This window comes from Lactuca serriola, chromosome 3 (assembly GCF_051521515.1).
Source record: "Lactuca serriola cultivar US96UC23 chromosome 3, Lser_US96UC23_V15, whole genome shotgun sequence".
Classification (NCBI taxonomy): Eukaryota; Viridiplantae; Streptophyta; class Magnoliopsida; order Asterales; family Asteraceae; genus Lactuca; species Lactuca serriola.
The window spans coordinates 64,884,376-64,956,464 of NC_136410.1; the positions used below are offsets into that span (position 1 = coordinate 64,884,376).

At 36.5% G+C, this 72,089-nt stretch overlaps 3 protein-coding genes and 1 long non-coding RNA gene across 16 annotated transcripts; 2 read left to right on the forward strand and 2 right to left on the reverse strand.

Annotated features, from left to right (window-relative positions):
• The first annotated feature begins 14,590 nt into the window (after positions 1-14,590).
• Positions 14,591-20,729, forward strand: LOC145092492 (uncharacterized). 11 transcript variants are annotated; one of them, XR_013702557.1, is made up of 9 exons: positions 14,591-14,769; positions 16,317-16,373; positions 17,128-17,169; positions 18,535-18,637; positions 19,043-19,199; positions 19,463-19,536; positions 20,027-20,093; positions 20,265-20,302; positions 20,446-20,729. It is a non-coding gene; the product is annotated as an uncharacterized LOC145092492 (long non-coding RNA). The 11 variants fall into 11 exon arrangements; XR_013702558.1 differs by lacking the exon at positions 16,317-16,373 and having other exon boundaries at positions 14,598-14,769; XR_013702560.1 differs by lacking the exon at positions 18,535-18,637 and having other exon boundaries at positions 14,600-14,769.
• A 1,073-nt stretch (positions 20,730-21,802) lies between these two features.
• On the forward strand, positions 21,803-23,124 carry LOC145092494 (dihydroflavonol 4-reductase-like1). The gene is made up of 4 exons (XM_079030434.1): positions 21,803-21,914; positions 22,013-22,622; positions 22,716-22,910; positions 22,983-23,124. Exons 1-4 carry the CDS (start codon positions 21,803-21,805, stop codon positions 23,122-23,124), a joined length of 1,059 nt encoding a protein of 352 aa, XP_078886560.1.
• CGL1 (alpha-1,3-mannosyl-glycoprotein beta-1,2-N-acetylglucosaminyltransferase) lies at positions 23,038-27,214 on the reverse strand. Of its 2 annotated transcripts, XM_079030433.1 has the most exons (17): positions 26,918-27,203; positions 26,701-26,751; positions 26,334-26,421; positions 26,123-26,185; positions 25,991-26,025; positions 25,823-25,899; positions 25,677-25,722; positions 25,214-25,276; positions 24,936-25,002; positions 24,799-24,867; positions 24,645-24,714; positions 24,418-24,479; positions 24,216-24,306; positions 24,048-24,141; positions 23,845-23,946; positions 23,602-23,772; positions 23,038-23,394 (listed from the first exon to the last, which is right to left on the reverse strand). In XM_079030433.1, exons 1-17 carry the CDS (start codon positions 26,984-26,986, stop codon positions 23,275-23,277), a joined length of 1,338 nt encoding a protein of 445 aa, XP_078886559.1. In that variant the 5' UTR covers positions 26,987-27,203; the 3' UTR covers positions 23,038-23,274. The 2 variants fall into 2 exon arrangements, 1 of the variants encoding a protein (XP_078886559.1); XR_013702563.1 differs by lacking the exon at positions 23,038-23,394 and having other exon boundaries at positions 23,726-23,772; positions 24,044-24,141; positions 26,918-27,214.
• A 20,963-nt stretch (positions 27,215-48,177) lies between these two features.
• Positions 48,178-51,254, reverse strand: LOC145092495 (monosaccharide-sensing protein 2-like). Of its 2 annotated transcripts, none has more exons than XM_079030436.1 (5): positions 50,998-51,254; positions 50,757-50,854; positions 49,121-50,619; positions 48,840-49,027; positions 48,178-48,743 (listed from the first exon to the last, which is right to left on the reverse strand). In XM_079030436.1, exons 2-5 carry the CDS (start codon positions 50,833-50,835, stop codon positions 48,314-48,316), a joined length of 2,196 nt encoding a protein of 731 aa, XP_078886562.1. In that variant the 5' UTR covers positions 50,836-50,854; positions 50,998-51,254; the 3' UTR covers positions 48,178-48,313. The 2 variants fall into 2 exon arrangements, with proteins under 2 accessions (XP_078886562.1, XP_078886561.1); XM_079030435.1 differs by having other exon boundaries at positions 50,757-50,871.
• Between the last annotated feature and the right edge of the window lie 20,835 nt (positions 51,255-72,089).

Consider the following 72,089-nt stretch of genomic DNA (forward strand, 5'->3'; position numbering starts at 1 on the left):
TACCTGCCATAAAGGAGCCCATGGATATTTTCTATGATAACGAAGGAGCGGTTGCCTTAACCAAGGAACCGAGGGACCATGGTAGATCAAGACATATCGACAGAAAATATCACTTCATTAGACATCGTGTAGAAGAAGGACAACTCGTAGTGAAGATGATATCATCAGAAGATAACCTAGCAGATCCGCTTACGAAGGGACTGAGTAGGGTTAAGCACTTGCAGCATGCTAGGAGTATTGGGCTGAAGGATGATATTAGCATAGATTAGATAGTATTAGAAATGTGTAATAGATAAATGTAATTAACATTTGATGATTAAATAAAGGAGTTTTATTTATGAGTAATGTTACTATCTTATGTTAATTGTTTAGCTATTGTTTCACTTTGCATGTTTTGACTTCCAAAATAATTGAGTTTATTAGGAATAATCGAATTGTTCAAATTGTCCACAATCGTTCATATGTTGGAAGTAGATATGAATGAAGATTGTCATGAATTGGTGTGTAGATTGTCTAAATGGTTTTAGACATAGCAAAGGGTTGCTGCAACGTTCATGAGTGCTTATGAACTAGTTTTGAGCATTGGAACAAACCCGCGCTTGCTGGAATCACCTTATGGAATATGATATAAAAGGGTGATCGCAAGACGATAATATCATATAGTCTTAAAACCTAGATATATGGTTTGTTATTTGTTAATTGATTGTACATTGATAATGCGAAAACGCATCAGTAACTCGGTGTTATAAAACGCATTGTTGTGTATAGTTGGTTAATGAATAAGTAAATGCATATAAGTCGAAGTTTATCTGTGACTTTTATCTAAGAAGGTAAAAGCGATATCCCGGCCGCTCGATGATTTGATTTGACTTATGTGCCGGGCCCGGTCAGAACTGAATTGATGTGTTCGATTAAGTTCTATGTCGAATAAATCAGAGATCAAGAAACCTAAATGTTTGACTAACCGTTCCATAGGATTGTCAGCATGATATCTAACAGAGGACTGTACGATCCCTTATCTAAAGGACAAGATTGATTAGATCAGAGTTTGACAGCGTCTTTGAGAGCTACGATTGCAAACCGAATTGTACTTGTGCATATAGTTACTAGACTTATCCAAGTGGGAGACTGTTGGAATAGTGTCTAAGGCTGCAACTATATTAGGCAAGTATTTGACCTGGTTGTGCATGGTCCTTTTGGGTTGCCTTCACCATAGCAACTTGATAGGATGATTTATTATGAGAGAGTAAATATTATTAATATATTATGAGAATAATATAAAGAATAATATATTGTTATTTGATTAATATAAGTCATAGAATTAATTGGAATTAATTTGGTGACTTAAAGAGATTAATTAAATAAGAGGGTATAAACTGTCAATTGTTTGATAGTTAAGCTTTAGACTGTAAATCCATATAGATATACAAGGGACGGATTCTAGAAGCTAGGATAGCTTCAAAATCGTCCAAGGGGTTATCTATGGAATGGATTTGGATAGCCTTAAGAGAAGATTATCCAATTAGGGTTTAGGTTGTAACCCTTAAGGAGTCTACAAGTATAAATAGACCCTATGGCTAAGGGAAATCGGAACCTCACCTAAAGTAAGAGAACCCTGGCCGATTTCCTCCCCTCTCCTCTCTCCTAAATCATCTTTCTTGCTATTGGTGTTTGTAAGCCATTAGAGGAGTGGCAATTGTGACTCTAGAAGCTCCAAGACAACAAGATCAACAAGGAATTCAAAGGTATGGTTCTAGATCTGTTTCAATGTTGTTATTTAACCTAATTAGTCATTAGAAGTCTTGGATTCAAAGCATGTTTAATTAGAAAGCCTAGATCCAAGCATTAGGGTTTTGCATGCGCACATAGGAAAGTTCTTATGGCTAAAACCCATCAGGTTCATCCAAATTTATTAGTGTACTGTCACTAATAAACATATCACCCTCACTTGTTATATGAAAACCATATAACACAGGCGGAACACTAATTCTACTGGAACGTCTAAGAGGTAATGACTCGTCAATCGGTTCAATAGGAGTTTCCTCCTCAGGCTGAGCGCCAATGTTTGAGGTTCCTTGATCGTTCGATTCTTGACGCTCTTCATGATCGATTTGCCTCCCACAATCCCCTTGGCTTATGAGTTCTCGCTCTCTGAAAACCCCTCTCCTCGCAACGAAGACAACATTTTCACTCGTTCTATAGAAGAGATATCCAAATGACTTCTGTGGGTAGCCGACGAAAATACACCGCTTACTACGAGGTTCGAGCTTGTCGTGAGTCTCTCGTCTTACGAAATCCTCGTAACCGCAAACCTTGATATGTGCCAACGAGGGAGCTTTCTCTCTCCATATCTCGTGAGATGTTTTGACAACCTTCTTTGTAGGGACTACATTAAGGATATGGGAGGCAGTCTCTAAGGCATACCCCCAGAATGAGATATGTAATGAAGCCCGACTCATCATGGAACGAACAATGTCTAGCAAGGTTCAATTACACCTCTCAGCTACACCGTTAAACTGCGGTGTCCTAGGTGGCATCAATTGCAAAATGATTCCACATTCCTTGAGGTAGTCATGGAATTCAAGACTAAGGTACTCTCCACCTCGATCGAATCAAAGCATCTTGATTTTCCTGCCCAACTGATTCTCCACTTCTTGCTTACACTCTTTGAGCTTTTCAAAGGTTTTTGACTTGTGCTTGATTAAGTAGATATACCCATATCTACTATGATCATAGGTGAAAGTCACATAGAAGTGGCTTGCATACCTTGTGGTGGATCTAAAGGGCCCACACACATTGGTGTGTATGAGATCCAATAAACCCTCACCCCTTTCATAAGTACCAGTGAAGGGTGACTTGGTCATCTTTCCAAGTAAACAAGACTCGCATACGTCATCATCCCTAAGGTCTAATGACTCCAGCACTCCATCCTTTTAGAGTTTGGCTATGCATTTCTTGTTGACATGTCCAAGACGATAATGCCACAAGCATGCTTTATCCAAACTATTGGAAGAGTCGATATGCAACACATCATTTCCTAAGTTGTCTACAACCATCACAGTTCATATATTCCATTACAAGGCAATGCTTCAAAATAGAAAACACCATTAAGGAAAGCATTAATAGAACCCTTTTCATTATCAAACGAAAATCTAAATCCTTGTTTATATAAACCATGAAAAGAAATGATGTTTCTTGCCATTTCTGGCGAATAGCAACAATTATTCAACTCTAGCCCTAACCCACTACTAAGCACTAAAGAGTAAACGCCAATCTTGGTGACATAGACGATCTTCTATTCCCTATGATCAAGTTTATCTTCCTATGCTCCACATCCTTATTTCTTCTTAGGCCCTGCAAATCAGAACAAATGTGAAAACCACATCATGTATCAAGAACCCAAGAAATACCATGCGATGAGTTATTAGATTGAATATCATAATTACATGCGAAGGACGACTTGATCTTCCCATCCTTGATATCTTGCAGATATTTTGGGCAACTTCGTTTCCAATCCCCATTCTCATGGCAGTAGTAGCACTCTGCATCCTTTGGTTTGGAGGAAGGTGCAGCGGGACCAACCTTGGTTCCACTAGAAGAGGTAACATCATGGGAGTTTCCCTTATGGCGCCTCTTAGAAGGAGCCTTCCTCTTCTAACCCTTCCCCTGCCCAATAGCCAAGACGGGGGCAACAGTAAGAGTTGATGCAACAGATTTGTCTTTGAGGTTGCTCTCAGTAGTCCTCAACAAGCCTTGAAGCTTGCTCAAAGTGACCTCCTCCTTGTTCATGTGGTAGGTCATGCGGAACTGGTTGAAACTAGGTGGCCAAGAGTGAAGAATGATATCAATCGCCAGCTCTTCATCGAATTTAACATTTAACTTCAACAGACGGTCGACATATCTTTGCATTTCCTGCAGATGGGCTATGACAGACTCTCCGTCCTTTATCTTGGTGGTGATCATCAAAGTGATGATCTCGTACCTCTCCAGCCTGGCACTTTGGTGGTACCTGTCTAGTAAATCCTGGTGCATCTCATAGGGATAGTAGTCCTCGTAGGACTTTTGGAGTTCGGCAGTCATAGTCGCAATCATGATGCAATGGACTTTCGTAGCATCGTGCTCATTAGCCTCAAAGGCAGCGATCTTCTCGGGAGTAGCAGTGTTGACGTTAACTTCTTTCAGCTCCTTATCGAGGACATTCTCCTTGTCCTCGTAGCGGGTAACCATTTGGATGTTGCAGATCCAATCATTGAAATTGGTCCAATCGAAACTCACCCTCCCACACAAATTCATGAGTGAGAACGAGCCGGAAGAGGTTGAGCCTGAAGCATTGTTGTTGGAGTTAGACATCTGAAAAAGAAAAGAGACAAAGTTTGATTAGATAAGAATCCCCAATTAAACACCCAAATGAGAAATTAGGGCTAGGATCCAACAAATTATTTGCAATTTAGAAGAAGGATGTCGTAATCTAAACAACAAATAATTTGAAGGTAAGTGAATGACGATTCACTAATTTCCACCATGAAAAACGAAAAAGAAATTAAGTTTTAAATGTATTGAAAACTCCTAGATCTTTTGAGATACATTGAACTTTTCAATGGCATGTTTAAATATCGATATGCCCTTCAAGTTTGTGACTGGGATATCGAGGATCACAAACAAGGTGTGAATAACCATGCAAATGTACTTGGTGCCCCCAATGTTACAGTCACCTAATCAATGTGCCGGTTAGCCACAAATGCTCCATTGATCTATGACAAACATCGAGTCACCATTTTCCACCTTTGCTAGACCCACATTAGTGTGCCGGTTAACCACACACACTCCAATAACGTCTTGGCAAGGGTACAAAGTGTAATTTCATGGAATAACATCATTTTCACATTTTTCCTAAAATAACTAAGATTGGGAATTTTTCTAAAACATTTAGTTACTTTATTTATCATTATACTTTTAATGAGGAATTAGTTTCCCTATCCTACCCATTCGGTTAACGACCCTCCACCAATCAAGGAAGTGGTGGGTGAGAGTGGACACCCATTAAACTGTCATTTTATAGGCAGCAACCCTATACCCCTAGTAGATCGGCTTCGTGAATGAGGCATACTAACGGTAAGACTAGCATTTATCTTATACATATAAATAATCATTATTCTTATAATATTATAATAGTATAAGGGTTGAATTTTAAACATGTAAAATTCTAGGGTTTAGAATTTAAATATTTCAAAATTAAACTTTTAATAAAAAATTTAAATTTCAAAACTTGAGGGCAAGTTTTGAAACGTTTCAAAACTATCTAGATCAAAATTCAAATAATATAATTAAACAATTAAATGGTGATTATCTAATTTTGACCTAATTCAATTCCATGCAAGATAATTCAATCAAATAATTCAAATAATTAAGGTTATCATATAAGGCAATAATTATCTAATTAAATGATATATATATATATATATATATATATATATATTTTATTTTGACAAGGATAATCACATCATATTAATAAAAATTAGATTTTATCAATCAAAAACAATTTTGGTAATTATCCTAAGTCAAAATAAGCCAAAATCCCGAAAATCCGTCTATCTGACACTCCGACTCACTGAGTCACCTTTTGGACTCGTCAAATTCATCTTGTGACTCAACGAATCTATCAGGCAGAAGGCAGAATTTTAGATTTTAAGCAATGAATAAACACTTAATGTATCAAATACAATAGAAACCAAGCAAGGTTATGATACCACTGATGGGTTTTGAGCAACACAACAATCCTATGGTGCACATGCAAAACCCTAAAGCTTTGGATCTAGGTTTCTCAATTGTACATGCAAAATTATCCAAAGCTTATAATCCTTAATTCTAGCATATCAAAATCGAAATCAATAACTAAATAAGTTCAGATGATTACCTTTAGATTATTGCAAGAATCTTCAAGCTTTGAGAGCCTAATATCACAAATGTAATACAACTAATCGATCACAAACACCAAGGCAACAAGAATGATCTTGAAGAGAGAGGATGGTGGCTCAAAATCGGCTCTAAGGACTCTAGGGTTCTTTTGGTAGCCGATTTTGGATGCCCTAGGGGTCCTTAAATAGCTGAGCTTGTAACGTCCCAAAATTCAAGACTAAAAATTTTCTTTTTAATAAAACATTACTTAAAGCAAAATCATCAATCCAATTATAATCAGAGTATTAATTACCAAAACACATGTTCATTATCAGAGTAAAACATTCTCAGACTGTCTAATCTATGGTGCGTGCCATGCGATCACCCCGAGCTCTTCCCTCCGCTACCGGAAGTACCTGAAACCAAAACTGAAAACCGTAAGCACGAAGCTTAGTGAGTTCCCCACCCTACCACATACCATGCATAACCACATACTGCACATATTGGGCCATGCCCGCTATCCTGGGCCTCGCCCGCTACAACAGCCCCGCCGCTCCAGGCCCCGCTTGGCTTCGAGCCCCGGTCGGATACAGATCTATTTCACTTAGGCCTCGCCTGTCACAGGGCCCCGCCCACTAACATATAATTGCACATAAACATATCACATCACATCACATAAGCTAAACACATACTAACGGATCTTGTCCTAAGGCCTCGCCTATCTCTGGGCCCTGCCCTTGTCCTGCTACTGATGAGTCATGGAACCCTGTCCATACTCTTGCTGATAGTGAGGTACGGGCCCAGCCTACCCTCACTTCTTCTCTAACTTGGGCCTCGCCCCTGATCTGCTGCTACTGAGATGTGGAACACCATCCACACTCTGCTATTGGTGAGATACGGGACCTCGCCCACACTCACCTCCCTACCAGGCACATACGAGTATCACACAGACAACAAGTATAAACTATCACATAAACCATTCCTTAGGCACCCGCCCTCTATCATTGGACCTCATCCTGAATATCATACTAGCATACTGTGCCTAGGGCTGACCCCCAGGTCTTCTACTCATAACTACATGGGCCGACATTGTGGCCGTAGATCCGTTCATACAAAGGGAAACTCACCTGCACTAGCTGATCTCGCTGATGATCCTACTAGCTGCTGACCGGCAATTCTCTGAACTCCTGCTCCACTAGCTCCCCGAGCTACCAATAACAACACACATATCACTTAGCTCACTGATCCCCCAAAATTCAACTAAGTCAACTCTGGTCAAAGTCAACCTTCCAGGTCAACCCTACTCGCTGAGTCTACCTACTGACTCGCCGAGTTCATATGTTCAGAGTCCTTCTATTTGCGTCTCGACACGCCGAGTCAGTCCATGACTCGCCGAGTCTACCGATTTCCGAGTCCTGACCTGTCCAACTCACCGAGTCTCCATTCGACTCACTGATTCGAGTCTCGACTCGAAGGGTTTGGGATTTCGCGACCTGACTCGCCGAGTCCAAGAACACACTCGCCGAGTCCAAGACAACCTTCAACAGACTCGCAGAATTGTTCTTCCAACTCGCCGAGTTCCTGCCCAACTTCATCTAACTCGCCGAGTCCACCCATGTGACTCGCCGAGTTGCTCCTAATCTTAATCCATTCAGTGGCTTTTCGAGCCATGCAGGGGCTCCAAACTCTAGATCTATCCTTCCCAAGCCCATTCCTCACGTAAAGTTGCAAACTTTACGTGTAGAGAAGGAGATCTAGGCTAAACACACCATAAACTAGGTTTTAAGACAAGGAGGTTTAACAACCAACCCAAAGACTGATGCTTTATGACATATTGGACCATCCCAACACTAGATCTGAAGTGGCAACCACATTTCTAGGCCCCAAACTCGGATTGGGTCTCAAAAAACCATAAAACCCCCAAATCTCATAACACAAAATAGATCTAGATGCAAAGGAGGGAAAATAGTAGTTTATTACCTCCAAGATGGACACAAACTGAAATAGATCCCGGATCCACACTTCCCCTTTGAAGCAACCTTCTTAATCTTCAAGCTCCTTTCCAAAGTTTCCTTCCTCCAAGCTATTTCTCTCAAATGATGGAAGCTCTAGGGTTTACTGGCTCTCTAGGATGATAAGGAGGCTGAGGAAGGGACATAACACCCTTTAAATAGGATACAACTCCCAGGATTAGGGTTTTCCTTGAACAGAACAGACTCGCCGAGTCTCCTTGGCCAACTCGCTGATTCGGTCACTTACTCCTCGACCCGAATCCCGCTCGGACTCGCCGAGTCGACCCCTAAACTTAGGGTTTTCTTTCCTTTCTTGACCTTCAAAACTTTGGGTGTTACAGAGCTGCTAGAGTTTCAGTCAAAACCCTAATTGGATAGCTTAGGCCCTAAGCAGCCCCAAGAACCTTCTGGAATAAGGCTCTTGGACGATTTCAAGGTGGGCTTCCACCCTAATTTCGTCCACTCCTATAATCCATAAGATCCACAACCCAAATTCAGTTATCTTATAATTGCAATTCCAATCCTCTAAGTTCAATTAATATCTTTTGATCACAAAATTAATTTCCTAATTAATTCTTGACCAATATTAATTAACTAATATGATTTCTCTTTCAATATATTATTCTTATAATATATTAATAAACCATAATAACCTCTTTCTCCATAAATCATCCAGTCAAGTTGCTTTGGTGAAGGCAACCCAAAAGGACCATGCTACAACCAGGTCAAGTACATACCAAATATACTTATGGACTTAGCCACAAATCCAACAACAAACATGAATATATATATATATATATATATATATATATATATATAGAGAGAGAGAGAGAGAGAGAAAAGAGGGAAAGCCACTTACGCTCTATGCCAGACGTAGGGGGATTAGAATAAGAAGAAGGTTCAATAGAGGAAGTGTCTATAAGCATCAGTGAACATCCAGTGATATCAGATTCCAAGTTTAAAGGATTCACAGTCACAACAGTAGCTTCCGCATTAGTAGCCTGAAAACGACCAAGCCCAACCCCAAATAACTTATGGCGAAAAATATTGGCAACAGACAAAGCAGAGGTAATGGAACCTCTTGACAAAGGTCGAGATACCTCAGTAACAATCAAACCCTCGGATGAAAAAATAGAGAAAAAGGAGAGCTTCCTTTTGGTTTGAGGAAGTACGTAAAACTTCAATTGAAGGACCGTCGGAGTCAGACAAGGGGATATTATCATCAGCATGTTTTAGCGCAGGGTCGGTGATCACAGGGCAGTCATGTAGAGAAGAGGATGTTTGGGTCTCTACAGGATCATTGGACTCAGCAGATGTAGGGGGAACCTGGGTATCCGATCCTCCGAATTCCTGCAACCTCGATCCAAGAGCACAGGCATACCTCTTTCTTTTTGGAGGGGAGGTGGCGATCAACTGATCAGGACGATTCATTATGCTCTCTAAGGAAACCACTTATTCCGAACCATATTTCCTTTTTAACAAGTCCTTCATGGAAACCCTAGTAGAGGAAGACGGAGGTTTCACGCTGCCTGAATCCATCTTCACATTTTTCTTGATCGGAGAAGAGACGGGCGATATCAAAGCTTCTAAAGACAGAGGATTCACGGTGGAATCCATACTCGATTCGAGGGAGAAGGGGAGTCTGGCACAACAACGTCCTCGATGACCACATATGAGTCTGTTAACCGTTTCTTATGCAAAAGATCTAGCAGAGTTACATCTCAACCGACCACAGTTTCAACCAGTTTCTTACCCAGTCTGTTCCAAAGAGGACTCAAGTCAGCCATGCCTAGGGTCACCTCTTCTGATTCCGCCCACTTAACATAGTTCTGATCCAAACGATCAATGATTTCTCACTCTTCAGTGGATAAGACTGGTGGAGCATCAAAACCCTTATCAGTAGTAGCGCCATATGTCATGGGGCCAGAGAAAGCAAAAGCATCAACAAAGAAGAATTCCTCTTTCCACCCTTTAACGGAAGTAGGAAGTCCATCTCAAAGTTCTACCAAACCATGGCGAAGGGAAAAGGAGACCCAATCGCCATTAGACATGGTAATATAGAAATGATGAAACAAAGTTACAAAAGGAGGAATATAGGGCAGAGCACATGAGCATGAAACAAATCACCTTCCAAAACCCGTTTGGAGGAATTTGAGCGATGTGTAGTTGGTAATAGTCAAGAACCGCTTCCAGAAAATCAGGGGCAGGGAGGCGAAGCCCTAATTTGAAATGAACCCTGTACACTCCAACAAAGGCAGTTGGTGTGTCGGCAGTTTCATTTCCAAGCTCCAGAAGGCGAGGATGGAATTGGGGATCAATGTGGTATTTTTTAAAGAGGGCAGCCAAACTCTTGACGGAAATTTGGATTTCACGGTCTCGATGTTGGAGATGTATTTGCTAGCCATGAGAGAAGAGAAAGGAAGACGAATAAAATTGGGGAGAAGTTCGAATGAAAGAAAATGAAATGAACCAAATAAGTATTTGTAAGGGGATGGAAGAGGGAGTGATAATATGGGAGACAAAATGGCAGTTACACAATATACACCCCTTAAATGGAAAAGAAACAAAAAGATAGTTATAGGCAATGATGGTCTCTAGGAGTTGTCAAACCGTCTCATCAGAATTCAATTCAGGTGCCTCGCCCCTTTCTATTCACAACGGTCCTCATCAAAAACCTCATTAGTTTGAATTAATACTCACAACGGAAAGTAATAATCCAAACTGGGGGGGGGACTTAATAGGGTATAGGGTTAATCACCGTTCCTATACGCTCAGAATGAGCGAACTACCGAAACTCGCGTAACCCTCGAATTGTGTGAAAACCTCGAACCACATTCGATACCTAACTGAACCTAAAGTACCGAACATAGGTGAAGAGGTGACAAAAGAACGAGATGTTGTCGCTATAGTATAAGAAAGTACATGGGAACTTAAAGAACCAGGTACAATTGTATAACGGTTTCCGAGTTTTTTCTCTTCTTACCATCGGATTTACGACCATAAATGCGACAAGACCTCGGATCAATTCGGTAGAAAGGAAGGTCGGGATGTTTTCTACTCCAAATATGAATAGGGGATTCGATGCACTCCTGCAAGGTACGCTAAGAACTACTCTCTCGCTTCGATTTAAGAACCAACCCAAAATCATAAGTTCAAAACATGAGGATGTGTACGGCCATGCCTTCGCCTTCCCGCGATCCTCTGAAGTACCTGAAACATAATCCAAAACTGTAAGCCAACGCTTAGTGAGTTCCCCTAAAGTACCAACACAAATCATAATCACAATAACATGATGTATACAGAGCCTTTAGTCTGACTGGAACGCCCACCAACCTATAGTATATCTGGTAGGCTCACAGAACCTTCAACATGACTGGTATGCCTCAACGGGCCTTCAGACTATCTGGAACGTTCTCTGGGCCTTCAGCCTGAATGGTACTCCTCTCGGGCCTAGAGTCTATCTAGGACGCCTTGGGTCTCTCGGCCTTCAGCACATAGCAGGACCGCCTCAACCTAACATACCATCACATATCAACTTATATCATATCAAACCTAGCTAGCATATATATACAGTCATACAGATCTAACAGATCACTAAGCATAGCATCATCCTATATACCAAGATACAGATCTAACAGATCACTGCAACATACAATCATGCGGTAAACCAAGATAACAATCCAAAGGGGACAACCTTGGTGCCTTCGACCCAAAAATACAGTGAGGAAAACTCACCTCGCAAACTGAACATAACTGATGAGGTCCGAATCCGAATCCCAGCTCTCTAACTAATACTTATTTCCACCAGGTGACCAAGTCCATCAAAATCCCAAAATACCCTCAAGGTCAAACTTGGTCAAAGTTAAAGTCAACTAGTCAAACCCACCGAGTCAACTGAGTCAACCCACCCGAGTCAACTCAATAAGGCTCACCCAGTGCGAGTATGCGGGGCGTACTCCGGAGGTACGTATGACATACACAAAGCCTCACAGTTGACCACCCATCGGGGTGGTTGACCGAGTATGCAGGGAGTACTCCTATGTACGCGGAGTGTACCCTCGAAGCCTCCAAACTCCATTAAGTTCTTAATGGATTAAGAACTTAAGTCCATATTTCAGATCTAAGGTCCAAATACACTCTAGAGTCATAAAGTTTCCAACTTTATGACTTTACAAGTCTAAAAAGTGCTTAACACAAGGTCTTAATCCATTAAGATCTTCTACAAGATGCATGAAGCAAATCTAACAAATGGGACCTCATTTTTATGGCTTAGGACCCCTCCTAGGGTCTGAAAGGACATCTCAAATCGACAAGAACAAATCATGCACAAGATGAGACTTTTGGGACCAAAAAGTAACATAAAAACACCCAAAAATGAGATCTAACAAACAAGACATCAAGGTATGAACTTTATACCTTCTAAAGATGGAGAAGGATGCAAAATTCCTAGATCCAAGCTTGCTTCAAGCTTTCCAGCTTCACCACCACCTTCCTCTTCATTTGGAACACATAAAAACTCACACTAAACCTTCCAAGAACTCAAATGAAGCTAGGGTTTGCAAGAGAACATAAATATGTTGATAGAGGCTGGAAATGAGAAGAGAAATGAGGCTTAATTTTGCTTAAATACCACCCAAATCCTAAAAATTAGGGTTTTCCTTCTTTATCTAGTATGCCCCGCATACATAAGTGTACGCCCAATGTACATACATGTACGCATGACGTACTTCTCCGGTCAAAATTACGAAAAATGCCACTAGGGCTTCAAGGCACTTTCTCTTGGGACTTAGGGACCGAAATGTCATAAATAAAATTATAAGGATGAATTTAGAAGTACCTTAACATCGGGATGTTACATGAAGGCTTCTACTAAGTTAATCGTCGGAGCGTTGTTTCGGGACCCTGTCCCGACCAACCATCTTATGAATATGTGATTGTTTCTAGGTAATCCATTGTTAGAAGAAGTTACTCAACTCTGCTAATATGTAGGATGGAATCGGAGGCACATCATGTACCCTAGGCAAAAGGGACGAATTACAAATTTTGAAAAGTGTTTGAAAACACGATCCTTGAATCTATCCAAGTTTGTATTTATTGTTATTTTGATCCCTTAAATTCTAACAACACCCACCGACTGTCCAATGCCGACTTCACCTACCATCCCTCAAACCCTTCTCCCGACTTCACCTGTTGATCAGCAACCCATCTTCGAGCTTAACTCTCAATCATCCACCAGTTACAATGACACAACTGAATCACTCCCATCCCTAATATCTCCTAACCACCCTTCACCCATTAATCAAACTTCACACCCAATGCTCATACGTGCTAAGCAAGGCATTTTTTAACCCATACGTAAATTAAATTTACACCTTGATACCAGCTCTCCTATTCCCAAAAATTATTTACAGGCTTTTAAGGATCCAAATTGGCTTAATGTCATGAATTATGAATATACCGCACTTATCTATAATCAGACTTGGATACTTGTTCCAAGACCTCCTCCTGCTAACATTATTAATTGTATTGGGTTGTTCAAAAAGAAACTCAATGCAGATGCACCATTATCATGATACAAAGCGCGTCTTGTTGTCAATGGCCGCAGTCAGCGACCCAATATTGATTGTGATGAGACTTTTAGCCCGGTGGTGAAGCCTGCCACTATTCGCACGATTCTTAGTATCATTGTCACTCATAGTGGCCTATTAGACAACTTGATGTAAAAAATGCGTTCCTTCATGGTCAGCTACAGGAAATGGTATATATGCATTGGCCTCCGGGTTTTCGTGATCTTTCTCGCCCTGACTATGTTTGCTTGCTTCAGCGGTCTTTGTATAGTCCGAAGCAAGTCCCTTGTGCCTGGTTTCAACGATTTGCCACCTTCACTTCTCACATTGGTTTGTTCATAGCAAATGTGACTTTTCTTTGATTATTTATCGTTAGGGCACTTGCATGACATATTTGTTGCTATATGTAGATGATATTGTTCTTACCGACTCATCGAATCAGCTTCTGTCTCACATCATCTCTTTATTGAGCATTGAATTTTTTGTGACAGGCCGTGGGGATCTTCAGTTCTTCACTACTTTCTGGGCATCTACCTTATATATTTATTAGAAATTTCATAGTCATGCATGTTTAATAAGTTTATCTGATCTTTATGGTTTTATCAGAATAAAAGTTAATAACTATTTTAAAAAAAGTACAAAATCCGAACGCTTCTCTAATATTAATCATGCAACCAAAGTCGGTAATTAATAGGTTTGTAAAAATGACCAAACTCATCAAAGATTATATCTGAGTATTGAACAAAATCAAAAGGCAATTCAAACATGCTTCTTAATAATGCCATGGGGTTTTCTTATTAAACTTTTTCCCTAACATTTATTAAGATGTTATTATTTTTGTTATGAAAATAAATAAATAAAAATCAATTAAATAGCACATGATTAACTTGTGATAGTTATATATAAAAAGGATAACAGAAAATACATCATAATTTAATTGATAAAAATTTAGAGGATATCATTTTTATATCCAAAATAAAACAAAAACATGTGTTCTCACTCATCCTGAATCCTGATCTTGTATGGATATTATTAAATATTTTGATAGGCATATTGGCTTTGTTTGTTTGGGCGAGATCCAACGCACTGTAGTACACTTGTACGTAAGAGGAGGTCGAAGTACATGTGTACTAATAGTCTAATACCAAGTACAACAAATTACCCTATCAATATAAACTCCTTAATTTCCTTGGTATAACTAGAGCAGTAGTCAATAGTCATTGAAAAGAAGTAAATGAAGATCGACGTGTTTGTGAATGACGAAGTTTCAATAACGCCATCACACTAACTTTGTGGTTAGTTTTCTTCTATCGTTTTCATTATACTCTAGTCTTCTATAATATTACTAAATAATAGTAATAAAAATAATAATAAACTTTCATAGTTTATTACATTTTTTAAAAACAGAAAGATTTTTTATACTACAGGTCTCTTGACCTATAAACATATACTTTAGGTGCTTGTACTTTCGCAGGTGGTTTTAATTTTTTTTTTTTAATATTTTTGTTGTATATATAGGGGTAATTTCGCAGATGGAATAGGTCCATCTGCGAAATACTCACTCTATCTGCGAAATCGTGGTATTTTTTGTATTATTATTATTATTTTTTTTTAAGTTTGACTATGAAATGAATTGGTTTGACTACGAAATAATGTTGCTATATAAAAAGTTTTGTAGAAAAAATATCATTTTGGTTGTTACATACAAACCAAATATTCAATCATTTTTTGAGCAAATTGTAGAGAGAGTTCCTAAACAAATAACAACCAAAATGATATTTTTTCTACAAAACTTTTTATATAGCAACATGATTTCGTAGTCAAACCAATTCATTTCATAGTCAAACTTAAAAAAATAATAATAATAATAATACAAAAAATATCACGATTTCACAGATAAAGTGAGAGTATTTCGCAGATGGACCTATTCCATCTGCGAAATTACCCCTATATATACAGCAAAAATATTAAAAAAAAAAAAAATTAAAACCACCTGCGAAAGTACAAGCACCTAAAGCACAGCTGTGCTTTAGTTGCTTGTACTTTCGCAGATGAGAAGCTCATTTCGCAGATGGGGCATTTCCATCTGCGAAATCGTTGGTTATTTTTGTAATTTCGATTTTTTTTTTACTATTTTTGTAATGTCATTAGTGTAAATGACTATTTTTGTAAATTTCTCTTACAAAAATCATATTACTGTACAATACTAATGTTTAGTTTTTTAATCAAATAATTTAAGAGATTAACTGTATTAATATATATTTTGAATAACATTTTTTTTATAATTTAATATATTTTATTTGATTTTAGTTAATAAATGTCTTTATCAGGCTACTTTGAGATAAAATGTACCTCAAGTCAATTCATTAATCATTAATAACTAATAATTAAATTAATTAAAACTGTTGCGTATGATGTTATAGTTTGGGTTATCTCAATATAAACGTAAATTTTTGGTTTCCAGTTACATTATTCTTTGTTTGTAAAAGATTAATTTTAGGTTTTCGATTGATATTGAACTTATGGTTGATATTGAATATATATATATATATATATATATATATATATATATATATATATATATATATATATATCTTAATTACCTTATAAAGCATTTTTGATCAAATGTTGAATTTTAAGTCGTACAAACATAGAATGCAATCAATTTATACATTACAAAAAGAATAGAATACATATGGTCAACAGTTGAAAAGATCAAATCTCTTATCCCCTATTCTTAGGCTATTTTGACCCGATTCATTCCTTATCTCCGTATTTCCCCAAATCTCGCAATTTTTGTTCACAAATCTTGGATATATATCGCTGACGTTTCCATTTCTAGGGTTTAATTCATCTTTCAGCATTCAACCACCATTGTCACACCCGTCGCTTGGCACGGGTAAACGGCTAGTATGTATATATATATATATATATATATATATATATATATATATATATATATATATATATATATACACACACACATACGCGCTTAGGTTCATGTGAGATAACCTAATTTTGTGAAACCGTAAGAGACAATCTTAGCCACTCATTTTGTAGATAAAAAAAATACAAAATAATTGAAAATTTTCGAAAACAAAAATTTCAAATATTATTTTCGTCATTTATATTTTCCAAAAAAAAATGCAAAAAAAATAAAAATAAAACTACCGTTTTTTTACATATTCTAATAAAATATTAGAATATTTTACATATATGACAAATCTAGTAGAATATTCTAACATTCTAAAAATCATATTAGAATATTTGCAGTGTAATATTCAATTGAAATATTTCACGTATTTTTCAAAAAAATTGTAATTTTTTTTTGGGTAAAAAAAGTAACGAAGATAATAATTAAAAAAATAATTGTCGGATTTTTTCCTTTTATTTTGCATTTTAAAATTATTTTTAGAATGTGTCTCATAGTCTCACAAAACTAATATGGTCTCAAATGAACTTGAACATATATATATATATATATATATATATATATATATATATATATATATATATATATATATATATATACACACACAAACATATTTATGATGATGTGTTATGGATGACAAACTACGAGCGACTTAATTGGCATTGTTTCTACGTTGTTCACAATCACGTCGAACTTCACCTATTTCAAGCTCATCTTGCAGTTGACTGGAGCCTTATATATGATCATTGAGATTAAGAAGAAGGTAACAATTGATCACATTACATAAAAATATATTATTATTATTATTATTAGTGATATAATATCGTTTTTTCTGTTAGATTTTAATATCATCTAATATAAGTTAGATAGGGTAAGAGGTTACAAAAATTTTGTTGTGAATGTGATGTAATTGTCTCATATATGTATGTTTTTATATTAATGAACATCAGAAAAAAAAATTACCAGATCATATTAAAATCGCAATAAACCTCAAATAGAAACTATACTTAAACGAAGAACAGTGAAATACATGGAAAGCATGCAATGAAATCAGCCAACATCGGCTTGTACCCAGCCGAGAAATAGAAAAACCAGGCCACTAAAGAGAAAACTGGAAACATGTCTAGCCAAAGTAATGAAAAAAACAGAAGGCAAATTGGTGGAAACATCTAGAAAAAAAAAAAGATAGAAAAGAGATAGTATACCACCACCCTAAAGTAACCCTGCTTGAGTAAAGGGACCGCACATGGTGGAACACTCCCATTGGATAGAGAGGCAAACAAGTATCATTAAAAACTTTTTGTAACACGTGTCCAAGAAATTAATCCAGGCATTAACCAAAAAAAGAAAATAAAAGTGGTCCAATAAGATCAAATCATTGTTAATAAGGGAGCTTCAAAGTTTATATATATATATATATATATATATATATATATATATATATATATATATATATATATATATATATATATATATATATATATATATATATATATATATATATATATAGGGTAAAGTGAATATACCTAACAATCTTATATAAGCTTAGGTACCTAACTTCATCAAACTACGTCATTTTGCATTAAATTTTCATTGCAATCATCCAAATTTCTTAAACTTCATCCCTAAAATTGATTTACTTCAAAAAAATTTGGAAATTCATTATTATATTTCTCCTACATCCTTTCATTTGTAGCGGTAGGATATGAAGCCCATCCGGTGGTATTCGATAGAAAAACGTGATGTAAAAGAAAGATATTGGTGAAAGTCCAAAGATTTTGGAAGTAATCAAGTTATGAGGTTGAAGTTTAAGAAACTTAGACAATTACAATGTAAATATGATACAAACCGATGTAGTATTATGGAGTTAGGTACCTAAGCTTATATAAGGTTGTTAGGTATATTCACTTTACCCATATATATATATATATATATATATATATATATATATATATATATATAAAGCATATTTGATATTTTTGAAATTTTTAAAAGGTATTATAACTACTGCATCATATACAATCAACTTATGCTTACAAATAATCATTGATATTACATTTCCGTTTCATAAATTAAATCACCTTAAACATTAAGGTTTTAGATATTAAATCAAGCTATGTCCCTCTAGACTCACATTTTTCCTCAAACGGGAAGAAAACCCCTAATTAGAACCGCCAATGTCGCTCCACATCCCCTCGATTCATCATTGTCACTACCATCGGCAGTGAAAGGTAATACATTCCTTAACTGATTTTTTTTTTGCCTTAAAAGTTAATGTTGAATGTATATAAAGATGATTGTTTCTTTTGAAGTCGTTTTCAATTAGATATGTAATGTGTTTTTTTTTTTTTTTTTTTTTTTTTTTTTTTTTTTTTTTAAATTTTATGTTTTGATTTGAAAGAGGTATTGAAGATGAGTGAATGTAAATTTAGTTTCATTTTCCCCTATAAATGAATATTGCAATATAGTTGAATTCAGACTCTGATTAGTGAATGCATTTGTTATCTCCTCGTGTCCTCTTATACTTTTGCATCTGTTTAAGCTTATTTATTATATCATCCATGTACCTTTTGGTTTGATTTGGAATTTTCTCATTGAAATTTGTTCAATTATACATGTTCCATTTCCTCTTTCAGATGCGAGCAGGCTATGGTCGTTCTCTATCTGAGTCCCTCTTTCCCCTGATTTTGGCCCATGATGTTAGTGGTGAAATTGCAGCAATTGGACAATCTGTACAAACTCTTAATGTTGGGCAATAAATTTTTGGGGCACTTCATCCAACAGCTACGAGAGGTACTTACACTGATTATTCCATTCTTGCAAAAGATCAACTTACCCGAAAACCATCAACATTCTCACACGTGGTATTGTGTTATGGTTTCTTAACATTATTAACTTCTCTTTTCTTGTTCATTTTCTTCATATATATATATATATATATATATATATATATATATATATATATATATATATATATATATATATATATATATATATATATATATATATATATACCAACTACATCAAATCCATATGTTGCTTTCATGATCATCCAGGATGCAAATGCAATTCCTTTTGCTGCCCTAACAACATGACGTGCTCTTAAATCTACTGCCAGGATAAGTAAAGGGTATGTTTGTAATCTGTTGCACTTTTGCTATAAAAATTAATCAGGAGCATTTTCTCACTTATGTGTGGCTGGTTTTCTTAATAAATCAATGTACTTTTAATAGTTCCAAATCGCTATAATAAAAGCAAGCTAATGAGCTTCATATTAACTTAATCGCAAAGCGATAAAGTATTTCGATTTTTTTCTGGAGAAGTTCTTTTATACTAAACCTTGGATGGTTACAAAATCTGACATATGTTGATATTATTCTTTTCAAGGGCTCAATAGCACGCACTGCTGTATTTTTATTTAGATCAACAATATTGATATAATTATACATTTCCTTTGTTTGATCAGGCTATTGCAAATGCTAACACAAGCATCTTACTTTTACTTACAAATATTTTAACATACATTGCAATTTCTTGATTTAATCATTAATGTAGTAAATTTATTTTTTGTATATCAAAGTCTACTCTTTAAATTAATTTCATTTTGTCCACTCTTCAAGTGACACGATAATTGCAGCCATAGATCTGATTAAGGACCGTGGAGTTGACAACCAACATATCAAAGTGGTAAAATATTTAGTATAAAATCATTTATTAAACAATATCCTCATGTTTACATGCCCTCGTATGAAATATATTTTATAAAAAAAACAAAAAAAAACATATTATCATTGCATTGTTTGTTAATTTAACTCAAAAAAGTTTCATGTTTGACCCTTCTTCATGTTCCTTATGCAGGTTTACCTTCTTTATTGTAGATCCAATGATAGCAACAGGTAAATCACATCATTAGCCAAATGTCTTAAATACCTTTTAATAATGATAAAATTACAAGATTTTCTTTTTCTGATTTGGGTTTATCAAAAAAATCATATTCTAACATGGTCAAAAACTGTTTTTTCACTTTTCTTTCTTATAGAATGGTGGATTAGATCAAAGGCTATTACTTTGTGAAATTTGGAGATGAGAGTGATAAAGTACTTGCCATAAGTGAAATGAATGGAGGATTTTGTTAAACCAAACCAGTGTAAATTAGACCATCTACTAACAAAACAAATGTTATATTACATAGTCTAATCTTATAGTACTAAGAGAGTGCCCTGTATATGTTTTCTAATGAAGACATATTTGTCTATGTGAAAGTCTTTTATTTATGCATGTAATTTTGTGTAAAATACGTGTTGCTTCTCTTTTTTCTTTTCATTTCCACTATGTAAGGTTTGACATGGAATAACAAATGTAAATGGTCTATGTTGAACTTCAAATGAATATATATATATATATATATATATATATATATATATATATATATATATATATATAAAAGAAAATCGAAAATTTTCCACTGCATACAGGAAAAACATGTGTTGTCGGTGCAACCCCGGACACCTAATGAAAACCGCCCCTGGAGTTGGTATGTTCGATTTTATGAGAAAATAAGAGTTTAGCTTTCTCAAGAACTAAGATGATCCATGTGTATATCAAAAGTTAATAGTTGCATTAGCATTTTTATAATCTTGTATGTTTATGACATATTACTCATGAAAATGAGAATATCCAGACTTTGCTAGATAAGTGTTTCTTTATGAAAGACCTAAAGCATACTATATGTATATACAATGCTACATGTATATACAATGGGAAACAAAATACATAAAGATAAGTCGAAATGATCAACAAGTTTTCCCAATCTTTGCGGTGTTATTCACAGAGAAAATTGTTTCAAAAAATAGGTCAACAACTTTTCTAACGTTAACCAAATAACCAAAATGCTAAACGAGCCAACCTTTTTTTAGGATTAAATTAACCAACCTTTTATTTTGCATCAGAATAACATAACAAACCTTTGAGAAATTAAATATCATCCTACTTATCTTCCTACCCGTGTAAAATGATTATCTTCCTACCCGTATAAAATGATGACACGTGGCTTAAAATATTATCAATTTTATCCAAATATGATATCTGTCACCATTTCACATGAGTACAAAGATAATTAGAAAGAAAAAGTAGAAAGATATTTAATTTCTCCTGACGTTTAGTTTCTTCTATCAAAGGTAAAAGAACTTGTATTTTGTTTTTTCTATTGTCAGTCAACTGATTTGCATTGCAGCATTGCATTTCATGCTTTGAAACCAACATTTGTCCTATCTCAAAGAAAACTAAACCTCACAAGCATTACGTGACATACCTTCTCCATACCATCTTCTGAAAACGTTTGAGACACACACAATATATTTCAAAATATCAAAGCATTATGCCTACAAAAAAAAGTAATGACTCATCACAAGGTCTGTGTAACCGGTGCATCCGGTTTCCTAGCTTCCTGGCTCATCAAGCGACTCCTCTTATCCGGTTATCATGTTGTTGGCACTGTTAGAGACCCCGGTCTGTGTCTCACCATCTTCAATCTCTTCCTCCTTATATAACATCCTACTAACCTTTTTTTTCTTTTTTCTTTTTTTTAATTTAAATTAAATTCGCAGCAAATGAAGCAAAACTAGCTCACCTATGGAACCTTGAAGGAGCAAAGGAGAGACTCCACTTAGTGAAGGCGGAGCTAACAGAAGAAGGAAGCTTCGATGATGCAATCATGGGATGTGAAGGCGTCTTCCACACGGCTTCCCCTGTTCTCGGGCATATTACAAACCCTAGGGTATGTTACATACGTATGCTTCTGCTTTTAGTTTTAAATTTTAATCATGATGAAGTGTTTTGCTTCTTCAATTTGAATGTTGTTTTTCAGGAGGAGATTTTAAAGCCGGCTGTTGATGGGACACTGAACGTCTTACGTTCATGTAAGAAAAATCCGTCACTGAGACGAGTCGTGTTCACCTCTTCGTCTTCTACAGTAAGAGTAAAAGACAAATTTGACCCTGAAAAACCCGTGGATGAGTCCTCTTGGAGTTCCGTTGAAATCTGTGAGAAGTATCAGATCTGGTATGTACTTTCGAAAACCATGGCGGAAAAAGCAGCGTGGGAGTTTTGCAATGAAAACGGGATCAATCTCGTGACTCTTCTTCCCTCGTTTCTTGTTGGACCAAGTTTACCTCCTACTTTATGTTCTACAGCATCAGATATCCTCGGATTGCTTAAAGGAAACTTCTCTTCTCTAATAATCCTAACTACTAAAACCATAACCATGTGTTTTATTTTATTCCTAAAGACATATTTGGATTTTGGATGAACAGGGGAAACAGAGAGGTTTAAATGGCATGGGAGGATGGGATATGTTCATATAGATGATGTTGCTCTTTGTCATATTCTAGTTTATGAACATGAAAAAGCTCAAGGACGATATTTATGCAGCTCAACTGTAATCGACAATGATGAACTTGTTTCCATTCTGTCATCACGTTATCCAACACTACCAATTCCAAAACGGTATTGAAAAAAAAATGAAAATTGATTTGCTATAACTTTACTTACTATAATTAATTGAAAGCTAATTTGCAGGTTTGAGCAGCATGATCGACCATATTATGAGTTTAACACGACAAAGATAACCAGCTTAGGGTTTAAGTTCAAGTCGATTCAAGAAATGTTTGATGATTGTATCACGTCTCTTGTTGCACAAGGCCATCTTTCTATTCCTTAGTTAAATCTGGAAACTTCTCTTTTCATCAAAATGTTACCTCAAGTGTTCTAATATTTACTGATACATCTTTCTATATATAGTAATCAAGAACAACAATTTCGTGCTAAAAAATATTTTTTGTGTACCTTTGACTTTGAGAGAAGATTTGATTCAAACAAGATTTTGGATCCCTAATTGATGAAGGGAATCTGGCCCCACAAGAAATACTCGCTTTAATGTTTGGTGCCGAAAAACAACAACTCCTTTATACGCTGTTCTTGGTATGCCATCCTGAATAAAGTAAAAAAATAACATAAGTTATTATTTGAATAAATTGCAATTTTGGTCCCTGAGTTTATCTCTTTTTATACTTTTGATCCCCCAAAGTATCTTTTTTGCAAATTTAGTTCTTATTGGAGGTTTTTCATTTTTGTAACATTTTTTGTCATTGTTCCAAGTAAAATGACTATATTGTCCTTTATCTGATTTTTTTTATACCTTCCACTCCTCAAAAATGCCAAATTGTTGAGCGATGTTTTCAAAATGTGATTGATCTTTATATTTTATACGCACATCTCCATCTACATTATTTGTCTTCAAAACAAGATCACTTCCATAAAGAAGTTTTGCATTTTTCACCATGTCTGCAAAATGCTTCACAAATTTATCCTACAAAAACAATGAAAATGGTTAGTTAATTACCTGTTGACTCATTAAATTAGTTTTAATTGAAATGCTTACCTCCATTAGGTAGCTTAAGTTCATCGATTTCCAATCAACTTTAACATCATTGAGCTTAATAGGTTTAAGATATTGTTGGAAGAACTGTCCCAAACTAGAACCCTGAAAACATATAGAAACAAGTAAGTAATCAATGTATTCTATCATTTTTATGTATGACTAAACAAAAGATGAAATGAAAAGTTAATATAGAAGATACCTACATGCTCCCCAAAATTGTAAGTCCTGCATACTTCTGGACGAATGAATTGTCTCCCTTTGTGATTTTCTTGTAATCTTAGCCAGTCATCCCAGTAAGTAATATTTTGTCAAAGAAAATTATCTTTAAAAGTTTTAACCACAAAAAACAATTTTTTCAGAAAGTAGGATATGCTTTTGGCCATTTTGGAGAAAGTTCATCCCATGTAGGTTTAGCTAGCATCCATCCAAGACCAGGGAAAAAATCTGACCGATATAACATATCTGCAAATTGTATTATTTAACAAGATTAAATACAAAATGGTTTTCTATTTTGATAATTGAAAAATAATAATAATAATAATAATAATAAAGAAAAAAGAAGATTAGACTTACAAGGATCATGCACAAATTGCTTTTGCCCGTTGTCATTCCATGAGGAGATAGCCATGATTGACCTATAAAGTGACTGAATAAGTAATGATGTCTGTCTCGATAAAGTGTTGTGTACACAAATTTCTTTATTTTTTCAGCAGGATAAACCGTTTGAACGAAACTAAATGACCATTTTACCCTTCATTAACAATACGGACATAGTATTTATAAAAAAAACAGCCACTTACTTATCTTTATCCAGGAGCCCAGCTCCAGCCTCAAAGTAATCAAAAAAATCAGGAGCAATCTCCATATCGTCTGCATCCCATGAATGTCTAAACTCATAATGTTCTTTCTAATTCTAATAACAAAAACAAAAGTGATATGCTTCAAAATTCATACCTTCAAGTATGATGACACGATTAAACTTATGTTTGTAAAACAGTTGATCCATTGCCCACTTGTAATGACCTGAATATACAGTGGAAATGCATAAAGAAAAGTTCAAATGAAACTTATAAATTTAATTTATGGCTTACGTGCGATCTTGTAATATGCAATTAACTCCCCAGGCCTTTCAGTATGTACAGGTTCATAATCCAAGTGCTGTAACATATCACAGATAGACTTCAATTCAATATAATGGAGCACATAAGTAGTCCAATATCAAAATATTTTTTCATTTTTGGTTCTTATTTCAAGTCTTAAGGGACCAAAATCGACATGAAGCTTTGACATGAAGATCAAAAGTCAAAACTGAAACATATTATCATTCATTGCTCAAGCAATAACATATTAACATATATGATGACATTACCTGCATGTAGGTCAGTTGATCATAACTGAGTGCCTTTGCTCTAACATCAGAATTTGACCCATCCTGAAAATTATAATATTTAAAGATATGAAAATTGTAGAAAAATAACAACATACTATGGGCTATGAACTCTATAATAGCAACATATACTTACATTTTGCTACCAATATTAGCAAATGTACTTTATCTCTTAAATATGGCCAATATTGGTTAAAAAATGTAAGTATGCTGCTATTATGAGCACAAAATTGTTCATATGTTGCTATTATGTGTTATGAGTAACAAATTTCCCTTATCAGTATAAAAATGTAAGTAAGCTGCTTTTATGGGTAAAGAAATGTAACTACATTTCTATTATGACTAAAAAGTAAATAAAACGTATATTGGTAAAAAGAGTAAAGTACATTGCTATTTCTAGCAATTTTCCTTTAAAGATCAAGAAAATTATAAAAATTATGCGTACCTGGGATACGAAAATAGGAAACTTTGATGCGACTAAACTATGATATCTGATAATCATGAAGAATGGTTGAAGAATTAGTCGACAGAAGCTTAATTGAGTTATGGAAAAATTTAAGATAAGAAAACATTTATGGAAGAAAAACGTACTTTAAGATAGATTTGATAGTTCTTTCTAGATAATCAGCACGATTGCATGCCATAATTACAACAGCTGCCACTGGTGCCTGGAATGATGATTTACATACTTTATTATAAATAAAAATTGATAGACAGGAGATTAGATTATAAAGTTGGTTTTATTATTCTTATACAAACCTGTTCTTCCCGTGTTAAACTTCTGACACCTTTTTCTGGAAATTGATAAGTATAAGATCAGACTGGTAACACGTTTTCATCCATAAAGATAAATCTGGTATTTCTACTAAGTTATCCATGGAATAAGCTTACTTTCAAGATCTTGAACAACTGCCCTCAGATGTTCACACTCCTGTTCTTGACGTTTTACTTTTTCTGAAACAATAGTAGATGTAGAATGTCAAATTAAACTATTAAAGAAAAGAGTCTCTTCCTGATGAAAGAATCAAAAACAAACATGACATCATAATGGAAAAAATAGTTAGAAACAACAGGATTCATTTTATCAAATGAGATCAGTTACCTTCCAAAACCACAATATTTTCCTGATTCATGCTTATCTGATCAATTAGTAACCGCATCTGATTCCTGCAATGATTTTCTGCTTCCACCTGTTATGATCCAGATGTTCACTAAATACTTGTTCAATAGAAATTTTTAGGATAGACAGCACACAAAATCAATAGTGCCAAGAAACAAGTCAACAACTAATAAGTTTTCTAGGGTAAAACAGATACGAAGGATGAAATTGAGTAGATCAATATGATTACATAGTTAGATGAATAAATTATCAACTACATAGCTCAAAAATGTTGATATTTTCAAGCAATAGAGAATATATAACTAGGAAAATAGAACAAATATACGCTATGTAAGGGCAATATACGTACTGCAGTTTCAAGTGCCTCGGCGTACTCAGATTGTGTGGCAAAAAGCTTCACCTGATGAAAAACAGAAAAAGTAAGTAAAATAAGCCAAAGTTAAATAGTTACACACCAATCAGGAATTAAACGGGAAAGATGCATAACATAGGATAGCGATTAATTAGACCTAGATGGCTGGAATTCAATCGATTTGCCTAAAAAATGTGTTCAAATTACGTCGAACCTGGGTATATATGAATCCGATTACAACGAGGATGAGAAGGTATCTGAAATCGCAAGACCATCTCGCCATTTTTCTTTTTCTTTTTTCGTCCGTAGGGCTGCTTTTTTGTGGATCAAAAGCTTCAGACTAGAAATGGGACTGAAGCCTTCGATCTCTGATCGCAAGAGGGATCAAGAATTCTGACTTAATTCTTCTCTGTTCGTCTGGGTAGTCGAACCTTCTTGCATTACTTTACCCATGAAATTTCAACATCCGGGTCATCCCATGTCTGTAGTGGAAGACTACTCCCGGATGCTTAAGGAGGTTGTACGGTACAAGTATTTGATTCTCTGCACACGCATAATTGTCCGTGGGCAATTGGGCATTGATCATTTGATAACTATGTTTTGTCGGTTTTACTTAGGGGTTTCAACTTATGACCCGGCAAAATAAAAATACACGAAACGAAAAGAAATTGGGATAAAATCAAAATTCGAATTCATTTTCGTGTTGTGTTCGTGTCAAATATAAAAAACACGATGTCGTGTTCGTGTTTACAAATCCACACGAAATTGACACGATTGAGCATGTGTTTGTCGTGTTTTTCGTGTTTGTCGTTTTTATCGTGTTATATATGATTAAATATGAATTAAATAAAAATAACAGTTATGTAATATTATCTTTGTCGTGTCGTGTCGAGTTGTCGTTTTTTAATTTGTTCGTTTTCGTGTTAGTGAAAAAAAACACGACATCGTGTCGTGTCGTGTTCGTGTTACAAAAAACATTGTCGTGTCGTGTCGTGTCAGACAAAAACACGACATGACGGCCCGATTTGACACGGCAAAATAAAAATACACGAAACGAAATGAAATTGGGACAAAATTAAAATTCGAATTCATTTTCGTGTTGTGTTCGTGTCAAATATAAAAAACACGATGTCGTGTTCGTGTTTACAAATCCACACGAAATTGACACGATTGAGCATGTGTTTGTCGTGTTTTTCGTGTTTGTCGTTTTTATCGTGTTATATATGATTAAATATGAATTAAATAAAAATAACAGTTATGTAATATTATCTTTGTCGTGTCGTGTCGAGTTGTCGTTTTTTAATTTGTTCGTTTTCGTGTTAGTGAAAAAAAACACGACATCGTGTCGTGTCGTGTTCGTGTTACAAAAAACATTTTCGTGTCGTGTCGTGTCAGACAAAAACACGACATGACGGCCCGATTTGACACGGCAAAATAAAAATACACGAAACGAAATGAAATTGGGACAAAATCAAAATTCGAATTCATTTTCGTGTTGTGTTCGTGTCAAATATAAAAAACACGATGTCGTGTTCGTGTTTACAAATCCACACGAAATTGACACGATTGAGCATGTTTTTGTCGTGTTTTTCGTGTTTGTCGTTTTTATCATGTTATATATGATTAAATATGAATTAAATAAAAATAACAGTTATGTAATATTATCTTTGTCGTGTCGTGTCGTGTTGTCGTTTTTTAATTTGTTCGTTTTCGTGTTAGTGAAAAAAAACATGGCATCGTGTCGTGTCATGTTCGTGTTACAAAAAATATTGTCGTGTCGTGTCGTGTCAAACAAAAACACGACATGACGGCCCGATTTGACAGGCCTAGTTTTAACTTTAGAGTTTAAATAATATATTTTTTTTGGAAATTGATTGTTTTGGAAAGACCAAAAGAGATAGAATGTGTGTGGTAAAACAAAATTATCAATAAGTTTCTCTTTTTTTCACATATATATACAACAATACCCACACATAGTCATCAAAACCAACTAAGCAAAAATAGTTGGATTACTTAGTGGGATCATCTGTCGAGGGACAGAATCTGTCTAGTTTAGATTATGTATCCGTAGGGGTTCAACATGGTTTGCAGTTAAGCATACCAACACGCTCAAGGATATCAGTAGTATATTAAGATTGGCTCATAAATAAGGTTGTAGTTAAACGAATAGCAGAAATCCCAATAAAGTAGTTTAAAGCACCAAAGCTAATCATGGAGAACTCTCTGGCAAGTGAGGCAATGACCTGGTGAAAAATTGTGGTGGAGGATGTTGTAAGGATAATATCATTGACGTGCGGTAACAAGTACCCAGTAGTACAAAAAGACATGAGTCTGAGAGGCTATGGAAAAACACTACTCACGAAAAGTGTGGCAAAGCATTAAAACCATGTTTTAGGCGCGTGCTTGAGGCCATATAAAGACCGTCCCATGTTACATACATGATATTTGAACTGAATGTCACGAATCGTGGCGAATGGTGTATAGTTTCTAGGTTGATGGCCGAGGGTATAGTTTCTAGTTTGACAACCAAGCTGAAAAGTCTCATCACAATCAATACCGATGTGTTAGCTTTTTCCATTTTACAAGAAGTTATGTTTTGTAGCAAGTTAAATTACCATAAGCATTAGTTTGCGTTTAAAGAGCCACATCGATCGAATAATATTTACCCCAATGGGTCTCGGTACAAGAACCCAAGTGTCATTGGAGATAAGGATATGAACTCTTCATCCATGGCTTTTGCCAATATGGGTCCTTTTGATTACTTGTATATATACGATCGAGGAATACAAGAGAGAGAGGGGGGGCGATGATGATGATGATGTTGAGATTAAGACAATGCATGGTTTTGGGAATGCCATGTTTGGCACGAGTTTGCATGTGATGAGATCATGGTTTATGATCGAAGATGTAGCCAACATCAATGATGAGTGTGAGGTTGTTTGGGCAGTGATCGAAGACGTAACCAACATAGATGGTCGATGTAAAGTAGTATGGTCGATCGATTCACAAGTAAGATGCCACTATTAGGCCGAATGTGATTGGAAGGTTAGGTAGTGGGGAGGTTGGGGTTGTTTTTGACAGCTCAAGAAATGTACATGAGATAGAACGGAGACTAAGCGACCCACAATAAGGCCTATAATTGGCTATTGGCAGCCCAACCTTGTTGTGTTCAGTGTAGTGTTGCGTTTGAAACACAGTTCACTGGATGGCGACGTCTACGGTGATTGCTGTTGTTTTTCACTTGGTGGAGGGTTGTAGGTGGCGATAGTACCAGTTGTGCCCCGTTGTCACACCCCCAAAACCAAGAACGGCGGAAACGTTCTGGGGCGGAGGACGTCATGTATAATATCAACAACAATGTAAAGTAGTAAACAAGCAACAACATCATCCATTGCATTAATAATATAATTATTATACAATGTTGTTCTGTTAAATTTTGATAAACAGTAAAGCATAAATCAAAATGAAAGATAAGTCTTGAACAAGCTCCATCTTCCTTTCTCCTTGCATCGATACCTGTCTATGATGACTTGAGGATACAAGTAATTTTGAAAGCGAGTATCAGCTTTGAAGCTGGTGAGATCATAAGTATTTAGTGTCTTAATTTGTATGTAAGTATTTGTATGTAAGAATTTGTAAGTGTATATGAACTGTAAGTGTTTGAAAACTCTAGAATCCCTATGATTCCTACTAGTATATGAAGGTGTCTTCTACCAAGACCTAACTGTTCTGAAGGTAGTCTTCTACCAAGACCTAACTGTTCTCAATGTTCGTTTCTTGTAAGAGTGTGTAATTTTCCCAAGTGTAACTATTATTAACAAAATATAGTTTTTACATTTATAGTTTAAGTGAAAAGATCACTAAATATATGTATAGGGAAAATTAATGTAGTACTAAAACGTAGCGCTATAAGAGTTACTGTTGTACTAATTACCTTAAACCGGATTTATATTAAGGCATTATGTGATAAATTGCACCATACTATCGACTGATAACAACGACATACGAATGGTCGTAATAACGGAATGACATTTGGCACCCGCAGACCTGCAGGTCCGGCTGTAGCTAGCAGCAAGGTGTAGGATTGTCAATCCAGTATAGTTCTATACGCAAACTCACGCTCTCCCTACAAGAGACTATGGCTACAACTCGAGTCATGACATTTAAGTCATGCTCCGATTTAAATCACAATAATTATCGTATTCTTGTATATGTACTGTAATGAACTGTTCTAGCTGTAATGTACGTGCTCTCTACCTAGCAAGTATAGTAACGTAATGAACTGTTCTAACTGTAATGTACGTGCTCTTTACCTAGCAAGTATAGTAATGTAATCATCCTAGTATAGTTGTATATGTAATGTACTGTAATGTTCTAGAAAGTATTGACTCGTGAATGAACTGACTCATTGTATGATATCGTGTTCTAGTAATTGTTCTAGTATCTTCCTAAACTACCCATATGGTAGTTTATTAGTAATCTAACTGGTACGTATGGACATGGATGTATACCCTTGCTACCAAAGGGCATGGGATGAACTGGAAGGACCTTTTATGACTATATATGTACACATGATATATAACTAATATCTAAACGACTTTCGGACGAGTACCCGATATCCCACCAGACCACATCTCAAGCGCGAAAAGGAAATAGGGTGGATAACCTTCCTAAGTCTTTTAAACATTTCTTATATAACTATACATATAGAGGCATGCAATTTATAATATAAAAGCATAATAAGTTTTGTAAGACATTTGAAACAGAAATATTATTTTAAGAAAAGATCGACTTGATGTCAATCTATAAAACAATTTGAAGGCATAAGTTTGATAAAACAGTTTAAGTATAAGGAAACATTTGTTTGAAACACAGTTGTAAATAAGTTTGAACGGTAATGTACAGAGTAAAATGTACAGTGTAATAAGGAGTTTAAAACATATAAAATTTTTATAAAAATCATTTGAAGAAACTGTTTGGTAAAATGGCTAATGAGTAGCCAAATCATTTGAATGTTGTATATTAATCACATGTGATTGATGTAATAACTAGCGTAATTCTACTTATTAATCACATGTGATTGATATAAGAAGTAGCATGATTCTACTTGTATCCCCCCATAAAACATTTAAAAATACTTTAAAACCTTAGTTAAGGGGTATGAACTCACCTGCAGTAAGTGACTGGAATTGAACGGACTGTTATCGTAAGGAAGGATTGGGCAAGTGCTTGGTGTCAAGTGAAGGCTTAGACACACACAATGATCCTAATTACATATGTATATAAATAATTAGTGATTAAAACACTAATTATACAAGTATAAACATTTAAACGCGAGGAAACACTTTTGGCAAGTGCTAGGAGGCTAATGGGTTGCAACAAAAGAGTGCAATGCCCCTAATGGGAGTTTAAGGTCTAATGACCATATTCTTTGGAGTTTACGGCCTAGGGGAGTAAACTCCTGGCCGTAAACTCTCAACCAAGTGCCTAAATGGAGCTTAGAATTATTACAACTCTAGTGGTGAATTGCTTTAAGGCTATAACAAGTGTTCGGGTACCATATTGACTCCTTTGGGGAGTTTACGGCCCAAAGACCATATTCCCTTGGAGTTTACGGCCGTAAACTCCCTTGAGAGGGTTTTTATGGTGCTTTCAAGTCTCTAAATTAACTAGGAACAAATCTAGGCTTTGGTATTTGGCTTTAGAAGAGTTTATGGCACCATTTTATGGAGTTCACAACCCTAGAACCTTTTGGGCCGTAAACTCCCTTACTCTTGGTGTTCTAAGTTTGTTAGCTAGTCCAAAACTCATTTAGGTACATGCCCAAATTGGTCTCTTGGCTTAAGGAAGGAGTTAGGGTGTCCTTTGACCCCTTTATAGGTGTTTACGGCCCAAGAATTTTTCTTGGCCATAAACTCCTCAATTTTAGTGATTTCTTATGTTTTCTAGGTACTAAACACTTTAGGGTACTTGTCTTAATTGAAGTCTAAGCTTTGGGAGTTATTAGGGCTCATTTAAGCCCTTGAATTTGGTGTTTACGGTCCAAGAAACTCTTGGTCCGTAAACACCCTAAGCTAGGTGTTCTTGATTGATTTCTAGTCTCAAAAGATCATACACATTATCCTAAACTAGATACCTAACAAGGAAATGGGACAAGATGGCCATTAAGCTTCATTTTGGAGTTTACTCCCCAAGAACGTTCTTGGGCGGTAAACTCCCAGATCTCTTATATTTGACCTACAATCTATGTTAATAGGCATAAAACAAGCATTATAACACAACTAGAGAAGTGTACTCACGATTTGGGATGAAAACCCGAAGATCCGTGAGAGAGAAAATGGCTTTTCTCTAGTTGGAAATGTGAATAATCAATGAATTTAGTTCAGAAATCTATTTATAGTCCTGAAATATTTTTGGTAGAAAATATTTTTATTCCTGGAACGAACTCTAATGTCCTAGAGTATTGGAATAACAGTGTTGCACAAAACCCTAGTGCATTCACTCTCCTAATATCTCCTTAACGTAAACCCTAATGTACACAAACTTATTCGGAAAAGTCTGAAATTCATTGAAACTAGACTAGCTTCTATTGGCTTCAAATGGTTGATTTAGAATGGAAATTTCGGGTTGTCACATCATCCCCCTGTTGAAGGGAATTTCGTCCCGAAATTAGAGTTTAAGCAAGGAAGTATGTACGAATGATCGAGTCGTGAGGAGGAATCATACTGAAACTTAAAGACATTAGATTTGAACATAAGACGTTTACAGACAAAACACAACCGTGCAACCATGTACAGAGTTACAGTACTTTAGACTTACATCAAGACCATTGTTGCGAATAAGGTATACTACAAAATACAAGTATACGCATCACGAGCATCCTTATACAGACAGGATCTCGCAAAAAGGTAAGACTCTAGTTGCACTAGTTATGGATAGTTTATAAGTCTGTTACAGCGAAACGCCTAAATTACATTAACGATGGTTTCTGGAGTAGGCTCTCCTGCAGCTGTGATCCTGAGAATTTTCCCATCTGCGCCGGAGTTCTTTGCTATAGGTCAATCCTTCTTGACGTGCCCTATCTCACCGCATTGGTGGCATGAATGGCTAGTACTAGCTTTGGTGACGGGATTGCGGTGTTTAGCCAATGTTATGTGGACACGAGTGCCTTCCTCGTTACTCCACTTTGAAAATTGCTTCTTAAATCGTTCGGCGTTATAACTAATCTTGTGTGCAGGGTTAGTCCCGATGAAAGGGACTTGAGTGATGGGTCGCGCCGGTGCTCCACAGGCACGAGCATGGTGCCCTATGTTTAGGCAATTGCAACACTGCATCTCATGGCAAGCCCCATGATGATGGAAACTACACCTATCACACTTCGGGAGTTTTCCCTCGTATGGCCTGCACGGTACGGGAACGGCAGGGGTTTCCACTTGCTGCTGTTGTATAGCCAGCTTTTTGGATTTCTTGCGTTCTTTCCGAGCTTGACGCTTTCGTTTCTTGTTTTCTGTTTTTCGGCTTTGCGAGCCTGTGACTGTTACTGTTTGGCGACCTCCTGGATGGATACCATGATTGGAAACTTCGTTCCCATCAGTAGCATTGACTGTGCTGTTAGCGCTACGGTGCGCAAGGACCGCGGTTATGGCAGCCACCACGGCAGCTGTAACTGTTGTTTGAAAGGTAGCGGCGTCCATAGGAGAAACGGAGGTTTCCCTGTTCGATTGATTGCTTCCGGATGACGACATGATTCTGTTGGATTAGGTGTCTAAGCCCATAACTATAATTGGTATGTACTTGAATTGATAGCAGCACAGTCCTTTTGGGTTGCCCTCAAACCTAGCAACCGGACAAGGAAATTATGAAAGGAGAGATATTAATTTATTATAAGATTAATAAATTAATATAAATGAATTTATTAATATGTTAAAAGATTAATATATTAATAAGAAATCATTTTTTTAATTAATTGTTAGCCAGAAATTAATTAGAATTAATTTTGGGGTTAAAAAAATTAATTATAAAGTGCAGGGACTAGTTTGTAATTATCTAATAGTTGAGTGGAAGGCTCCAGAACCTCCTTGGAAGGAGGTGGACGAAATCTATAGGGGAAACCCTAAGGATTTCGTCCAAGGGGGCTTGGATAAGGCCTTTGGCTTTGCTTAGGCCCTAAGCAAGGAGCATTAGGGTTTTTCCTAAACCCTAGATCCCTCAACTATATAAGGAGCCTCCTGGTTCACATTTTGGTCACTCTTTCTTTGGAAGAAACCCTTAGGGCCGAAAATTTCATACTCCCTCTCTCTCCTTCTACTTTCCTTCTTGCTAGTTTGGGTGTGATTCCATTAGAGGCATTACACTTGTGGTGCTAAGCTTCCAAGAAGATCAAGATCAAGATCAAGGGAATTATCAATTGTTTATTATAACAATTGAAAGGTATGTAATTACTAACCCTAGTTTGTTAATTTTGATATTAGCCTCTCTCCTCTAGGGTTCTTGTTTTGCAGTTCAAAGTTGTATGTTCAATAGATAAAACATAGATCCAAAGTAGGCTGCATGTGAACTTAGGAATTGTTTTTCTAGTTTATTTGTTTTACCTTAAACCCATCAGTGGTATCAGAGCCATTGTTGTTTTAAATTGAATTGCTATAATAGTTGAATTGGAAATTAGGGTTTATAGCCATTAAACCCTAAAGGCCAAAATTTTCGATTTTAGGGTTTTGGTGCAAAGGGTTTTCGAAAACCCTAGCCTCCATGAGCCCTAGTCGAAATTAGGGTTAGGGTTTCCAAAACCCTAGCCTCCTCCCCTTGTAATTTCGAAATATGCTCCCCCTTTTAAGGTTTATTTGTTTTGGATAATAGTTGTCTTATTGGATAATTGAGATAAATAAGGAAATTATCCTATCCCCATATTTTCGAAATCTAGAAGGGATATGGATTAGGATTAAATTAAGTGTTTGATTTAATTAGATAATCCTTACTAGATTTAATTAATTAATTAAAAGTTAATTAATAGACAAATATTAAATCTAGTTATTTGGTTGAGAAAATTAAGGAAATTATCCTATCCCCATATTTTTGAAAACTAGAAGGGATATGGATTAGGATTAAGTTAATTGTTTAATTTAGTTAGATAATCCTTAAAAGATTTAATAAATTAATTAAAAGTTAATTAATAGATAAATATTAAATCTAATTAATTGGTTTACTTAAATTTAAAATTTAATAGTTTAAATTTCGAAAAATTTATATAAACCCTTGGAGTTTTAAAATGTTTTAAAACACACCTTATATGTATATTATAATTAAAAGTTAAACATTATATATGTATAAGAATATGGTCAGTCAAATCGCTAGTATGCCTCATTCACGAAGCTAATCTATAAGGGGGGTATAAGGAAACTGCCTATAAAATGGTAGTTGAATGGGTGTCCACTCTCACCCACCGCTTCCTTGATTAGTGGAGGGTCGTTAGCAGAACGGATTTGATAGGAGAACTACATCTCAGTAAAAGTATAATGTTATTAAAGAAAGTACTAGTACATTATTTTACAAAATCCCAACTCTAGTTACTTTAGGAGAAATGTGAAAAGTATGCTAATCCATGAAATTGCACATTATGCTTTATTGGTCGTTAGTGGAGCGTGTGTGGTTAACTGGCACACTAAAAGGTACTAATAAAGAGTAGTAATGGGTATCTCATAATTGTCATTTTGATGGAGCGTGTGTGGTTTACCGGCACATCAATAGTTAATGATAAAGACAATGAGGTTACCAAGCACATTTGCATGGTTATTCACATCTTGTTTGTGATCCTCGGCATCCCAGTCACAAATAGAAGAGCATAATCCGAGATAAAAACATGCCATTGAATAGTTTCAATGTATCTCAAAGAATCTAGGAGTTTCCAACACATTTAAAACTTAACCTTCTTTTTCGTTTTTCATGGTGGAAATTGGTAAATCGTCATTTACCTACCTTCAAATATTCTGCAAATTGGATTACGGCATCCCTCTTCCAATTTGTGGAATGTTGTGTTGGATCCTAGCCTCGATGTTTCTTTTGGGTGTTACATCAAGGATTCTTATCAACTAACTTGAATTTTCTCCTATTTTTGAAGATGTCTGAATCTAACCATGGTCTTCCCGAATCTAAAGGAAAAAGTATTCCTGCTCAAGGTTTGTTCCACTATGAAGGTGAAAGATCAATCCCTACCATGTGGACTAACTTGATTCCACTTCCTCCACCTCCTACCGTTGTTCTCCCAAACCCACAAGTTCGAAGGCTTGAAAAGTTCAAGCTCACTCAAGCCCTTTTGGCAAGTAAACATGAAGATGGGAAACCTGTGTGTGTACACGTCTTAGAGATGAAGTCACACATTGATAGGTTAAGCATGTTTGGTGTCGAGATTTCAAGTGAGTTGGCTGTTGATTGGGTTCTTCAGTCACTTCCTGAATCATATAGTGAGTTCGTTAGAGAGTACTATATGATGGATCACGACATAACCCTCATTGATCTCACCTATTTGCTTATAGCTGTTGAATCAGCAATGATTTGGCGTGCTGATCAAGCAAATTTGTCTGGTGAATCAAACTCCCAAACTTCAAGGGGCATTGAAAATGATGACATTGGAGATCTAGAAAAGGTAAACTTTGAGATTGTTCCTTGTGTCATTCCAAAAGAGTCCATTTGCTTTTATTGCCAAGAGAAGGGGCATTGGAGACGAAGCTGCCCTATCTACCTGAGAGATCTAAGAGATGGGAGAGTCTAGTGTTATGACTCCTCCTTGGGTATAAAATCCACTATCTAACTCCATCAAGTTCCTATTCATTGATTCTTAATACATAATGTGATAAGATTACATTTGAATGTTTTGCAGGATCAGAGAAAAGAGAGGAAGCTTGATGGAAAAGCAAGATGAGTCTGATCACGAAGAAATGGATCACCGTCGCATGGATTCGAAGATCAGATTTTGAGCTTAGAAAGTTATGATAGATTGTTAGGAATAAATACATAGTTTTTCAGTTGATTTTGCATTGTAAGGACAAGTTTTCCGCTGCTTTTATGAATAAAATAAAATTTTTGGTTTGAATAATTTTATATATCCTTGCAATGAAGTCGTTATGAAAATTTGATGTTTGTGTATTGTTATCAATAATGGATTTGATTCTTAATTATGTAATTTGTGGAAATGTCGAGAATTCGCCAAATGAGGAAAGATTCTCATCGCCTAAGCTTCAATTGGACAAAAACTTGGAGTCATGCGACTTGATTGCGTGATGAATGAGAAACTTCATATTTGGAAATTAGACTAATTCTTTGACAAAGTGTCAAGAGAAGGACTAGGAGATCGAGTACACTAGGTTGTACATTGATCAAGTCCACCACGAGAGTGATAAAGATATTCGTCATAATTTACTAAAGTTTAGTGAATATGGTTATGCTTAAAAGATTAAATATAATTCTGAGTTGATTGAAAGAGTTTCAATCAATGGCAGAACGAATAAGAAGAATCAAGTAGGCAGACAGATAAAAGTATCTCTATTCTAAGAAGAATGAAGAGTAACTTTTATTGTGTTTTATGATAAGTATTAATGATTAGGAACCATATCTCAATTGATCCTCTGAGTAAGTCTTAGTACATTTGCAGAGGAATCGAGAATTGTGGAAATGGTTAAAATCAAGAAGCCAATCATACTTCATTCCAACATCAAGTCTTAGAGTTATACTCCAAGATTGTGAATTGAGTGACAAGTCTCAAGAAGGTTTATAACACTCATCAAATGTGGAATTTGGAAAAGTTTTCTTATTCTTGCACATTTAAAAATTTGTAAGTTGCGACCAACTAGGACAAATTTTGTGAAGTGTTTTGTCTTGATAAGAACCACACTAACTCTTGAATATTTGTTTTGTCGAGGAAAGTTTCCTGACAAGAGAACCGTATATGTCAAGAGGTCAGTGGGAGTTTTAATGATCTTGAAAAAGGTTTCAAGAACAAATCAAGAATAAACCTTATCGTTCATCACTAGCACACGACTTGAGGTTTATAGCCTATTGTGGATGACATACTCTTTTTCTATGCCATTCCAATTGAATTAATTATGCAAGTGAGTTCTATGAGTTCTCATGTGAATGCATAAAGACATAGCACCTTGATCAATGGAAAGTACATTGATAAGTAAGGATGAGTTGATAAACCACTTGGAAGACATGGTGGGCACTCGTGTTACCATGAGGCAAGAAATCGAGATTGAGAAAGTTCAGTCCATATGAGTTTGGATTTGTCACAAACTTTGGTTTTGACAAATTCACATGGATAGGAACTTATACACCACAAAATCTAAGTGTCATAAGATTACCTCCTTCATGAAAATGACTGTGAGGAAATGCTTTCACTAAGAGAGATTTTAAGAAGATAGCAATTGTGGAAATTGTATGCTCAAATTCGATTATGGTTACGACATCCCTTTCCATAGTTCGAATTGTGAGATTTGGCAATTAGTCTGAACATTTGGGACTTAGTGACATAAGTTCTGAATTTGTCTAGACACACATATGAGCTTTCTAAGGCAAAGGTGTATGATTTTAAGAAGCTTTGATAAAGGCTTATCAAAGCATTAGGTATTAGAAATATGAACTTAAGGAATTCAATAAGCATTGTTCTCTGGAAGTTTAATTGTTTTCTGAATACATGTCAAAGCTAGTGGGAGCATAAGTGTTATGCTGGTAAGAAAATAATCATCATGTTAGTGGGAGCATGATTATTATGGTAAAGTATTGCGAGTTAGCAATATTAATTATAGAAAACAAAGATTCACTTTGCAAAGTTGTAATGTTTGAAAAGTTGTTTTGCTATAATTAAGGGAGAGAACATTATACTTCATTTCAAAATTCTAAATCTTAGATCGAGAAATGTTAATAAATTTAGTCAAGGATATATAGTGCATTCTCAAATTCGATTATGATCACGGCATCCCTCTTCATAGATCGAATTGTGGAACAGGACACATAAAATATTATGGCAGAAGGATGATAAAGTATCACTTCTTTATGTGAGACATTATGCATCATGTCCAATACGCTTCGGGTATAGGATCGATTGCATATGCTGTAATATTTTACCATTCTAAAATTTTCCAAATGCCTAGGGCATTAAGAGGGAAAAAGGAACTAGAATCGGTTTTGACTAAAATAATTAAACAACTATCAAAGGAAAATCTGAGGTTCATTGAGGATTTGTCGCTTGTGAGTAGTTAGATGTATAGTACTGAATGGGCTATATTGACATTATTATGAATAGATAAGATTCTATTAAGAATAAGCTGTCATATGGAAAATATGGAAATGTCTCCATATTGGGAGTTGGATGTGGAGAGTCTGTGTCTAGATTAGAAACTTTTATGCAAGAAGGATGTTCAAAGGAATGTACTTTGAATGTGAGACTTCACGTCTATGGAATTATCTTGTAACAATTTCCGATAGAGTACTTTGTAATTTCATTGGCCAAGTCTTGGTGACTTTTGTGCTATGACTTTGCGAAAGGATCGTTGCATAAAATGTTAGAATCTAGCATATTCTAGTAGTTGCAAGAACCTTGTGTTCTAACACTAGTAATAGGGATTGGGAATTGTGAAATGAGCATCATTGGAAAGGTTTTTCAATTGATTTATTTCACAAATTATGGACCATAGGAAACCAAAGTGTGCATGCTTGGAGCATGGGACAATTGTGGTTATAATTCAAGTAATAAGTTGATTTTCTGAAACTATAAGCAATGAATAACGAGTGATCAATATGGTGTTTAAACAAAAGTGTTTTTATTTACGCTCAAAAGCGTTGGGGCCATATAGGATTAATATTATTATTGCGTTTCACTTTGCATGTTTTGACTTCCCGAATAATAAGATTATTCAAACTCCACAGTCGCTCGTACTTTTGGAAGTAAGTAATGAATCAAGACTGTCATGAACTGGATTGTAGATTGTCTAAGGATAGACATGGCAATAGATTTGCTGCAACGTTCATGAGTACTCAGAAATTGAGATTTGAGTATTGGATAAACCCACGCTCAGAGTATTACTTCATGGAATTCATCACGAGTAATACTGAGACGATAATATCTATGATCTTGAAATAGAGATATATGAGTTGTAATTTGCAAGTCGGCTATACATTGGTGATATGAAAACGCATCAGTAACTTGGTGTTATAAAACATATTTTCATGTATGGTTTGATGAGTAAAAGATACAAGCATATGAGTCAATGTTTATTCGTTCCTTTTGCCCTAACGGGAAAATCGATATCTGTGGGCCCCTCGATGATTTGGTGTTGACTTATGCGTTGGGCCCAGCCAGGACTGAATTGATGTGTTCGATTAGAAGTCCTATATCATCACAAATCAGAAATCGGGAAACATAGATTCTGGACAAAGAGATTAATTGTATTCCATGTCTTATGTCTGGGGATATCTTGCAGAACGAAGGATTATATGATCACTTATCTTAGGACTCGTAACTGACTGGGTCAGAGTTCGGCAGCAGCTTTTTGGAAGCTACAATTTGCTGGTCAAATTTAGAAGGCATACTAGCAATTATAGTTACAGACTTATCCAAGTGGGAGACTGTTGGATTAGGTGTCTAAGCCCATAACTATAATTGGTATGTACTTGAATTGATAGCAGCACAGTCCTTTTGGGTTGCCCTCAAACCTAGCAACCGGACAAGGAAATTATGAAAGGAGAGATATTAATTTATTATAAGATTAATAAATTAATATAAATGAATTTATTAATATGTTAAAAGATTAATATATTAATAAGAAATCATTTTTTTAATTAATTGTTAGCTAGAAATTAATTAGAATTAATTTTGGGGTTAAAAGAATTAATTATAAAGTGCAGGGACTAGTTTGTAATTATCTAATAGTTGAGTGGAAGGCTCCAGAACCTCCTTGGAAGGAGGTGGACGAAATCTATAGGGGAAACCCTAAGGATTTCGTCCAAGGGGGCTTGGATAAGGCCTTTGGCTTTGCTTAGGCCCTAAGCAAGGAGCATTAGGGTTTTTCCTAAACCCTAGATCCCTCAACTATATAAGGAGCCTCCTGGTTCACATTTTGGTCACTCTTTCTTTGGAAGAAACCCTTAGGGCCGAAAATTTCATACTCCCTCTCTCTCCTTCTACTTTCCTTCTTGCTAGTTTGGGTGTGATTCCATTAGAGGCATTACACTTGTGGTGCTAAGCTTCCAAGAAGATCAAGATCAAGATCAAGGGAATTATCAATTGTTTATTATAACAATTGAAAGGTATGTAATTACTAACCCTATTTTGTTAATTTTGATATTAGCCTCTCTCCTCTAGGGTTCTTGTTTTGCAGTTCAAAGTTGTATGTTCAATAGATAAAACATAGATCCAAAGTAGGCTGCATGTGAACTTAGGAATTGTTTTTCTAGTTTATTTGTTTTACCTTAAACCCATCAGATTCTGTAACACGAAAGATAAGGATTTTGTGAGCGGTTCTGGTTGACCCTAGATGTACTTAGATTGTTCAATAAAAGAGTAAGAGTATGTTCTAGAAAGTTTGACCTACATCCCTATGATGCAGTCCTAGTACAGAATGAAAGTATGTTCGTGAAGGTTTGACCTACATCCCTATGATGCAGTACTAGTATAGAATGAAAGTATGTTCGTGAAGGTTTGACCTACATCCCTATGATGCAGTCCTAGTAGTGAGTAAGAGTAAGTTCGTAGAATGGTCTCAAGACGTTTGTTGTTCAAGCCGAGGTATCGTGGGTTGGTGAATAACAAGATCCAACCACTGAAAGAGACTTGGAAATGTCTCCGGAGATAAATCACTATAGTCCAATGACTTGACTAAAGCATGTTTCAGATAGACTCCAATGAGAGTATGATAAGAGTACTTTGAATAAAGGAAATGACACAAAAGTTAGCCGGCTGTCAATATCTTTGATATTCACGATGCAAAGGCTCTGGAAAATGACCTTGTAAAGGTCTTACATCATATCCACAGAAGATAGTTCCTGACAGCATAAAGACCTAACTAAAGTACTTACGGTACAAGATAATTTCATACAAAATGCCACATCAGGCATAGACAGAAAAACACGATTCCTTTTTATAAGGGAAATAAAGTAAAGCGTCTACTACCGGCGACGGTCATCCCTCTGGTGAACTCTTAGTTCAGCAAATTGACGTTCCATGTCAAGTAGGTGTCTTTCGTACACCCCCTGGCATACTCGGAGCTCTATGACTTCGGCTCGTGATTCAGCCAGTGCTTGCAGCAGGGTTTCATGGTTTCTCTCTGATCTCTCGCGAGCATCTTCTAGACGAATGGTGCGGAGGGTATGCATTCTAACATAGGCGACTACTTCTGTAATTTTAACGTAGGGATGTCCTGCCTTGAAGCTCATTTCGGGTCACTCTGCGGACCAAGATTGGCAAGACTCTATCTGCTGAGCCCCCATTGTTCAAGTCGCAAAAGCTTCGGTCGCCATTAAATGGCATGGGCTGATTTTGACCTTGGCTCCATGTTTCCAAGCATTCCACTCACTCAGGTCGGGCCATGAAAAGCCGAACGAGGGTTAGGAATTGGAAAGGGAGCTGCTTAGGGTAGGTTCTCAACCTCTGGTTCGGAGTTAGCATCATACGAAAGGTCTTCATCATGGTGATCATTCAAGGGGATAGGATGATCATTATCTGGTTCTTCTCCAAACCAACCAGCTATGACTTCATTTGGAAGATACTGGTTGCCGAGGGGATGGAGTCCAACTATGCTTTCTATGCGAGAATTTAGGGTAAGAGAATAATTATTAGACAAACTATCTAGATAATTATTTAGAAAACCTTCATTAGTTACATCGCTATTTGTGAAGTGCATACCAGCTATGTGTAATCTAAACATGATAGACTTTCGAATAAGTGACCTTAATTCCAAATTCACACAGAATAGGGGTAAGGAAAAATTATCACAGATTCTAAGTCTATAACATCCTAATTACATATAGCCTCAGTGTATCCACTTAGCAACTATCAACTTAGTAATGAAGATCCCGTTTTAGTTCTCAAGTATAAAGTACTTATAGTAACACCAAATACTCCTATAGTATTTTAATTTTTAATGTTATGTTCTATTGTTCTCATTGTGGTAGGGTTGGTAAGATTTTAGCATTGTTGCAACCACACACTTAAATTTAGGCACATGCTAGTCAACCCTCGGATAATATAGGTGATCAGGCTATATCTTCCCAGTTTTGACCATATGTCTTTAAGCCCACTTGTGTTGCTCAACAATCGTAATTCTTTTGTACTGTCCTAGTGACATTGATTTTGGTATGAATGCAGGCACGTATACTTACTTAAATATTTTCCTATTTAAAGTATGAACTCTTGGTCAGAGTATTTTTAATCCCTTATGTATTTATATTTAGTATATCTTTTATGGGTTGATATACTTAATTCACTATAAACAATGCTCTGATACCAATCTGTCACACCCCAAAACCAAGAACGGCGGAAACGTTCTGGGGCGGAGGACGTCATGTTTATCAACAACAATGTAAAGTAGTAAACAAGCAACAACATCATCCATTGCATTAATAATATAATTATTATACAATGTTGTTCTGTTAAATTTTGATAAACAGTAAAGCATAAATCAAAATGAAAGATAAGTCTTGAACAAGCTCCATCTTCCTTTCTCCTTGCATCGATACCTGTCTATGATGACTTGAGGATACAAGTAATTTTGAAAGCGAGTATCAGCTTTGAAGCTGGTGAGATCATAAGTATTTAGTGTCTTAATTTGTATGTAAGAATTTGTAAGTGTATATGAACTGTAAGTGTTTGAAAACTCTAGAATCCCTATGATTCCTACTAGTATATGAAGGTGTCTTCTACCAAGACCTAACTGTTCTGAAGGTAGTCTTCTACCAAGACCTAACTGTTCTCAATGTTCGTTTCTTGTAAGAGTGTGTAATTTTCCCAAGTGTAACTATTATTAACAAAATATAGTTTTTACATTTATAGTTTAAGTGAAAAGATCACTAAATATATGTACAGGGAAAATTAATGTAGTACTAAAACGTAGCGCAATAAGAACTACTGCTATACTAATTACCTTAAACCGGATTTATATTAAGGCATTATGTGATAAATTGCACCATACTATCGACTGATAACAACGACATACGAATGGTCGTAATAACGGAATGACGTTTGGCACCCGCAGACCTGCAGGTCCGGCTGTAGCTAGCAGCAAGGTGTAGGATTGTCAATCCAGTATAGATCTATACGCAAACTCACGCTCTCCCTACAAGAGACTCGGGCTACAACTCGAGTCATGACATTTAAGTCATGCTCCGATTTAAATCACAATAATTATCGTATTCTTGTATATGTACTGTAATGAACTGTTCTAGCTGTAATGTACGTGCTCTCTACCTAGCAAGTATAGTAATGTAATGAACTGTTCTAACTGTAATGTACGTGCTCTCTACCTAGCAAGTATAGTAATGTAATCATCCTGGTATAGTTGTATATGTAATGTATTGTAATGTTCTAGAAAGTATTGACTCGTGAATGAACTGACTCATTGTATGATATCGTGTTCTAGTAATTGTTCTAGTATCTTCCTAAACTACCCATATGGTAGTTTACTAGTAATCTAACTGGTACGTATGGACATGGATGTATACCCTTGCTACCCAAGGGTATGGGATGAACTGGAAGGACCTTTTATGACTATATATGTACACATGATATATAACTAATATTTAAACGACTTTCGGACGAGTACCCGATATCCCACCAGACCACATCTCAAGCGCGAAAAGGAAATAGGGTGGATAGCCTTCCTAAGTCTTTTAAACATTTCTTATATAACTATACATATAGAGGCATGCAATTTATAATATAAAAGCATAATAAGTTTTGTAAGACATTTGAAACAGAAATATTATTTTAAGAAAAGATCGACTTGATGTCAATCTATAAAACAATTTGAAGGCATAAGTTTGATAAAACAGTTTAAGTATAAGAAAACATTTGTTTGAAACACAGTTGTAAATAAGTTTGAACGGTAATGTACAGAGTAAAATGTACAGTGTAATAAGGAGTTTAAAACATATAAAATGTTTATAAAAATCATTTGAAGAAACTGTTTGGTAAAATGGCTAATGAGTAGCCAAATCATTTGAATGCTGTATATTAATCACATGTGATTGATGTAATAACTAGCGTAATTCTACTTATTAATCACATGTGATTGATATAAGAAGTAGCATGATTCTACTTGTATCCCCCCATAAAACATTTAAAAATAGTTTAAAACCTTAGTTAAGGGGTATGAACTCACCTGCAGTAAGTGACTGGAATTGAACGGACTGTTATCGTAAGGAAGGATTGGGCAAGTGCTTGGTGTCAAGTGAAGGCTTAGACACACACAATGATCCTAATTACATATGAAGACATATGTATATAAATAATTAGTGATTAAAACACTAATTATACAAGTATAAACATTTAAATGCGAGGAAACACTTTTGGCAAGTGCTAGGAGGCTAATGGGTTGTAACAAAAGAGTGCAATGCCCCTAATGGGAGTTTAAGGTCTAATGACCATATTCTTTGGAGTTTACGGCCCAGGGGAGTAAACTCCTGGCCGTAAACTCTCAACCAAGTGCCTAAATGGAGCTTAGAATTATTACAACTCTAGTGGTGAATTGTTTTAAGGCTATAACAAGTGTTTGGGTACCATATTGACTCCTTTGGGGAGTTTACGGCCCAGAGACCATATTCCCTTGGAGTTTACGGCCGTAAACTCCCTTGAGAGGGTTTTTATGGTGCTTTCAAGTCTCTAAATTAACTAGGAACAAATCTAGGCTTTGGTACTTGGCTTTAGAAGAGTTTATGGCACCATTTGGCACCATTTTATGGAGTTCACGACCCTAGAACCTTTTGGGCCGTAAACTCCCTTACTCTTGGTGTTCTAAGTGTGTTAGCTAGTCCAAAACTCATTTAGGTACATGCCCAAATTGGTCTCTTGGCTTAAGGAAGGAGTTAGGGTGTCCTTTGACCCCTTTATAGGTGTTTACGGCCCAAGAACTTGTCTTGGCCGTAAACTCCTCAATTTTAGTGATTTCTTATGTTTTCTAGGTACTAAACACTTTAGGGTACTTGTCTTAATTGAATTCTAAGCTTTGGGAGTTATTAGGGCTCATTTAAGCCCTTGAATTTGGTGTTTACGGTCCAAGAAACTCTTGGTCCGTAAACACCCTAAGCTAGGTGTTCTTGATTGATTTCTAGTCTCAAAAGATCATACACATTATCCTAAACTAGATACCTAACAAGGAAATGGGACAAGATGGCCATTAAGCTTCATTTTGGAGTTTACTCCCCAAGAACCTTTTTGGGCGGTAAACTCCCGGATCTCTTATATTTGACCTACAATCTATGTTAATAGGCATAAAACAAGCATTATAACACAACTAGAGAAGTGTACTCACGATTTGGGATGAAAACCCGAAGATCCGTGAGAGAGAAAACGGCTTTTCTCTAGTTGGAAATGTGAATAATCAATGAATTTAGTTCAGAAATCTATTTATAGTCCTGAAATATTTTTGGCAGAAAATATTTTTATTCCTGGAACGAACTCTAATGTCCTAAAGTATTGGAATAACAGTGTTGCACAAAACCCTAGTGCATTCACTCTCCTAATATCTCGTTAACGTAAACCCTAATGTACACAAACTTATTCGGAAAAGTCTGAAATTCATTGAAACTAGACTAACTTCTATTGGCTTCAAATGGTTGATTTAGAATGGAAATTTCGGGTTGTCACACCCGTGGTCGTTGCGTCTGCCCTTATAATTCCACTTTGAACCACAGTTTGAGGGTTGGGTCTCCGTGTTCAAAACGATCAAAGACGAGGAAGAAGCCATATGAGGAGAATAGTGGTCAACTTGAGATATCCGAGAGGAATGAATGCTTTGATGTTGGTGATTCTATAAGGTTTCTCGATGGTTAGCTTAGGGTCGATGTTGGCAAATGCCAACGGAATAGAAGGAAAAAAGAGAGGGAAGTCGATGATGAGCAAGGGTCGATGGAATAGAAGGGAAGAGAGCGGAAAAGAAAGATGGCTAACGTTTTGGCTTTGATTCCACAAAAAAATTTTATTTTCTCGTGAAAACACAGACATTGATTAACCAAATAGATACAATGAATAACAAGAATTTATAGGATATGGACTTTGAAATTGGGCATACTATGATACACAAATACACATAACTCTCTATGAACTAAAGAATTGCATGCAAATTGCGAAAATGACCTTGGCCTACAAATGGGAGTTTTGCACTCGATAATGAAAATCATTTCTCCTTTCATTTTTTTTTTTTTTTTTTGAGATCATCACATCTTTAAAGTGTACATACATGTTTATGTTTACGTATATGATAAAGTGGCCACTAAACACCCAGATATTCAGCCCCATATTATATGTAAAAAATAAAACAAAAGATTCCAAAATCTCACAAAATTTAAACCAAAACAAAACCGTATGAAATAAATTACAGAAACACACTCTGAAACCAAACCCCCCGATTCAATTTTTGTGTTTTGCACCAACTGAGAAGAACTCTGTGATCACTTCCAATGGCATACCCTTCGTTTCCGGCACTTTCAAGAAAACAAACACCCACGATATGATGCACACAACAGCATACATCGAAAAAACACCAGGCAAACCAACAGAAGTAAGCAACAATGGCAGAGAATATGTCACAATGATATCACAGATCCAGAAAGTGAGGGCACAGATGGCTATACAGATCCCACGAACTCTGGTAGGAAAAATCTCTGAACATAATATATTGGGAATTGGACCAAATCCCATCACGAAACAACAGAAATAGATCACAACACCAGCAGTTGAAATCGCTGCATTTGCAACACTCCCGAAGTCTATCAAACCTCCAATTACCAAAATTATGAGACTCAGAATCAATACTGGAATAGTCGTTAACAGCAGACTCCTGCAATATCACAAAACGGATCATCTTCTGTTCGTTTATATCTCAATTCTAACATTCTAATTTTCTTAATTTTGTAATCTGGAGCGAGTACTTTACCTTCTTCCAGATATATCCATGAGTCTCATGGCGACAGCGATACAAGGGAGCATCAACAAAGTTGAGATATTGCTAATGAGAAGAGATGAAGAAATTGAACTAATCCCCCAATTTGATAAAAGAACACCAACCCCTGCTTCTTCAAGGATCTGAGGCGTGTAGTAAAGAACTCCACTGATGCCAGAGAACTAAAAATGAAATTGACAAAACAAATTGGATTTAATTGGAGAACCCTAATTAAAAGGTGAAAAAATTAGAGCTAGAAGTTTGATTTTTGTTACCTGTTGAAGTATTTGAAGACCGATTCCAACAAACAATGCATGCTTGACTCCCGGTTCAGAAAGATCAGACCAGTTTATGCCTTTGGTTGCAGCTTCAGCCGGGTGAAGCATGGCCGGTCCAACCGGGTTCTGGTCCATGAGGTCTTTAGAGTATAGTGCAGGCTGGCTCACCAGGGCGGCGGCCTGAAAGGACTCGCCGTCCGCCGGCATATCGGCACCTGCGAGTGAAATGTGTGACCCACGGTGAGCTCCGACACCATTCTCTTGGTGTAAATAGATTCTTCTGAACCCTTCTTTCGTCTTCCCATCTTCAACATCTTTTTCCGGCCACTTCCAGGCAAGCTGCCAACCACCGCCAATGTCAGTGCTATTCACTTGTTCTCCGTCGATATGAACAACGCTGTTGTTTCTCATACTTATAATACTTGAAGCAGGATGAATCATGTCTTTTTCCATACTTGTAGCTTGACGGGAAATCAACGGAGATTGTAAATTATCATCATTGTCGTCGTTTCCAGGAACATCAGATTGATAATCGTCGCCTTCTCTACCACCAACACTCTCTTCATCCCAATCTTCATGTTTCTCTTGATTTCCTGTAACACTGAACATACTCCCAAAGTGAGGAAAAAGCATGCTTCCTTTGCTTCCAACAGCATCCGGAAGTTTCTCATGGACACTGCTAAAGAGGGAGACAAGAGGATCGACAAAAGGGGCACCGGCGCTACTGACGCTTCCTTGACGGGAAGCAATTCCGATCGTACTTTTTCCGGTGACAGGTCGAGCAATCAAAGATACTCCTTCATCGTGACCAAATAACTTAATTTTATCAGCTTCTGTGATGGGTTGATTATGTGCAGGGCCTATTATGTACTCTTCAATAGTCGTCTCTCCCCCAACTTCAAGTCCTTCAACCAGTAAAGCCATCTCACCTGCAACATCTTCTCTACCACGTAATCTCTGCAAAACCTGCTTCGCTTCAACCATTCTTCCTTTGCTAACCAGCCATCTCGGAGACTCCGGCAAGAAAAAAATCGTGAAAATGAAATAAAGGAAGGATGGAATTGAAAGAACGCCGAGCATCAACCTCCAGTTTGGTGACTCCTGTAACGACATCCCGAAAACCATACAGTAGGAAAGGAACATTCCACCGGAGCCCATGAACTGTGGTAAAGTGTTGAGTGAACCTCTGATTTCCGGCGGTGATGTTTCCGATATGTAAACGGGAACAAGAGTAACCGCTAATCCGATTCCAAAACCATCTAATAGTCTACCCAATAAAAGGATATAAACATTGGGTGACCATAACATAACAAGACCACCAAAAAAATAAAGAACAGAAGAGATGATCAGCATCGGACGTCGGCCGACCGAATCTGATATTGCACCGGAGCAAGTCGTGACTAAAGTCGCACCGATCAGCGACATAGCCACAATTAGACCCTCGATCGTTGGTTCGTTTTGCAAATTGAACTCTTTCTTTATGTATAAAACAGCCCCTAAATCGCATTACAACAACAATAAACAATTATCATCCAGAAAGATAAATCTAGATTTCAATTTTTAACACATGAACTATGAAATGAAACCACACTGATATTTCAAATCGCAATAATATGGTTTATAAGCGGCTTACCGGCAATAGTGGCGTTATCCCATCCTTGAATTAAGTTACCGACGGCGGCAGCAACAGCCACCAGCACAGCTCCACTCATGTTCCCGCTTCTTTTTTCCCTAAATCAGCGCAAACTCTGAGATAAACAAACACACAAGGATCGAACCATCAACTATGAAAATAATAACGAAGGAGATAAAATTATACAAAAAACTAATTTACAAACAGTTTTGACAAAATCCGAAATTCAGGGCTCAATTACCGGGATCGAAGATTGATAAAGAGAAAGGAAAGTCGCTGGTTGTTTGCTGAATCCTTTTCGTCTTTGAAACTGATCGTACTGATCTTTGCTTCAGTTCAATTCTGAGTTTAGTACAGTCGATTCAAATGAAAACAAAAAGATGGAGGACAAAAGATGATTGATTTCCCAATAATTTATTTGAATGGTGGGGAATGGGTATAAATCAAAAGAAGACACCTGAATGAAGAGAATATGGGAGAAAGGGATGGTTATTTATATTCTGTGGAGCATACTGTGTTCATGGGACCATGATTTCCATGGAAATTGAAGTCGAGATATTATTCTACGAGTTAGGGACGGGATTTGTAATTATGTTAAAGTAGAAGGATTGGTTTTACAAAGTTAGCTGATAATTTCCTTTTGTAGAAGCTGCGCTCACACTTGCCCCCACGTCGGCTGGCTTATGTCACCTTTTATTACAACATTTTCCCATGTTGAATTAAAAATAATACAAACACTTAATAATTAGATTTTTCTATAACATTTAAATTTAAAAAAAAAATGATATTATAAGAGATCTCCAAGTAAAACTACATTCTCATTTAAATTTTTGTTATTTTATTATTTCATTAAATTTAATTTTTAATTAAATAATCTCTAATGGTTATTTTTTTAAATAGTTTTTTTTTTTAACTAATTTATTTTATCTACTTAAAATATTCTATAAAATTCTTTAATGTAATTAGTCACTTTTAAACATACATCATATTTTATAGATGTTGATGTCACAAATAAACAAAAATAGAAATAAAAGTATATTGTGTTTTTATTTTATAAACGTAAAATACCAAAAAAAAAAAAAATACATTGTATTTATAAAAAAATAAAAATATTATACAAATCGTTATAAATTTATATTGCATAAATAAAATTTCATTAAAATATTTGATAGAAATATTTAATTGGTAAATAAATATGAAGTATTTCAAACTAAAATATAATTAAACGTAAAATAAAATATGATTAGAAGATGATGGATAAAATATACAAAATATGAAAATATATTGATCATTCATTATAAATTAAATAGTTAAAAAATCTTTAAATAGGCTATTTAATCCATTAAAATCTGAATCCTTATTAAAAATGAATAATAATAATAAAATAAATCCTTATCAAATACGCCCTAAGCAATGTTTTAAAACATAGTTTGAACCAGTTAAACCGAGAACGAGAGTGATTCAACAACGATCGATTTCATGTCAGTTGTTAGACAAGATCGAACCAGACATTTTTTTTTCAAAAGTCGGGTTGAGTCGGTGTGATAAAATCTATAAAAAACGATTTTAATCAGTATATTGGACTTGTAAAGTTTACTTTCAATTAATTTGTTTAAAAAAAAGCTCATTTCCAAGCAAATTTGTTAGTTTATGATCTAGTTTTATTTCATATATGGTGTAGGGTCTTTATTGTCAATATTGTATACACATTGTGTATCATTTATAGCAATGGAATACACAAAAAATCTAACGGGTATTTTCACTATCAAGCATGGTATCAAGTCGTATACGTATCCTTCCCTCCTAATACATAACAACTTCATCGCTTGATCATTGAATCTACTATTCAACTCGCATAACTGTTTGTCCAATGTGGATGTAAACAAATCTACTCAATAAAAATGTTCAAAAGTAACATGATTATCTTTTTTTCTAGGCAGGTATCAAGTAGAAGTATATGAAGCATTCATATTTGGCATATCTATTTGATGCTTCTCACAAAAAAATTATACATATGCAAGTAAAGAATCCAATCCCTTGTTTCTAAAATCATTTAGACCCTCCTTTGTTGCTAAAACTAACTTCATGGCATTAAGAATATCTTGGGATTTTTTTTGTAGAGCTTGAGAAAGTATATCAGTTTTTCCCATTGTTCCTTCGTCAAGTGAAGAATAAACACAAACTCAAATTCTTTCAGGTAACAATAAGCTGCATCATCATCTCCGCGTTGAGAATAAGTAGCAGACACGTCATCAATTATTACGTGGAGCACAACACGAGTACAATCAAACATGTTAAGCAAACTACACACGAAACAATTCATATTAATCATCAATCTCAGCTCATTCTAGACAAACAACAAGCAATTGGAGGAACAACAGTGTGTGGCATTATTTAACTGTGTGAAATACCAACAACAAGTAATTAAGCAAATGGTGAAATTAAGGAATTTAGAAATACATAATTAGAATTTAGAAATACAGGGAAGATAAAAACGGAGGAAAGCATACCTCATTTTTCTGATTTCCTTCCGTAAACAAGAAAGAATAGCAGAAGACTGAAGACAGAAGTGCAGAACAGCATGTGCAGGTCTGCTGCGTCTGCAGGTGGACTCGTGGCTGGAGAGTGGACCTACGGTGGCGGTGTTGCGGTGGATGGTGGTGACTGTGGCGTGAGGCGTCCGTCGTCCGACTAACAGCGAGCACAGCGCAGAACGGTGATGGGGTTTGGGGTTCAATTCGATTCAGCGTTCACGTCTTCATGAATACGATTGCTTCTAAAACTCATGGATCAGAATTCAGACAATTCATAATTGGACAGGAGGGGCCACATCCCAATTTTCACATTCCTGGGCCTATATCTCGAAAAAATAACTTGTTTGGCCTACTTCTAACCCAAAATTCAAAGAGAGGGGGGGGGGAGGAGACCCCTCATGGCCCTATACAAGATACATCCCTGCTCCATCAAACAATTTTCTCTATGATTTAGCTTTGCTTGAGTTGCAAGTCTCGTATGATCCTATCAGGTTATCCGAAGTGTACACAACTCGAACATCGACTCACATCACTGCTAGATATTGACCGATGATCGAAATGGATAAATCGATGGTAAAACCGACAACCGAACATCATAACGATTCAACTAAAAAATCTAGTTTTTAAAATATTGACCATAAGTATACTCTTTGGAATTTCATGACGGAATTTGACTGTGATTTGTTTTTTATACAAAATTTAGAAATCTCCAATAGTGGGCTTTTTGTATTTGTTTTTCTCCTAAAGTTTAACGTTTTAAATTTAAAATTAAAATATAAAAATAGACATGTTCCAAAGCTAGTTTAAGTAGTGTTTAAGAAAAAAAAATATTTTATAATCAATTCACTATATTACCATTATTAAATATTGGTCAAATCATGATTTTTTTTTATCGTTTTATATAATTTTATATATTTTAAAAGATTCAAATTAATTCTATCAAAATTCTATATACAAATAAAGTAATAGCTTTTAGCTTCATCTAATTTTAATAGACACACCCCCAAATTAATTTATAAATATGCCCTTGAATATTAAAATTAATAGGATAATGTTTGAAGTAGGAGTGTGCATCCAACCGCACAAACCGCACCACATAATGCGGTTTAGAGCTTTTGTGATGCGGTTCGCGGTTCGTAATTTCGATAAACCGCACTATATGGTGCGGTTTGCGGTTTTTAGTTTCAAAACTACGGTTCAAACCGCACCGCACCGCACCGCATATATATATATATATATATATATATATATATATATATATATATATATATATATATATATATATATAACGGTTCGATTTTATCAATAAACCTTATGTAATAGTAAGATTATGCGAGTAACTAAACAGTAGTAGTTCATTAAACATGGATTCTTTAACAAACCACAATTTACATTAGCTCTTGGTAAATTACATTAGTATTTACAAAGAAATTACGTTATAACTTCACCACATGAAAATATATATTAGTTGTAAGATATTGCGATATAATATGTTGAATAAGATGTATAAAGATTTGGCAGTATTAAGCAATGACCATAGATATATGTTAAAAAAAAATATTACAATATAGTATTTCTTTAATAAAATATAAAATTTTAATTTAGATCAAATGATTGAAAATAGATTCAAAGTTTAACAACTAATCAAACTGCACAAATCGCACTGAAATTGCAAAACTGTCCGCAACAAACCGCACCGCAAACCGCGGTTTACACCTTTCGCGGTGCGGTTCGTGGTTTCGAAAAATCTCAAACCGTATATGCGGTGCGGTTTGCAGTTTGACTATAAACCGCACCAAACCGTACCGCGAACACCCTTAGTTTGAAGTACCATCAAAGTAACTTAGTGACGATCATTTTAAATTTAAACTTTTAGAGATTCGAAATCCCAATCTTATATATTTCAACTTTAAAGATAGCTTCTTGTTAGAACAAAATAAAGTAGTTATCAATATGCCAACAAGGGGACTTTCACCATTTGGGTTCTTAAAACACAAAATTAGGAATTTAAATAAATGTCTTTTATCACCTTTTTCTTATATATAATTAGAAAACTATAAACTATTTAGATGGTAATACCAGCACATGTGATCCAAAAGAACACAAATTAATTTTTTTGTTTTTTTTTTTTTTTTTAAAAAGAACGTTTTGTATGTAATTTTAAGAATAGTCATAAAAAACCGTTGGTGATTTTATGTTATCAATCTTATTTAAGTATAATCGATTAACTTGTTGACCAATGTGATCTTGATAAATTTTGAACAATAGATGATGTGGAGTGCACACTTATTTGAATTTATTAATATTTAAAGTATATTGTTATTTATGGACGAAACCCCTGAATTACGGGGGTCCGGGAGCAACATTCTTGGTAGCAGGGTACAAGCTTTTTTCCAAGGGGCAGAGCCCGATTTATGAAAATGCATATTATTTTGGTTAATATTACTTTAAAGAAAATGCATGAAAATCCAAAATTTTTATTTTGAAATTGTTTTTTAACCCTAATTGTGAACCCGGTTTAGTGACAGATTTGTTATGGTTACGAAACAAACATATAACAATTTTGGCAGTTTTCAGACAAAGGGATTATTTCCTATCTTATTGGTCATACGAATCCGGGACACAACAAGATCATAACTTCTCTCATTCTTTATTGTTGAATTCTATTGAGTTTTATCTAATTGATAATTTCAATTGTATCATTGAAATACTTAATCCGAAAGTGCAACCACGACTCTTAGTATTCCACGCAATCGAAACCCCTTTTTTTGTAACAAAAACAATCATATAATTTTTTAGAATTATTGTAAACGATCCAATCTTTTTTAATTTGTTTAAATGTCTTCAGTGTCTAGCAATTGCATTTCAAAATAAAAAATTTATAATTCAGACAATATATTTTGTGCTAAAATTATTTTTTGGACAAAGAAAAAAAAATCAGAGTCCATATTTCTAAGAAGATAAATACGAAATACAAAGAAAACATCCATAATTCTAAGGACATTCTTCGATTTTTTATTAAAATATAAAAAAATGTAAAGAAAACAAAACATTCGAAGTAGATTTCAATACAAAAAAAAGTTATTTAGTTGAAAACAATAATAATAAATATTTCGGATAAATGCATGATTTTTTTTTTGAAATGTTTAGTTAAATTATAACAAACTTCATACATCATATTTCTAAAATCCAAAATATGATATTTGAGACTTTCTATTCATTTTAATAAAAATACAAAAACTAGATAATCATGAATATATGACTGTGTGCCAACAAATATATGAGTATATGCCATTATGCCTACAAAGAGACCACAAATAATGGTTGTTGAAAATTCAAGATGTTTTAGAAATGTAAACGACGTTTCCGACTATTAGAAATGCAAGATGTATGAATTATTGTATTTACTATTATTTTCTTGAACATTCAAATTGATAAGATAGATATGAAATTGAATCCAACTGTGCGCCAACAAAGAAATTGTAATCACAATAGATTTTGATGATTATTGATTGCTACTTGCTAGTTGTGTAGGAAAAAGTCGTCTTGACCAGTCTTTATAACTCCAAAAATAAATTTGTGAATTGAGTTAGATTAAATTGATTTATTTTCATATATATTAAAATCAGTTAAACTAAAAACATAATTGTGAATCAGACTATATGCCAGCAATGAGCTATGGTATTTTCTCTTGTAAAAACAAGATGGCTATATTACTCAAAACAAATTTATTTTGATTTTTCTATAAAGAAAGATTGATAGGATGATCTTGTTGTTAGACGTATTTGTTATTAGTGACAATGTTAGGTATAAGGAATGTGGGTCCTAGGACCCATCTAATTTTTCTAATTTATCTAAATTTTATATAGAAATTTTTTAAGGATCTATTTTAAAAAAATATTAAGATCTACCTTACCTATAAAAATCTTCGAATTTGTATAGAAAAATATATAACGAAAAATTAGTAAACAATGTTGTTTTCTATTCTAAACTCGCCACAATTTATTATTGTACACATTTATGTTGTATGTTTAAATAACTTATTTATATACTTAGCCTAGTATTTTAGATAGCTCATTATATTTGTAGAAATCTCATGTCCTTCTTCTTCTTCTTGACTTGGATAGATTGAATTATGATTCATGGAAATAGCTTTTTAAAACCTATTGTATTGGCTATAACGTTTATGATCATCTTGAGTGAACCTCCAAAATTACTGTCGATTCGGAACGGGAGACCTTTGACAACATTGCCAAACAATGGCTATATGGAACCCCAACACAACTCGTCCTTCAATCCATTCTCAAAACTGATGTCATCGCAGCGGATGTATGGAATGCTATTAAAGATTTATTTCATGAAAACAAAGAAACCAAATCTATAGAACTTAATGATGAGTTGCGTAACATTATTATTAGTGAATCCACCGTTATGGAGTATTGTACATACATCAAGTCCATTTCCGATCTCCTAGCTAACATTGGCATCCCCGTACCCAAATCTAATCTTGTCGATTATTCCATCAACGTTTTATCACAAAATTTTACTTATGTTGCCACCATCGTTCGCCATTAAGAACTATTTCCCACCCTCCTTGAAATGAGGTCCAAGTTAACTCTTGAAGAAAGGTCCATGATTAAAGATCAATCACACATTAATTTTGTTCAAGCTTCACACCAAAATAACACCTCATCACCAATGCTTCTTAATATCGAGCATCAAAATTGCCCTCAAAATCCTCGTGGAAACAACTTCGTTGGTCGTGGTGGTGGTCGAAACTACCAAGGTGTGGCAGAGGAGGCCGCTCCGATGGTATGGGAGGTGGTCGTCAAGGCAGAACCAACGCGGGGGGGGGGGGGGTGGTCTTGCAAGGCCAAAATGGCTAAGGGGATTCCTTCCTTGGCAAATTGATGGCATTATCTCCTCAGCAATAGCGACATGGCATGTTGCATTCACTCTCAGCCCATAAGCCTCATTAGACCTCTTCAACACCTAGCCTAAGACAATCTCCACTACAGCCATGTCCCAATGTCGAATCAGCCCAACAAGAAACATTTCTCAATGTCGTTGGTCGGTCCAATGGGCAGCCTAATGGTTGGAAATGGTTCCAATACCCACCTCCTTCAGAACAACCAACCGTCTTACATCAAGCCTTTAGCACTATGATCCTCCAAGAACCGAGCAATGCGGATTGTTAAATGGACATCGGGGAAACCGTGCATCTTCACGCTGACTTAGGTATTCTCAAGTCTATTAGCAGTAAGTGCACAAAATCTAATTTATCGTTTTTAGTCGGTGATAGATCTTGTACTCCGATCACTAAAATTGGTCATTTCACTATTGGTTTCAGCCCTTTCCGCACCATATATCAAAACACGTCCTTATTATCCCACAAGTTATTAAGAATCTCTTTTTTTTCATAAACTTACCGGTGACAACAAATTTTCTATTTAATTTGTAACATCTAATGTTCAGTTATTTCCCATTTCAACCACTCAGTGTGAACTTTTGTAACACCCGTAAAATTCAAGCCAATTTAAAACTTTTTAAACAATTCAAAGCCCATTAGTCATTACAAAATGTTTTCAAAATAATTTAATATCAGAGTATCCCAGAAACATAGTCATAAAAAGTCAGGAGTTGTACGATCACGCCTTTGCCCTGCCACGATCCCCTAATGCACCTGAAACAATAAACTGAAACTGTAAGCCCGAAAGCTTAGTGAGTTACCCCCAAAATACCAATACACAAACAGTCCACATAACCATGTCAACAATAACATATCATAACGAACTGAACAAAACATCACATAACGGGTCCATAGCCCTACAGACTGTAATACCCACGAGCCCACAGTACGAGTCTCCCTTAGCCCGTAACTGGAATGCTCCCGAGCCCACAGTACGCGTCTGGAATGCCTACCGGGCCCTCAGCTCGTATCTGGAATGCTCCCGAGTCCTCAATATGAGTCTGGAATGCCTACCGAGCCCTCAGCTCATATCTGGAATACTCTCGAGTCCTCAGTATGAGTCTGGAATGCCTACTGGGCCCTCAGCTCATATCTGGAATACTCTAGGGTTTGTTGGCTACCGCCCGGAGTAGTACAACCTCAACCCATCCCACATAACATGTCGACATGTATCATAATTAATGCACATATAGATAATCATACAGTATCACAGGTAGTCCTACAGATCTGCCCGACTAGCATATCAACTGGCATACATCACTAACTCAAACTCAACATATCAATAACTACTAGGATATCAAATCCAATGGTGAGGATAGTGAGGATAACTCACCTGCAATTGTCGACTGACGAGATAAGACCGAGCTGCTCCGTCCACCGACACGAACTCCACCATAGAACACTACCAAGGAACCAATTCCATAAATACAAGAATTACCAAAATACCCTTGGAAATCAAACTAGTCAACTCTTGGTCAAATTCAAAGTCCTCAGTCAAAGTCAACCTTCCTGGTTGATTCTACTCGTCGAGTCAACCCGTCGACTCGCCGAGTTCCCATTCCCAGAAAACTCTCATAACACAACTTAACTCACCGGGTCGCCCCAAGACTCGCCGAGTCCAACGATCTTTGAGTCCCATCCTGTCCGACTCACTAAGTTGCGGACCGACACACTTAATCCAAGGCTTTAACCAAAAGAGGTTGGGGTCTGTGACCAGACTTGCCGAGTCCAAGGCAATCATCAACAGACTCGCCGAGTTGTTCTTCCAACTCGTCGAGTCCATGCACATGTTCATACAACTCGTTGAGTACACCCATGTGACTCACCGAGTCTCTCTAGTTCTCAATCCATTCAGAGGCTTTTCGAGCCATGCAGGGGCTCCAAACCATAGATCCACCCCTCTACAATCTAACCCTCACATAAAGTTGCAAACTTTACGTGAAACCAAAGAGATATAGGCCCAAAACATACTATGGCTAGGGTTAAGGACTAAGGGGCTTCACCAACAACTCTTCAACAGAAACTTTATGACATTATGGACCATCACAAGCCTAGATCTGAACTCCAAACCAGAAATGAACCTCAAACAAGTTAAAGAACTCCCAAAACAACCACCAAGGATGAACCAAAAAGGAAATAGCTGAAGATAAGGGCTCCTTACCTCAGAGATGTTCCCAAAACTGATGTAGATCCCAGATCTATACAAGCCCCTTGATGCTATCTTCCAATTTCTCGAGCTCCTTCCACCAATTTCCTCTTCCAAGCCCCAATCTCCTCAATAATGAAGCCTCACACGAATTTAGGGTTTTTTGGAACTCTCAGGGGGATTAGGAGGTTGTGAGAGGGACATAAAGTCCTTTAAATAGGGTGCAAACCCTAAGATTAGGGTTTTCTCATTCCAACACCAACTCGTCGAGTCCAGCTTCCGACTCGGCGATTTGGTCACTTAATTCGCGATCCAAACCCGCTCCGACTCGGCGAGTAAGCGTACCTACTCGTCGAGTCCCTTCCTTTATTTACACTTAGCACCCTTCACATCTTGTTCCGAACTTGGGATGTTACAATTCCCCCCCACTTAAATTAGGCTTCGTCCCCGAAGCCTACTGCAGTATACGCCACAGAACAAACTCCTTGCACTGCATACTCCGACTTCTCAATCAACTCATGCTCTTACAAACCCTACTTCTGCATCTCTCTTAAAATGGTTATTCTCACGTGGCATTCTTGAACTACTCCAAGCCTATCATCGACCTTTCAACTCAATAGCACCATGAATTAACCACGAATCACCCGATAATACTAACCCTTCGTATCAGAGGCACGCTTCCGCGCCCTGCAACGCTAGATTCCACAATGACTCACTGGTTCCTCTCTCAGTGTCAAACTACCCTTCCCTTTTCCAAAACTGGTGATAGCCCAAGTAACTCGCAATGTTGGAACCCAGTCCATCCTCTTCTTGAATCCATTCTCTCTCGCGCTGACATGATACTGCATCCTTCAGCTTCTATAAATTCCCATGAATTTGTTGGATATAGTGTCTAAGTCCATAACTATATTTGGTATGTACTTGACCCAACTCGGTATGGTCCATTTGGGTTGCACTTCACCCGAACAATTTATGGATAATCTTTTGAGAATAGTACAAGTTATGATTTATTAATATATTATAAGTTCTAATATATTAATATAAGATCATATTATTTAATTAGTATTGATCTATAATTAATCTAGGATTAATTTAGAGATCAAAGATATTACTAATTAAATATGGGCTTCTATATTTATATAGTGTGGGCTAATGCTTATTTGGAATGGGCTAGGCTTAGATGGAAAGTCCATGGATACTCCATGGAGCTTTAACCCATGGATCTCATGGAAATGAAGAGACATGGGTATTAGGGTTTACATGGATGTAACCCTAATCCACTACACTATATAAAGGAGGCTTTGGGTCTTGAAATAGACTAGTGGACACTAGTTGAGGTGAGTAAAGCAAGAGGGCCGATTTCAAGATAGTAGTGACTATTCTCTCAAAGTTCCAAGTTTGTGGTGATTTGTGATTTCCATTTGAGGCATTCACACTATTGGTGCTAGGCTCTAAAACTCCAAGCAATCAACTACTACTACAAGATAAGTATTTCTACTAGCTTTATTTGATTCATGTTCCCCATGCCATGCTAGTTAGGATATGAACCTTGGAAAATTAATTATTTGCATGTATCTTAGACAAACATAGATCCAAGGTTTATTAGGGTTGCATGTACACTTAGGAAGTGTTAGAATGCTCAAAACCCATCAGTGGTATCAGAGCCTAGGCTTGTTTGTTTGATACTTGATGCAAATAGTGGAAAAAGTCGAAAAACTTGTTGTCTGCCTGATGAACTCGCCGAGTCCATGGGGGGACTCGCCGAGTTCATGTGAATCTTCAACCTACTCGCCAAGTAGGTTCATGCACTCGTCGAGTAGAAGCCACAGAGTGCAGATTTTCAACTTTAGTTGCTGGAAATGGACTAGAAACATTACCCTAAACTGTTTTGGTACTTGAAAACTTGTTTTACATGGTGTAATGTCTTTGCTAATCTATTTACAACAACTTGTTATCAAAATTACAAAGTTTTATGTGTAATTTTTGATTCATGAAAGTGTTCATATTCATGTTCTTGATCTTATGATGTTTAGATGATCATAAGAATTATTTGTAACCTATGTGGTAGATTAATTCATGATCATTATGTGTTTTAATGGAGTCCATAACTTGTCCTCAAGTTATGGAAAACCAAAAGTCACTTGAATTAAAACCATTAAAAGAACACAAGAGTTAGAAAAATGAAGAGTCTTCATTTTTATTACTCTATTAAACTCATAAGTTACAATAAATGAAAAGTTTTGAAAGTTTACAAAACTTGCCCTCAAGTTTTGGAACAAGTAAAGTCATATTAAAAACTTTAGTTCCAACCCTTAGAATTTTAAAAGTTAAAATTCAACCCTTATACTTATAATATTATAAGTTAATAATATATATATGTGTAAGATTAAAGTCGTCTTACCGCTAGTACGCCTCATTCACGAAGCCGGTCTATAAGGTGGGTATAAGGTTGTTGCCTATAAAATGGCAACTTAATGGGTGTCCACTCTCACCTACCGCTTGCTTGACTGGTGGAGGGTCGTTAGCCGAATGGGTAAGACAAGGACTTATAAATTCTCATTAAAAGTATGATGAATATTATAAAGTAACTAAATGTTTTATTAAATTCCCAATCTTAGTTACTTTAGGAAAAATGTGAATAAGGTGCTAATCCATGAAATTACACTTTACACTTTGTCTAAGTCGTTAGTGGAGCGTGTGTGGTTAACCAGCACACTAACTTGGACTTAACAAGGTAGGTAAAGGGTGACTTAATATTTATCATAGTATCGATGGAGCGTGTGTGGTTAACCGGCACATCGATTGAGGGGTAATTTATTAAGGGTACCAAGTAATTTGCATGGTTATTTCACACCTCGTTTTGTGATCCTCGGCATCCCAGTCACAAAACTTGGAGGGCACACTCGAGATTGAAACATGCCTTTGAAAAGTTCATTGAATCTCAAAAGAATCTAGGAGTTTCTAAAAAAACCAAATTAAATATTTTTAATATTTCGACTTTGGTGGAAATTGGTGAATCGTCATTCACCTACCTTTCAAATATGTTATTACTTAGATTACGGCATAGCTCTTCTAAGTATAATATATTGTGATTGGGTCCTAGCCTTAATATTACATTTGGGTGTTTTATTAAGGACTATCTCTATATCTAAACTAATTCTTTCTTTCTTCTCTTACAAGATGTCTACAAACAACGCTGCTTCTGGCTCTAATCCTAGTGGCTCCTTTTCCCTTATGAACTTGTGTGGGAAAGTCACTTTTGATGGATCCAACTTTAATGAATGGATCAGAAGCATCAGAATGAGTACTCGCTACGAGGACAAGGAATATTTCCTCGATAAGGAGCTTAAGGAGATTGATGAGACAGTAGCTACTCCTCAAGAGATCGCTGAGTTTAGGGAACATGAAAGGGATGCCACCAAAGTGGCATGCATCATGATGGCCACTATGACCGCAGATCTCCAAAAATCCTATGAAGATTTCTACCCCTATGAGATGCACCAAGACTTGATGGAAAGATACCATCAAAGTGCTCGTCAAGAGAGGTATGAAATCATCTCCTCCATGATAACAACTCGCATGAAGGATGGTGAACCCATCACGGGCCACATGCAGAAAATGCAAAGATTTGTGGACCGTTTGCTGAAGCTAAATGTGAACTTCCCCGAGAAGCTTGCAATAGATATTATTTTGCACTCCTTACCTTCATGTTATGATCAATTCCGCATGACATACCACATGAACAAGGAAGAGGTCACTCTCATCAAACTTCAAGGACTCTTAAAGACCGTGGAAAGTGGTCTTAAGGGTAAGGCGGCTGTTACTACTCCTACTCCTACCAACTCCGCCCCTATCTTGGCAATCGGGAAAGGACGAGGGAAGAAGAGAAAGAGTTCTTCGAAGGGTACCAAGGTTAGGACCCTTGATGGCTCTTCTTCAAGTGGAACCAAGAAAGGTTTCATCACTCCTTCTTCTGACCCAAAAGAGGCTGAATGCTTCTATTGCCATGAAAAGGCACATTGGAAGCGGAACTGCCCAAAGTACCAGCAAGATGTGAAGGATGGGAAAGTTAAACCCAACCATGCAGGTATTTACACTATCTTATCTAATAACTCACCCCATTCTAATTCTTGGGTCCTTGATACCGGTTGTGGTATTCATATCTGTTCTGATTTACAGTGACTAAGAAGAAGTGAGGATGTGGAGCAAGGAAGAATAAACTTGATCATGGGAAACAGGAAAGCTTCACCTGTCACCAAGATTGGAGTTTATACTTTATCGCTAAGTAGTGGGTTTAGTTTAGATTTGAATAAGTGTTGTTATTCGCCAGAAATGGCAAGAAATATTATTTCCTTTCATGCATTGTATAAACAAGGTTTCACCTTTTCATTTGATAATGAAGTTGGTTCGATTAATGCTTTCTTTAATAATGTTCTTCATTTTAAAGCATTACCTTGTGATAGCGTGTATGAAACAGTATTTGTGGTTGATAACTTAGGAAATAATGTATTGTGTATTGATTATATTAATAATAATAACTTGGATAAAGCATCATTATGACATTGTCGTCTTGGACATATAAGCAAGAAACGCATAGGCCAACTCCAAAAGGATGGAGTCTTGGAGTCGTTTGACCTAAAGTCAGATGATAGTTGTGAATCATGCTTACTTGGAAAAATGACAAAGACACCCTTCACAGGCTCTTGTGAGAGGGGTGAAGGTTTGTTGGACCTTGTACACACGGATGTGTGTGGACCATTCAAACATGCCACAAGGGATGCTAATCGTTATTATTTGACTTTTACTGATGATTACAGTAGATATGGATATGTCTACTTAATCAAGCATAAGTTAGAGACTTTCGAAAGGTTTAAGGAATTTAAACAGGAAGTCGAGAATCAATTGGGCAGGAACATTAAGATGCTTCGATCCGATCGAGGTGGTGAGTATCTTAGTTCAGAGTTCCTCGACTATCTTAGGGAATGTGGGATTGTATCACAATTGACACCTCCCAAGACACCGCAGTTGAATGGTGTGGCTGAGAGGTGTAATCGAACCTTGTTGGATATGGTTCGTTTCATGATGAGTCGAGCTTCGCTACCAATCTCATTTTGGGGGTATGCCTTAGAGACTGCCGCCCATATCCTTAATCTAGTCCCTACAAAGAAAGTTGCCAAAACTCCTCACGAGATGTGGACTGGTAAAGTACCCAACCTAGACCACATCAAGATTTGGGGTTGCGAGGCTTTTGTGAGGCGCAAGACTCATGATAAGCTAGAAACCCGAAGCGAGAGGTATATTTCATCGGCTACCTACAAAGATCCTTTGGTTACCTCTTCTAAAGACCTAGTGATAATGTGGTCTTTGTAGCTAGAAGAGGAGTCTTTCGAGAGACAGAGTTTATAAGCCAAGGAGACAGTGGGAGGCAAATTGATCTTGAAGAAATTCAAGAGTCAAGCGGTGAAGGAACTTCAAACCCTAGCCCTCAACTTGAGGAGGAAACTCCTGTTGAGCCAATTGACGAGTCTGTACCTCTGAGGCGTTCCACGAGAGTTAGGAATGCACCTGAGCATTACTATGGTTTCCATATTACTGCGGAAGGTGAGACACTTATTAGTGATGAGACACTAGTAGGTCTGGATGAACCTAACAGCTACACGGAAGCCATGGCAGGCCCTAAGTCTGCTAAATGGAAAGAGGCTATGGATAGCAAGATACAATTCATGTATGACAATCAAGTTTGGAACTTGGTTGATAATGTACCAGGTCGTAAGACTGTAGGGTGCAAATGGATCTTCAAGAAGAAGACCGACATGGTTGGTAATGTACACACTTATAAGGCTCGGCTGGTTGCAAAGGGCTTCTCTCAAATTCCTGGAGTGGATTATGATGAGACCTTTTCTCCAGTAGCCAAGATTAAGTCTATTAGGGTTATGTTAGCCATAGCTGCATTTCATGACTATGAAATTTGGCAAATGGATGTCAAAACCGCTTTCCTTAATGAAAAGTTAACTGAAGATGTTTACATGAGTCAGCCAGAAGGTTTTGTCAGCAACGAGTAACCTAATAGAGTGTGTAAGCTTGAGAAATCCATTTATGGATTAAAGCAAGCACCTCGTAGATGGAATCTTTGCTTCGATGAAAAGGTCAAGGAATTTGGCTTTTCTAGGAGTAGAGATGAGTCTTGTGTGTATGTCAAGGCTAGTGGGAGTATAGTCAGCTTTTTGGTGTTGTATGTGGATGACATACTACTCATAGGAAATGACATCCCAACTCTGCAGGAAGTTAAGTCCTGGCTTGGGAAGTGTTTCGCTATGAAGGACCTTGGTGAAGCTGCCTATATCCTAGGGATAAGGATATTGAGAAACAGGAGTAAAAGACTAATTGGACTTAGTCAAAGCACCTATGTGGACAAAGTGTTGAAAAGATTCAACATGCATAACTCCAAGAAAGGTGAGTTACCCATTCAGAGTAATGCCAGATTGAGTAAGGCACAAAGCCCTAGTACTGAGGCTAAGATAGCAGAAATGAGTCGACTACCTTATGCTTCAGCTGTAGGATCGATCATGTATGTTATGACGTGTACTCGACCTGATGTAGCCTTTGCTTTGAGCATGGTTAGCAGGTATCAGGGGAACCCTGGCAAGGCACACTGGACTGCGGTAAAGAATATCCTCAAGTACCTGCGGAGGACTAAGGACTGGGTCCTTACCCTCGGCGGGAGTGATGACTTGAGAGTTGTAGGGTATAGTGATGCTAGCTTCCAGACTGATAGGGATAATTTCCGCTCTCAGTCGGGCTGGGTCTTTGCCTTATACGGAGGAGCAATCACTTGGAAGAGTTCCAAGCAGGAGACAGTGGCTGATTCCACTTGTGAATCAGACTATATAGCAGCAAGCGAGGCAGCAAAGGAGGCTATATGGCTAAAGAACTTCATCGGAGACCTTGAAGTTGTACCAGCTATAAAAGAGCCAATGGCGATTTTCTGTGACAGCAATAGTGTGGTTGCCTTAGCCAAGGAACCAAGAGATCATGGGAGATCCAGACACATTGACAGAAAATATCACTTCATCAGACATCGAATAGAAGAAGGAATCCTCGTGGCAAAGAGGGTATCATCGGATGAGAACCCAACAGATCCCCTCACGAAGGGACTGAGTAGGGTTAAGCATCTCCAGCATGCTCGGAGCATAGGGCTGAAGGATGATATAAGTTTTAGTAGTTAGATAAATTATGAAATTTGTAAAGTGTAATTGACATTAGATGATGAATAAAATGTGTTTTATTTATGAGTAAAGTGTTGCTATCTCTTGTCGATCGTTTACTATATTTCGTTTGCATGTTTTGACATCCAGAATAATTATGATTGGTATATCATATTATTCAAACCTCCACAGTCGGTCATATGTCGGAAGTAGGTATGAATCAAGACTGTCATGATTGGTTGCAGAGGTCTAAGGTGTTGGACATGGCTACAACAATCATGAATGCTCATAAGTTCTGAGCATTGGACTCAACCCACGCTCACTGGAATCACTTCATGGAATTTTATCTCGAGTGATCGTGAGACGGTAATATCATATAAGTCTTCAAACCTAGAGATATGATTTGTTACTTACGAGTTGGTTATGCATTGATTGTACGAAAACGCATTGGTAACTCGATGTTATAAAACGTGCCTTTGTGTATAATTCAATGAGTGGTAGAACAAACATATGAGTCAAAGTTTATCTGTTCCTTCTAGGATTAGAAGCGATATTTGGGCCCCTCGATGATTTTGTTTTGACCTATGTATCGGACCCGGTCAGAACTAAATTGATGTGTTCAGTTAAGTTCTATGTCAAACAAATCGGAAATCGGGAAACAAATGCTGGTCAATAAGTAAGACCATGTTCCATGTATTTGTCTGGCTGATATCTAGAACAGAGGATTATATGATCACTTATCTAAAATGGCGCGTTCTAGTTCAACAGAGTTTAAAGAGCTACGATTGCTGATCGGTTCCTGAAGTCATACTCACAACTATAGTTATTAGACTTATCCAAGTGGGAGACTGTTGGATATAGTATCTAAGTCCATAACTATATTTGGTATGTACTTGACCCGACTCGACATGGTCCATTTGGGTTGCACTTCACCCGAACAATTTATGGATAATCTTTTGAGAATAGTACAAGTTATGATTTATTAATATATTATAAGTTCTAATATATTAATATAAGATCATATTATTTAATTAGTATTGATCTATAATTAATCTAGGATTAATTTAGAGATTAAAGATATTACTAATTAAATATGGGCTTCTATATTTATATAGTGTGGGCTAATGCTTATTTGGAATGGGCTAGGCTTGCATGGAAAGTCCATGGATACTCCATGGAGCTTTAACCCATGGATCTCATGGAAATGAAGAGACATGGGTATTAGGGTTTACATGGGTGTAACCCTAATCCACCACACTATATAAAGGAGGCTTCGGTTCTTGAAATAGACTAGTGGACACTAGTTGAGGTGAGTAAAGCAAGAGGGCCGATTTCAAGATAGTAGTGACTATTCTCTCAAAGTTCCAAGTTTGTGGTGATTTGTGATTTCCATTTGAGGCATTCACACTATTGGTGCTAGGCTCTAAAACTCCAAGCAATCAACTACTACTACAAGGTAAGTATTTCTACTAGCTTTATTTGATTCATGTTCCCCATGCCATGCTAGTTAGGATATGAACCTTGGAAAATTAATTATTTGCATGTATCTTAGACAAACATAGATCCAAGGTTTATTAGGGTTGCATGTACACTTAGGAAGTGTTAGAATGCTCAAAACCCATCAGAATTAACCAGCTATATCTCATAAACACTCATACCTGGCCCAATCAGCCTTGAGCTAGAATACCAAGTATGCCTATGACGGGTCCAGTCCTCCCTAGGATGGTATACCCTCGTATCCTTATGCATGTTTTGCCCAATCAACCCTCGAGTTGGAATACCAAACACATCAGGTCCAATCAATCATAGGGTCTGGTCATCCTCATGATGGAATACCCTAGATTGGAATACCACTACATACATACCCCATGCCTACAAACATACTTGGTATCCAAGGATCTATCCCTGCATTTCCTTCAAACTCCTCCGATTCGACACAGCCGAGCAAAGCTCACCCAAATCTCAACAATACGCCCAATCCGAATGCGCTCCTACAACAGACATAATCACATAATCTCTAAGCCCACATCACGATAACTCAAACCATTATCAACATACCTATCACTACCGGCCAACCAGCACGACACTCATATGTAACCCATATCACCCCCTTCAGGTTAGAATACCAACATGTCTAATCAATTTAACTATCTAGTCAAAAATTTCAGGGTTTGTTGGCCTACCACCTCAACCCTACCGCTTCCTTCGAGCCTCCTGTCTGCGACTTACAGTTGGCCCGCACCGGGTATCTTGGCCTACTGCATAGAGCAGGATTGCCTCAACCCTAACCGAATGTCATAGACGATCATGAGAAAGATCTAACCTGGTTCCCATAACCTGAATGACAGGATATTCTAATCCCAAACCTTCTTAAAACTGACTAATACCCATTCGGATCAACTCTCAGTCCCCAACTGGAGTATTACCTGATCCAAGAAGATGAAACCTCGGAGATGCTCCGAACTGATGGGATCACCAAGATCCTTTGCACTCCATCTGATCTCTCACAACAACTTCTGATCAAACCAAATTACACTGGAGTCTTCAGCCTATTCTAGCAACATGTTCAATATTTGGGGACAGACCCACAGAATGATAGTGTTTGCTACGACTACCCCCGTAGTCTTACAACACTTTCCATGCTGGCCGAACACGCACTCGAACTAACACACAACTGAACTCACTTCATGGCTAGAATCCCAACCTGATTCCCCAACTTCTGCTATCAAGCACCCAGAAGACATGTTCTTATGCTGGGGAGTTTTGCCGAACCCCCAATCAACACAACCCTCAACCCAAACAGCCACTAGGGCTTCCATTTTCCCTATCGGGTTGTGAAACTTATCCCCGTTTCAAAACCTCTCCCACTTTCGCATCTCGGGGTAACACTCCCCCACTTAGATTCGACCACCCCTCATAATACATGAAAATTGGAGGATTACCAATCCTTATCACTTCCCCACGATCGATCTGATGACAACCAATTCTTTTCCCACTAGTGCTCCATTACTAGTTAGACACAAATGATCACACACTTCTAAGAACCAAATGAACACTTCCTGAATCCCAGTGAACTCGACAACCACTAATGCTTGAATGACCCTACACTCACGTCCTGAAGACCACAAGATAGATGCTCCAATTAATACTTCGGCAACGAGTAACTTCTCTTGGTGCTTTAGTCCGTCAATCACTAACGGTTGCTAAAACCACTGAATCTTGACCTGACATCTCTTATGTGATACAAGAGAGCCATACTTTGTTACTATTAATCGTATTCTTTGATATATTTAGGGCACACTAGACCACGGTTTATAACTCTATCCTTCCCATATCGTGGTTTGATCACATACTCTGATGTTAATTGGGTCGAGTGCCCATATACCAGATGCCCCACCTCGAGCTATTTCGTTTTTCTTGGTCATAACTTCTCTCTTGGTCCTACAAAAGAAAAGCTATGATCTAACGATCTATTGTTGAAGTTTAGTATCACATCTTTGTGAACGTCTTTGCTTAGACGAGTTGGATTCGCAATCTTTTACGAGAGCTTCATTACTTGCCTCTTTCCGCTACTTTGGTCTACTGTGACAATGGCAGTGCCATTTACTTATCCACCAACCCAGTCGAACATCAACACACCAAACACATCAAGATCGTCATTCACTTTGTGTGAGAAAAAGTTGATTTTGACATATTCGTGTTCTCCATGTCCCTTCTGTTGGACAAGGTGTCTAAGTCCATAACTATATTTGGTATGTACGTGACCCGAGAATAGCATGGTCCATTTGGGTTGCACTTCATTGGAACAATCTGTAAGGATGGACTTTTGAGAAGAGTTTATTTATGATTTATTAATATATTATAAGTTCTAATATATTGATATGAAATCATATCATTTAATTAGTATCGATCAAGAACTAATTTCGAATTAATTTTGTGATCAAAAGAGACTAATTAAATATAAGGGGTTGATCTGGTAAATCATTCATTCTTATAAAGTGGGCTAATGATCATAGTTCTTTATGTTGGGCTAAACCCATGTGGTGACCCATGGATACTCCATGGAGGTTTTAACCCATGGAGCAAAAGGGATATGGAAGGTCATTAGGGTTTACATGGTGTAACCCTAGTTTTCCACACGATATAAGAGACCCTATGGCTACCAAAATTGGCACCTAGGTGATCTTGAAAGAGGGCTAGCCGATTTTGTGAAGTAAGGAATTCTCTCTCTAGTTCTTTCATTTGTTGGTGGTGATTTGTGGTTCTACTTGAGGCATTCACACTATCGGTGCTAGGCTCTTATAGCTTGAAGGATTTCAACTACACTAAAAGGTATGTCATCTAACTAGAATTTTGTAGTATAGTTACTCCATTGTATGCTAGTTAGGATGATGCTTTGGTATTTTGAAAGTTTTCATGTATATTAGAGAAAACATAGATCCAAAGAATCTAGGATTGCATGTACACCATAGGAGTGTT

Coding starts and splice junctions, on each gene's coding strand:
- LOC145092494 (XM_079030434.1), top strand. CDS start 21,803: ATGACTCATCACAAGGTCTGTGTAACCGGTGCATCCGGTTTCCTAGCT. Junction 21,915..22,012: donor TGGCACTGTTAGAGACCCCG/GTCTGTGTCTCA, acceptor TTAAATTCGCAG/CAAATGAAGCAAAACTAGCT. Junction 22,911..22,982: donor ACACTACCAATTCCAAAACG/GTATTGAAAAAA, acceptor GCTAATTTGCAG/GTTTGAGCAGCATGATCGAC.
- LOC145092495 (XM_079030436.1), bottom strand. CDS start 50,835: ATGAGTGGAGCTGTGCTGGTGGCTGTTGCTGCCGCCGTCGGTAACTTA. Junction 50,620..50,756: donor GGATAACGCCACTATTGCCG/GTAAGCCGCTTA, acceptor AATGCGATTTAG/GGGCTGTTTTATACATAAAG. Junction 48,744..48,839: donor ATGGATATATCTGGAAGAAG/GTAAAGTACTCG, acceptor GTGATATTGCAG/GAGTCTGCTGTTAACGACTA.
- CGL1 (XM_079030433.1), bottom strand. CDS start 26,986: ATGGCGAGATGGTCTTGCGATTTCAGATACCTTCTCATCCTCGTTGTA. Junction 26,186..26,333: donor AAATATTGTGGTTTTGGAAG/GTAACTGATCTC, acceptor CTATTGTTTCAG/AAAAAGTAAAACGTCAAGAA. Junction 26,026..26,122: donor AGTTGTTCAAGATCTTGAAA/GTAAGCTTATTC, acceptor ATCAATTTCCAG/AAAAAGGTGTCAGAAGTTTA.